At 45.2% G+C, this 63,924-nt stretch overlaps 3 protein-coding genes and 1 long non-coding RNA gene across 6 annotated transcripts; 3 read left to right on the forward strand and 1 right to left on the reverse strand.

Annotated features, from left to right (window-relative positions):
* Positions 1-22,870: 22,870 nt before the first annotated feature.
* Positions 22,871-24,481, reverse strand: LOC139833121 (uncharacterized). The gene is made up of 2 exons (XR_011748248.1): positions 24,373-24,481; positions 22,871-23,106 (listed from the first exon to the last, which is right to left on the reverse strand). It is a non-coding gene; the product is annotated as an uncharacterized lncRNA (long non-coding RNA).
* Positions 24,482-43,983: 19,502 nt separating this feature from the next.
* On the forward strand, positions 43,984-50,555 carry LOC127314357 (F-box/FBD/LRR-repeat protein At1g13570). Of its 2 annotated transcripts, XM_051344817.2 has the most exons (6): positions 43,984-44,323; positions 44,572-44,678; positions 44,804-45,060; positions 45,142-45,655; positions 45,726-45,875; positions 50,098-50,555. In XM_051344817.2, the coding sequence occupies exons 2-6, from the start codon at positions 44,589-44,591 to the stop codon at positions 50,413-50,415; spliced, it is 1,329 nt and encodes a 442-aa protein (XP_051200777.1). In that variant the 5' UTR covers positions 43,984-44,323; positions 44,572-44,588; the 3' UTR covers positions 50,416-50,555. The 2 variants fall into 2 exon arrangements, with proteins under 2 accessions (XP_051200777.1, XP_051200776.1); XM_051344816.2 differs by having other exon boundaries at positions 44,804-45,655; positions 50,098-50,554.
* A 1,723-nt stretch (positions 50,556-52,278) lies between these two features.
* LOC127314355 (succinate dehydrogenase [ubiquinone] iron-sulfur subunit 1, mitochondrial) lies at positions 52,279-55,650 on the forward strand. Of its 2 annotated transcripts, none has more exons than XM_051344813.2 (2): positions 52,279-53,022; positions 55,184-55,650. In XM_051344813.2, exons 1-2 carry the CDS (start codon positions 52,352-52,354, stop codon positions 55,353-55,355), a joined length of 843 nt encoding a protein of 280 aa, XP_051200773.1. In that variant the 5' UTR covers positions 52,279-52,351; the 3' UTR covers positions 55,356-55,650. The 2 variants fall into 2 exon arrangements, with proteins under 2 accessions (XP_051200773.1, XP_051200772.1); XM_051344812.2 differs by lacking the exon at positions 55,184-55,650 and adding an exon at positions 53,974-54,635.
* A 451-nt stretch (positions 55,651-56,101) lies between these two features.
* Positions 56,102-56,932, forward strand: LOC127314354 (photosystem II reaction center proteins PsbY, chloroplastic). The gene has a single exon (XM_051344811.2). It carries the CDS (start codon positions 56,205-56,207, stop codon positions 56,787-56,789), a length of 585 nt encoding a protein of 194 aa, XP_051200771.1. The 5' UTR covers positions 56,102-56,204; the 3' UTR covers positions 56,790-56,932.
* Positions 56,933-63,924: the final 6,992 nt, after the last annotated feature.

The following is a 63,924-nucleotide window of genomic DNA, read 5'->3' on the forward strand; positions in this document are numbered from 1 at the left end:
ACGGCTTTAAGGCTGACATCGAAGAAATGACTAAGGAGCTGCCGAGAGAAAAAGATGGGTGATTTGTTGACTTAAGCACCTTTACAGTGTCTGCCCGTACTTGTGCTCGCCAGCTCCTTGAACTAGTTTCGTCAGGAAAGACATCGGCTGGCCCCAGCCTGTCGACTCAGACTCAGGCTCCTTGATTGTTGTAACAATTTTATCCTTGGGCTAGTATGAAACATTATTCTGTTGCGAGAACTTAAGTTTGTAATGAACACTGTGCTGGCAATGTTGCGAGCACACTTTTGTCATAATATCTTCACTTGTACTTCTCCTGATAGAAATTACTTGTACTTCTCCCGATGGGAGTTACGTTGGATGCTTAATTTGACCATATCCATCATCCTTTTAACGCTGTTTCCTGCAGGTTTTCCCGGTGCCCTCGTTTGTTGATGACTCTTTGGGCGTTCTTCCCGAAGGTGATCGGATCCAGCGGATGAAGGATCGGATCACCCAGATGGAAAAGGATCTGCGCAACACTTATGCCCTAGCTGCTATTGTCAATAAGAAGAGTGAAATTGCAGCCGACGTGGAGCGGTACGCTCTTACTGAGCTGCATAAAGCTACCGAGAGTTTGAACTGTAAGTTCCTTGATCCCTGCGCCCTTTTGTCGACAACGCCTTAACTGATCCTTTACTTATTGTTTCGCCAGTCATAGCTCTGAACCGTGCAGAAGAGAACAAACGGATCCACGAGCGTGTGAATGCATTGACCCAGCTATCCTCAGCCGAAGAGATTTTCTGGCGGGAGCACTCGAAAGCTTCGGCTGTCGCGCAATTTCAGGATTGGGTTCAGCAGGTCCACCACTTTTTTGACAAGTGCTACAAGGCTATGAGGGTGGTTTGGAAGACAATGTTCCCTTTGAACGCAGTTCCCCCGACACTCCTTGCTTTGATGTCTGAATTTGGTAATGCCAAGAAGATCCGAGACTTGGTACGTGCGCAAGTTTTTGCAGGGGCCAGGTTTACACTTGCCCTTGTACTTGCCCGTTATCCTTCGGCAGGTTTGCTGTCGATTGCCAACGCGACTGGAGACTTGGAGGCACTGTATCCGAAGGTATTGTTGCCTGCCAACATAATTGTCGACAAACTCGAGGAGGACTCAAAGGTGCCTGAAGAAAGAGGAACTCCGCAAGGGTGATTTCAGGGATTTAATGTCTGTTTTGTAAATAGGTAGTTTGGCTACTTTATCCAAATGTTTGGATTATGTAATGATGCCTTCTCATTCGGTAGATACATGCATATGTACTTTTACCATGTTATTGCCGTTGGCAAATTTTGATTTGAGCGAATCTGAGTTGCTCGTTTAAATGTATGTATATTGGTTGGTTAGCAAATCATTTGAGTGATCAGCTCGTGTTGCAGGTTTTGCTAAACCTGTTGTATGCACAACTTTGCTTTCAACCGTTTTAAATTTCGACAGGCACTCCCGAATATTTCGGGTGTAGTGGTTCTGCCGATGAGCCCGTTGTTCATTGATATTTCCATAAGTAAAATATCGAACGTGGGTTGTTGTTTATATGTATTTCCGAACTCTTGCTATTTACGGCACTCGTAGAGGCATCTATAGCGGAGGGAAAGGTGGACGTCTTTTAGCACTCGTAGAGGCTTTTTGAAGCGCGATCTTCTGCCTCGTACTATGTTTGCATAGTGATGGGGCTTAGAAGTTTGTAGTTACTGCAATGCTTAACAAAGAATCGAAGCTTAAGTTCTTATTAATAAGGTAAGCACGAGGCTAGAGGGCGAAAAAAGGAAGGCCCTGTTAAAAATAAAGGAAAAAAGGAAAAGGCTGATAAATTGCTTAAGCAAGGAAGGGGTTCTTCTCTTCTTCTGGCTTCTTCACCGCGTTAGTGGTTGCTGCAGCGTTGCTGGTTTCATCAGGGGTTTGGGCGGTGGTTGCCAGCATCTTGCTGTCTCTTAAGCCTTCTGTACCATCAACTGCCGAACCTTTTGCTGCCGAGGCTTCTGCTGCCGAAGCTTCTGCTGCCGAAGCTTTAAGGGCGATAGCGGCTGGCTTCTTCTTGGTTTCCCTGCCATCTTTTTCTTCCTTGATTTCTCGTAATGACAGCTTGGGCGGAGGGTCGACGATTTCTTGCTGTGACCCGAACTTTGCAGCAATCCTCTGAAAGTCGCGATCACAATTGTCCGAGCGTGAAAAACTTCCATAGACTATGATGTTTGTCCCGTTGTTCCCAGGCATTTTCAGCTTGAGGTATGCATAATGCGGCACAACCATGAACTTGGCATACGCTGGTCTCCCGAGTATAGCGTGATACTGTGACTCCCAGTTCACCACTTCAAACTCGATCTTTTCTTTCCTGAAATTGTCGGCTCTGCCGAAGATAACATTCAGGTAGACTTTGCCAAGAGAGTAGCCCGGTGCGGTTGGAAGGATCCCATGGAAGCAGGTGTCTGTTTCTTCCAGCATCCTCATGGTGATCCCCATTACTTCTGATTGTGTCGACGAATATCAGGTTTAGCCCGCTTCCACCATCCATGAAGACTTTGCTCATCTTGAACCCCCCCAATTTGTGCTTCGACTACCAAGGCAGCGTGTCCTGGTTTTGGTATGGTCATCGGGTGATCTGCTCGACTGAACGTAATGTTCTGAGAAGACCACTCGACGTACTCGGGGATGTTTGCCATGATGCTTTCTGCCAAGTTGATCTCTCGGGTGAGCTTCTTCATCTCCCTTTTCGAAACACCTGTCCTATGGATCATGCTCATCTGCCCACGTGGTGGTGGGAACGCCTCGTTGGGTTGATGGGGTTGAGCCTGCTGGACTTGATGCTGCGGTGGAGGTGGGGGTGGTGGTGGTAGCTGTTGTTGGCCTGACTGCTGGATGAGTTTGTGCATGTCAAGGAACTGCCGACAGTCCCTGAGCAGGTGACTTGACTTCGTTTTGCCGTCCTTGGAATCGACATACGAATGCAGGTAACAGGGGGCGTTGATCTGCTCAGCGTAGGGTAATTCGGGAGTCCTCTGCTGTCGTGGTTTATAGTTGCCACGGTTCCCAGAATTGTTTCGATTACTGTCGTGCCGATCGTCTCGATCGTCCTGTCGATCGGAATACCCTGCGGCTACCAGATTGTTATCATCATAGTTGCGGTTCTTCCTTCTTTTGTGACGATCCCTTCGGCCGCCCGAGTCGTGCTTCGGCTGGTCGTCGTCTTCGTCATCGCTGCGCTGCTGTGGCCTTCGTACGTTGTCCTCACCATCAGCCCAACTGTTGGCGATTTCCATTAACTTGGTTATGGTTTTTGGCTTTTTGCGCCCGAGTTCTTCTATGTAGCTTTCCCGCTGAACACCGTCACTGAAAGCGTCAATTGCTCTGTCGACAGATACGTCTTCGGCGGCGTTCAGGATTTTGGTGAATCTCCCGATGTATGAACGCATCGACTCCTTCTGCTTCTGCCGGCAATTCCGCAGCTCTTCGATCCCAACGGGCCTCTTGTATGTTGCTTGGAAGTTGGCAACGAAGGCATCTACTAGGTCGTCCCATGATTTAACGGAACCTTTCGGCAGCCCCCTTAGCCAGGCTCGCGCTGAATCCTTCAAGTAGAGCTGTAAGCATTGCATTGCTGCTATCTGGTTTCCTTTGTGCAGGATCACAGTCTGCAGGTAGTCATCTATCCAGGATCTTGGTTCTTGCTGCCCATCGTACTTGGCAGCGTCGGTAGGGGTAGGTTTGAACTTTTTGGGTGGCATCGTCTCACGAATTTTGTAACTTAGACAGTCGGCTCCCCTGAGCTCGTCGTCGTACTCCTGATCTTCATCCGAAGAATCGCTATCGTTGTCCTTTCTAGCCGCGCGTCATCGCCTTGTGATGTCTACGGGTGCTTCTATTCTTGTAGACAGTGTTGGGCCTCCAAGAGCAGAGGTTTGTAGAACAGCAGCAAGTTTCCCTTAAGTGGATCACCCAAGGTTTATCGAACTCAGGGAGGAAGAGGTCAAAGATATCCCTCTCATGCAACCCTGCAACCACAAAGCAAGAAGTCTCTTGTGTCCCCAACACACCTAATAGGTGCACTAGTTCGGCGAAGAGATAGTGAAATACAAGTGGTATGAATGAATATGAGCAGTAGTAACGGCGCCAGAAAAGTGCTTGCTGGCGTGCAGTTGATGGTAGTAATATTGCAGGAAGTAAAGATGCAGTAAAACAGTAAACAAGCAGCGACAGCAGTATTTAGGAACAAGGCCTAGGGATCATACTTTCACTAGTGGACACTCTCAACATTGATCACATAACAGAATAAATAGATAGATGCTAGACTCTACACCCTCTTATTGGATGATGAACACCAATAACTGTGTAGGATTACAAGAACCCTCAATGCCGGAGTTAACAAGCTCCACAATATTCAATGTTCATATTTAAATAACCTTAGAGTGCATAACAGATCAATATAACCAAACCAAGTACTAACATAGCATGCACACTGTCACCTTCACACTACGAAAGGAGGAATAGATCACATCAATACTATCATAGCAATAGTTAACTTCATAATCTACAAGAGATCACAATCATAGCCTACGCCAAGTACTACACGATGCACACACTGTCACCATTACACCGTGCAGGAGGAATAAACTACTTTAATAACATCACTAGAGTAGCACACAGATATATTGTGATACAAAACACATTGCAATCATAAAGAGATATAAATAAGCACTTCACTATGCCATTCATAACAGTGAATAAGTATTCTGTGAAATATAGCCTAAGAGACCCACACGGTGCACACACTGCCACCTTTACACACGTGGGACAAGGAGTCTCCGGAGATCACATAAGTAAAACCCACTTGACTAGCATAATGACATCTAGATTACAAGCATCATCATATGAATCTCAATCATGTAAGGCAACTCATGAGATTATTGTATTGAAGTACATAGGAGAGAGATTAACCACATAGCTACCGGTACAGCCCTTAGCCTCGATGGAGAACTACTCCCTCCTCATGGGAGACAGCAGCGTTGATGAAGATGGCGGTGGTGTCGATGGAGAAGCCTTCCGGGGGCACTTCCCCGTCCCGGTGGCGTGCCGGAACAGAGACTCCTGTCCCCCCAGATCTTGGCTTCGCGATGGCGGCGGCTCTGGAAGGTTTTCTCTGGTTTCGTCGAACGTCATAGGGTTTTCGCGACGGAGACCTTAAGTAGGCGGAAGGGCGGCGTCAGAAGGGGTCTGGGGCCACCAGACACTAGGGCGGCGCGCCCCCCTCCTGGGCCGCGCCGCCACCATGTGTGGGCCCCCTGTGGCCCCTCTCTGGCGGCTCTCGGGTGTTCTGGAAGCTCCCGGGGATTCTAAGATGCTGGGCGTTGATTTCGTCCAATTCCGAGAATATTTCCTTACTAGGATTTCTGAAACCAAAAACAGCAGAAAACAGCAACTGGCCCTTCGGCATCTCGTCAATAGGTTAGTTCCGGAAAACGCATAATAATGACATAAAGTATGCATAAAACATGTAGATATCATCAATAATGTGGCATGGAACATAAGAAATTATCGATACGTCGGAGACGTATCAGCATCCCCAAGCTTAGTTCCTGCTCGTCCCGAGCAGGTAAACGATAACAAAGATAATTTCTGGAGTGACATGCCATCATAACCTTGATCATACTATTGTAAGCATATGTAATGAATGCAGCGATCAAAACAATGGTAATGACATGAGTAAACAAATGAATCATAAAGCAAAGACTTTTCATGAATAGTACTTCAAGACAAGCATCAATAAGTCTTGCATAAGAGTTAACTCATAAAGCAATAAATCAAAGTAAAGGTATTGAAGCAACACAAAGGAAGATTAAGTTTCAGCGGTTGCTTTCAACTTATAACATGTATATCTCATGGATAATTGTCAACATAGAGTAATATAACAAATGCAATATGCAAGTATGTAGGAATCAATGCACAGTTCACACAAGTGTTTGCTTCTTGAGGTGGAAAGAGATAGGTGAACTGACTCAACATAAAAGTAAAAGAAAGGCCCTTCGCAGAGGGAAGCAGGGATTAAATCATGTGCTAGAGCTTTTTAAGTTTTGAAATCATATAGAGAGCATAAAAGAAATTTTGAGAGGTGTTTGTTGTTGTCAACGAATAGTAATGGGTACTCTAACTACCTTATCAACCAGACTTTCAAGAGCGGCTCCCATGAAGGACGTTATCTCTACCAGCAAGGTAGATCATCCCTCTTCTCTTTTGTTTACACATGTACTTTAGTTTAGTTTTTATTTTATTTATGGATGACACTCCTCCCAACCTTTGCTTTCTCAAGCCATGGCTAACCGAATCCTCGGGTGCCTTCCAACAATCACATACCATGAAGGAGTGTCTATTTGCAAAATTAAGTTGCTTACTGATGAATCAGAGCAAAACATGTGAAGAGAATTATTAATGCAAATTAATTAATTGGGGCTGGGAACCCCATTGCCAGCTCTTTTTGCAAAATTATTGGATAAGCGGATGAAGCCACTAGTCCATTGTGAAAGTCTGTCAAAAGTAAATGACAAGATCGAAAGATAAAACACCACATACTTCCTCATGAGCTATAAAACATTAACACAAATAAGAGATAATAGCTTTTGAATTGTTTAAAGGTAGCACATGAAGTATTTGCTTGGAATGGCAGAGAAATACCATGTAGTAGGTAGGTATGGTGGACACAAATGGCATAGTGGTTGGCTCAAGGATTTTGGATGCATGAGAAGTATTCCCTCTCGATACAAGGTTTAGGCTAGCAAGGTTATTTGAAACAAACACAAGGATGAACCGGTGCAGCAAAACTCACATATAAGACATATTGTAAACATTATAAGACTCTACACCGTCTTCCTTGTTGTTCAAACTCTTTACTAGAAAATTATCTAGACTCTAGAGAACAATCATGCAAACCAAATTTTAGCAAGCTCTATGTATTTCTTCATTAATGGGTGCAAAGTATATGATGCAAGAGCTTAAACATGAGCACAACAATTGCCAAGTATCAAATTATCCAAGACATTTTATCAATTACTACATGTAGCATTTCCCGTTTCCAACCATATAACAATTAACAAAGCAGTTTCAACCTTCGCCATGAACATTAAAAGCTAAGAACACATGTGTTCATACGAAACAGCGGAGCGTGTCTCTCTCCCACACAAGCATTTATTCAGAGAATGAAAATAACAAAACGAAAATAAAAGCACACAGACGCTCCAAGTAAAGTACATAAGATGTGACCGAATAAAAATATAGTTTCAAGAGAAGAAACCTGATAAGTTGTCGATGAAGAAGGGGATGCCTTGGGCATCCCCAAGCTTAGATGCTTGAGTCTTCTTGAAATATACAGGGATGAACCACGGGGGCATCCCCAAGCTTAGACTCTTCACTCTTCTTGATCATAGTATATCATCCTCCTCTCTTGACCCTTGAAAACTTCCTCCACACCAAATTTTAAGCAAACTCATTAGAGGGTTAGTGCTCAATCAAAAATTCACATGTTCAGAGGTAACACAATCATTCTTAACACTTCTAGACATTGCACAAAACTTCTGAAAGTTAATGGAACAAAGAAACTCATTCAACTTAACAAAAGCGGCAATACGAAATAAAAGGCAGAATCTGTCAAAAACAGAACAGTCCGTAAAGACGAACCTGGAAGGGGCACTTAACTTGCTCAAACGGAAAAACTCAAAACTAATAAAAGTTGCGTACATATCTGAGGATCACACACGTAAATTTGCAGATTTTTCTGATTTTTTTACAGAGACTTCTGCGCGAATTCGTGACAGACAGCAATGTTGTTTCTGCGTAGCAATCCAAATCTAGCATCAACTTTACCATAGAGACTTTACTTGGCACAAAAACATGATAAGGAGAGGTTGCTACAGTAGTAAACAACTTCCAAGACTCAACAAAACAAAAATTGCTGTAGCAAAATAAACACATGGGTTATCTCCCAAGAAGTTCTTTCTTTATAGCCATTAAGATGGGCTCAGCAGTTTTAATGATGTACTCGCAAGAAATAAGAGTTGAAGCAAAAGAGAGCATCAAAAAGCAAATTCAAAACACATTTAAGTCTAACATGCTTCCTATGCATAGGAATCTTGTAAATAAACAAATTCATGAAGCATGATGCAACAAGCATAGAAAGATAAAACAAGTGCAGCTTTAAGATTTTCAGCAAAAAGAGAGGTGTTTTAGTAACATGAAAATTTCTACAACCATATTTTCCTCTCTCATAATAATTTTCAGAGGCATCATGAACGAACTCAACAATATAAGTATCACATAAAGCATTCTTATCATGAGCTATATGCATAAAATTATTACTCTCCACATAAGCATAATCAATTTTATTAGTAGTAGTGGGAGCAAATTCAACAAAGTAGCTATCATCAAATATAGGAGGCATATTGTAATCATAATTAAACTTATTCTCCATAGTAGGCGGCACCAAAAGACTACTATCATTATAATCATCATAAATAGGAGGCAAAGTATCATCAAAGTAAATTTTCTCCTCAATGCTTGGGGGACTAAAATATCATGCTCATCAAAGCCAGCTTCCCCAAGCTTAGAATTTTCCATATCATTAGCAACAATGGTGTTCAAAGTGTTCATACTAATATGTTCCATAGGTTTTTTAATTTTCGCATCAAACCATCCATGTCTTAAATCAGGAAATAGAATAAGAAGCTCATTGTTGTCCATTATGCCTAACTAGTGTAAACAAGAAACAAAAAGATGCAATTGCAGGATCTAAAGGAAATAGCTTCGAGCACACACACAACGGCACCAGAAAAGTACTTTACCTGGGACCGGAGTATGAGAGCCTTTTACCTTTCCTCCCCGGCAACGGCGCCAGAAAAGTGCTTGATGTCTACGGGTGCTTCTATTCTTGTAGACAGTGTTGGGCCTCTAAGAGCAGAGGTTTGTAGAACAGCAGCAAGTTTCCCTTAAGTGGATCACCCAAGGTTTATCGAACTCAGGGAGGAAGAGGTCAAAGATATCCCTCTCATGCAACCCTGCAACCACAAAGCAAGAAGTCTCTTGTGTCCCCAACACACCTAATAGGTGCACTAGTTCGGCGAAGAGATAGTGAAATACAAGTGGTATGAATGAATATGAGCAGTAGTAACGGCGCCAGAAAAAGTGCTTGTCGGGCGTGCGATTGATGGTAGTAATATTGCAGGAAGTAAAGATGCAAGAAACAAGAAACAAGCAGCGATAGCAGTATTTAGGAACAAGGCCTAGGGATCATACTTTCACTAGTGGACACTCTCAACATTGATCACATAACAGAATAAATAGATAGATGCTAGACTCTACACCCTCTTGTTGGATGATGAACACCACTAACTGTGTAGGATTACACGAACCCTCAATGCCGGAGTTAACAAGCTCCACAATATTCAATGTTCATATTTAAATAACCTTAGAGTGCATAACAGATCAATATAACCAAACCAAGTACTAACATAGCATGCACACTGTCACCTTCACACTATGAAAGGAGGAATAGATCACATCAATACTATCATAGCAATAGTTAACTTCATAATCTACAAGAGATCACAATCATAGCCTACGCCAAGTACTACACGATGCACACACTGTCACCATTACACCGTGCAGGAGGAATAAACTACTTTAATAACATCACTAGAGTAGCACACAGATATATTGTGATACAAAACACATTGCAATCATAAAGAGATATAAATAAGCACTTCACTATGCCATTCATAACAGTGAATAAGTATTCTGTGAAATATAGCCTAAGAGACCCACACGGTGCACACACTGCCACCTTTACACACGTGGGACAAGGAGTCTCCGGAGATCACATAAGTAAAACCCACTTGACTAGCATAATGACATCTAGATTACAAGCATCATCATATGAATCTCAATCATGTAAGGCAGCTCATGAGATTATTGTATTGAAGTACATAGGAGAGAGATTAACCACATAGCTACCGGTACAGCCCTTAGCCTCGATGGAGAACTACTCCCTCCTCATGGGAGACAGCAGCGTTGATGAAGATGGCGGTGGTGTCGATGGAGAAGCCTTCCGGGGGCACTTCCCCGTCCCGGCGGCTTGCCGGAACAGAGACTCCTGTCCCCCAGATCTTGGCTTCGCGATGGCGGCGGCTCTGGAAGGTTTTCTCTGGTTTCGTCGAATGTCATAGGGTTTTCGCGACGGAGACCTTAAGTAGGCGGAAGGGCGGCGTCAGAAGGGGTCTGGGGCCACCAGACACTAGGGCGGCGCGCCCCCCTCCTGGGCCGCGCCGCCACCATGTGTGGCCCCCCTGTGGCCCCTCTCTGGCGGCTCTCGGGTGTTCTGGAAGCTCCCGGGGATTCTAAGATGCTGGGCGTTGATTTCGTCCAATTCCGAGAATATTTCCTTACTAGGATTTCTGAAACCAAAAACAGCAGAAAACAGCAACTGGCCCTTCGGCATCTCGTCAATAGGTTAGTTCCGGAAAACGCATAATAATGACATAAAGTATGCCTAAAACATGTAGATATCATCAATAATGTGGCATGGAACATAAGAAATTATCGATACGTCGGAGACGTATCACCTTGCTTTGTCGATCTTGCTCTGGGTGATTTCGTCCCGAGCATCTCTCGCATGATGTTTTGAACCACTTCCTTGCACCGTGGTCTTTTCCTTTTGCGGGACTAGGTTGTTCCCCAATATCACGAGACTCTCCAGGGCACCTCGATGAGCTTGAGCCATGGATCCTTCGGGGCGCTGGTTGATGAGGTATGCGGCGAGGTTGGCCGTTGCTCCTGCCACGGTTTTCGGCCGTGGCATGCCCGCGGTATCCGTAGTCATAAAGGATTTAGTCAGATTCGACGTTATCTCTCTGGCGTCATCTTCCGAAAGCCTGGATAGTCTTGACCGGTGCTTGCCTGTTCCCTGAGTGTTTCGGGAGGCACTCCCTTGTGAACCCCTTCGCCTTTCACTGGATTGATCTGCCGCAGATAGGCGTCTCTCGAGGGTGGCTTGCTCTTTCGACAGGTGCTCCCGGTTTTTCTCTAGTATAGAGCGATAGGCATTGAGGGTTCCAACCGAAGTTCCTGTGGGGAGCGGTGTGTTGTTGAGTACTGCTGCCCTAGCTGCTGCCCACTCCTCATCAGCGATGGTGTAGTCGCTATCGCGGTTGCTGGCACTGTTTTCAAAACTTGCCCTTCTACTGGAGCGGGGAGTATGGTCCTCGTCTCCTCTGCGCCTTGTGTTTCCCGCGTTATTGGCGACATAAACCTGATGGTGTGCCGTTCTTCGCGTGGTTCCCTGGACGATGTTGTCGATACTGTCCTCTCCCGATGAATACTGGGCATTGCAGATGAACGGCGTGTCTCTCGATCCCAGCCCGTGCCTGGTGTCGCAGTTCAGGCAGTAGTACGAAGTTAATTCCGAAGATGTGGGATCGTCAGACCCTACCGACATGGAGGACACCAAGCGGGGAGTCGAGGGTACGGGTGAGCACGTCGATCTCGTCAGACCAGCCGATAGGTCGAGTGACGATGACGTGCTTGAACTCGTCGATCCGGAAGTGGGGGATTCCAGCAATCGAAGGATTCCTTCTGCGTTGACGTTGTAGTGGACGCTGCCGAAGGTCATCTCCATGTTTCCTTGTAGATCTGAAAAGTTCGAGCGGGAGGAATCGCTGTGTGGAGTAAACTCGTAGGAGCCGAATCGAATCGGGCTTCCCAGGATTGGTGATGATGGTGTCGACGATGTTGCTGATGAAGTTGCCGGCGAAGCCGCCGGTGTCAAGATTGGATCTGTCGATGCCCTGCCTTGTGCCGATAGGGTTCCCACAGACGGCGCCAATTGTCGAGGGTGCTCCTCGGCAATGGCCTCCGATAGGGGCTTAGGGTTGATGGAATCCTGCAAGTTGACACGAGACATCAGTACACAGACAAGCGGGGAGAGTGATTTACCCAGGTTCGGGGCCCTCGATGAGGTAAAACCCTTACGTCCTGCCTGTCTGTTCTTTGATTATGATGAAAACAGGTTACAATGGGGTGCCGAATAGTTCGGCTGTGATCTCGTCGAGATGCTAGTTGCTAGGGTAACCTAGTTCTAAGCTTCTGCTGGCTAATATTGCTAAAATTGATTATGTCCCCCGATAGCCCCTCTCCTGGCCTTTATATAGGTGGCCAGGTCTCGAGAGGTCTAATCGAGTACAAGTAGGTTTACAGTAGATCTATCTCTAATCTTTCCTTGTTCGGCTTCTTCGGTGTCTTGTACTTCAAGTAATCTTCCGCCGCACCGTCCTAGTGGCCCATCTTGCCATCGGGTACCTTCATGGGCCTCCAGCTGGACCGTATAGGGTAGAGCAACATTGGTTACCCGAAGGGTAATGCCCACATCACCCGTCCTTGCCATCGTCGTTTAAAGTGAGAAAATGGCAGAACCAGCTCCATGCCGTGCCCATGCACACACACACGCACCAATCCTCTCTGGCCCTCCCCTCTCGTGCTGATCATGTCCTGGAGATGCCCATGCGCGTGATGATCACAACCATGCATGGCTGGAGCACGAGCATGCACGGCATTGGCCAGGCGAGGCACGCCCAGCACGATGCCAGTGCACGCCAGGCACGCGGTGAGCGTGCACTGGGCGCGCCAGAGCTCCACGCGACCCGTCACCCTCGTCCCCCCTGCATCCCTACGACTGCGTCGAGCACCACCACCCTCGCCTCTACCGCGTAGACACGCTCGATAGCCTGCGGCCGCCTTGTCGCCGTCGTCCTCCTCGGAGAAACGCCGCGGGTACCGTGGCATGATGAGCATGCGCACAAGTGATCCCATCGTCCTCTCGCTGCGCCAGCTACTCCTAGAGCATCGCCATGCCGTCGCCACTCGATTGTTGTACGCTCCTTGCCCCTTCGAGCACCGGAGACGCCACGCCGTCGACGACCTCTCACAGCAACCACGGCATCACCATGGCTCTATAAATAGAGCACCTCCCGCACCCAACCATTCACACCACCTCACTCCACTCCCTTCACTGCTCCTCCTCGCACCAGTAGCTCGTCCGATCATCGCCGGAGTCGCCGCAATTGCAAGATCATCTCCGCCAGTACCCGGAGCTTGCCGCCGTCGATTCACGCCTCCCCAAGCCTCGCCACTGCTACCAGGAGCTTCAGCACCCTCGCCAACGTCGCCGCGCACCTCGCATTGACCCGCGGGAACGCCGGTAAGCCCTCCGACCCCCTAGGCTCGCCGCCAGAACCTCGCCTTCTCGCCGGAGAAGACGACAGCTGTGAGCCGTCGATCTCCCATCTGATCTGACGCCCCACGTTAGTCATACCGATTCGGCGTTTAAACGCCACTGACGGGTGGAGCCCACCCTGTCAGGCGGCCCGCGTGTGCGAGTCACACTGCTGGGCCGGCCCATCTCGTTTTCGTCTGTGTAGCCCACTTATCCTTCCCGCCAAGCCCATTGATTTGAAATTCCATTTTTCTGTTTAATTCAAATTCACTTGCTGATGCTTTTTCAAATATAAATAAAACAAAATCCACTGAACCAAATTTGATAAATTTTATATATTTGGAAAGCCCATGAAATTATCTGAACAATGCCACTGGTCTCATTTCCAAATTCGTAAATAAATTCAAATGATAAAAATGACAAGGCAGGGCCTTTCCTAACTTCAAATAAATATTAAAAATTATCTACAAATGATTTTGAGTTGATTCCAACTCTCATAAATCACATTTGGTATACTCTAATTGTTTATGCAAAAATATAACATAGTTGTTTTGTATGATCATGGACTAGAGAAATATAATGGCTATGTGGCCATTTCTAGTGCATTTAAATCACCCCAAATTAATTAGTTAAATAGTATGAGAGCTACTCTCTCATTTAAATTGTGATCCTAAGTAAACTCAAAGAGAGGTAATGACCTTGGTCTAATAAGCCTCATGCTTTCTTACTTAGAGATATTAAATCATTATCATGCTAGTATTAAAATGCATGAGGTGTAGCACCTCATTTAAATTCTACTCTCAAATAATAGATATGAAGTGTTGACCTTGGTCAACCAATATTCATATCTTATTATTATTTGAAGAGATTAAATCTTAATAAGATTCAATGAGAGGAAATTATTTCCTCCGAAGCATTAAAGAGCTATACTAATAAATAATTATAATGAGAGGAAATTATTTTTCTTTACAATAAAACAAAGTAAATCATCATGCTAATAAGATGTGATGCTAGCATAGGCTTGTGTGAATCTTTGGTGTGTTTAGCTTAGCACTTAAGTTTGTGTGGTGATCGTATACCTCGTATTCGTGTATAGACGCTAGTAATGAGGAATATCAAGAGGAGGAGGGCTACTCACAGGAGGAAGAGGAAAACTTTGACAACTACCCTGCTCAAGGCAAGCTAACACTCTTGCAAGCCACCCTAATGCAAAGCTCCACAAGAGCAAGGCACCACTACATATTACTTATGTTTCATGAACCTATCCTATGCTTTTATCTTGCTATTTATTTTGGCATTATATTTCAAAGCTTAATTTTTGATTCATGATTCACTTGGGCTAGAATAGAACAAGAGCATCAAATTTAGCCTAGAGCAAACAAAGCTAGATAGCACCCCTCATGATTAGTTGCTATTGCTAAATGAATAAAATTGACTACTCTAGATGGGAACATATGAAATGAAATGATATTGAAAGATTTTGAAGGTGAATATGACATGAATTGACTTGGTGAATTTTGATGAAAACTGATGATTGGGTTCGGATGCGATACCCTTCCAATTATACAAGTACCCCCATAATACCTGATTATGGGTAGGGCTTAACTAGAAACTTGTGTAGTTTAGTATGGGTTCCCTCTAACAAGCATCATAGGGGTTATGCCGAGGCTGACTCCGTAAAGGTGAAATGATGTGAATATGAGGTGAATGTACGACCCAAGCCCTGTGCAGTTCCCGGGTTGACAGTTGGTTTTCACCGGGAGGCCAATCTCATGGGGAGAGGTGCCTATACTAGGTTATATAAGTGAAAGGTTATGGTTGATGGTCCGCGTACTGAGTTACGATGATTCGGGGTTATCCCCAACGGATGTAATCAAAAGTTGTGGCACAAGAGTACAACCTCTGCAGAGTGTTAAACCTATTCGAATAGCCGTGTCCACGGTTACGGACGATTGGAAAGGCCATACTGTTCCGTTGTCAGAACTTGTCTTAAAAAGGAATGGTGAATTGAATGGTGACTTGAATTTTGAAAACACAACTGATGTTGTGGGAATGACACTAATGCTCCCACTTGAGTTAGTCTAGCAATTCAAGCATCTTTACTAAATGTTTATGAACTAAATTTGGCTTTATGCAAATAAACCTAGAGCTTAGCAACCCTTAAAATTGATAAGTACTTACATTAGTATTAGTTTGCGAGTACTTAAGTACTCATGGCTGTGTCCCTGGCTATTCCAATGCCAGACTATGAAGAGGAGCAACACTATGAGGATGACGGTTAGCAGGACGTCTACCAGAACTAGGATGCTTCTAACGTCAAGCGTTGGCCTGAGGAATAGATAGTTCCGCCTACTACTTCACTTCCGCTTTATGTTCGTTGATCATTAGATCAACTATTTGTGTAATATTGGATCATGTGATCTATGGATTAAGACATTTATGTGTTGTAATAAATGATAACTCTATGGTATTCAACTGTTATGTCTCGCAACAACAATCTTCCTGGGATTGCGATGTACGGCATAATAGGCATCTGGACTTAAAAATCCGGGTGTGGACAGGCTTGGTTGCAGGGCGACACGGAGGTTACACAGGAAATAAACCGAAAATATGCAGGCTAACCTTGCTCCTGCAGACTGTCCCAGGGAAGCTCGAGCAAACTCGGCGAGTGGGGCAGCGGACGCATCCAGACCAACGCCTCCGCGCGAAGAGGGGGCTGAACGTGGTTTGGTGGGGAGCGCGGTGGGCCGGTGAGGAGCTCTGTCAGCCGACCTGCCGGCGAGGCGTGGGGGTTGGCGAGGAAGATGCGCCGAGGAGCATGGCTGGGCGGTGGTGATTGGGTAGGTTGTACCTCCGGCGGCAGCAACCAGCGAGGAGGAGGAGATCTCGGGAGGAGCGGAAGATGTTGGAGCCATCGGCACCGGTGTTTCTGGGATTGATCGAAGCGATGGCAAGTGCGTGCGATACGGGCGGGATGGAAGGATGTGTGATCAGGGTGGGGAGAACAGACAAGTCTAGACCGTGTGATCTATACAGATGAACGGGTTAGATTCAATTTTCCTACGGCACTTCGTGCCTTTATAAGTAGTAGAGATACTTGTAGATGAAAAAAAAATGGCAATTGAACGTAAGCTATAGGAATGCACAGGTAATTATCTACTCGTAATAGTTACACCATTCTGCAAAATAAAACTAGGGGTTCATGGACCCAATTACGACGAACTAAAATAGTTCCTAGCTATTACATGTGTTGGGACGTTTATCTCTCTCAGGCAATGTCAATCAGACTTGGCCGAGAATACCATCGGCATAAATTGCAGTGGCATCATTTCAAATTTGAACTTCGCCCGAACAGTACCTTATAACATCTTTACAGTCCAATTCACCTTCTAGTGAAATGCACCCAATAAAAACTTGCGAGTTCATGACCTTTCTTTGTTTTTAGTTTTCTACTATTCTAGCTGATGCCTTTTTCTACTAGTCGATTGCACGCATGGAATGAATATCATAAAAATTTCGTATGAATTTCGTGAAATTTACGAATCTCGGCGAGGGGGTGAGAAAACATAGTTTCATCCAAAAATTGTGATCAAATTTGAACAAAAGCATGTGGCATCGTGAGTTCGATTCCACATTTTCCATGTTAATTTCCAGAGATTTAATTCTGGCAGAAATTATACTAATTTCATGAAATTTGTGAATCTCTGCTAGAGGTGAAAAATAATGCCAAATTTAAATGTAAAACACTGATTATACGTGTGTTGCTATGGAATTATTGCCTTGTCGCACGTGGCGAGAAAATGCATGTGAATATTGCTGGTGATGTGGAGCTGCGAACAAAAAAAAATTAATCAACACTTTTCGATGTCACCTACGCTCTTCGGCATTCCATAATGACAATTATATTTCACCCCCAGCCCCCTCTCTCAAAACCGCAAATGCATGGCAAGGACGCATCACTCGCCCCTTCTCTTTCTCCACCAGTCCCCGACTTACCCTCTTTTGTCATTGTGCCACCATTGTGCTCAGTAGTTAACCCACTACAACATCATTGTCACTCATTGTGTGTCGATGTTTTCTCCAACTCTGGCAAATTGCTATAGTCGTTCTCATAACCCATGACTTCAACAAGACTGCGGCAATTACCATCAAACTTGTAACGATCCGGAAAAATCCTATATTACATTTTTTACCGCTGCTTGTTTCCCCGTGTCGTTCCTAAGTCATATGCATCATATCATCCACAAGATTTTATCAAATAAAATTATTTTAAATAAAAACTATTTGTGTTTTTCCCTCTCATATGGTTTTATAATAACCCCCCCCCCCCTTTGTCTTTTCTTTTAAAACAAACCCTAAAAGCAAAAGTACCAAAACAAATAAAATATTTTCAAATGTTTTCATTTCAAAATCAAGTTTGAATTGTGGTTTGGATTCAAATTCTTTCAAAACAGCTTTCAAATTCAAAGGAGAAAAGATTTTTAAACAAAGAGGAACAAACCCCAACCCTCTAACCTGACCTAGTTTTCCTTCCCAGCAGCCCATCCCCCTCTGGCCCTTCTCTAGCCTTTTTCTTTTCTTCCCCGAAGCAAGCCCAGCCCAACCCAGGTGGCCCTATTCCTTCCTCAGCCAGGACACCTTGGGTTTTTATTTTCCTTGCGGCCCAGCCCACCTCACCTGGCTCGTACCCCTTCGATGAAAAATATCTCATCCGCTCGTTGTCGTCTTTCCTCCTCTCACACGAGGAGCGTGAGGGTCCCGTGGTCGACGTCACGTCCCCAACCACTTCGCCAACACTACGCCCACCACCTCCACCTGCTCTGTGTGGTCCTCCTCCCTCCTTCCTCGATTTAATGCCTGGACCGCGCCCCCCTTTCCCCCTCGCCCACGCCTCTCTCTTCCCCTCCTCTGCTTCCTCACCACACCAACGAAAAACCCCAAGCACCACGCCTCCTCCTCGCCGTCAATCCGTTGTCTCCGGCCACCCTGAGCTGCACCGCCACCGCCAATCGACGCGCCTCGTCCTCCTCTACCACATGGTTGGAGGAATCGGCCCGTGAAGCTCCCATTCCTCTCCAGCGACCTCGCTCCTCCTCTCCGTTTGCCATCGTGCATCGAAGATGGCGACGTCGTCCGTCCTCCTCCGGCCACCCCGCTAATGATGTTGGGACTCCAAGTGCAGAGTGTTGTGTCAGCAGAGTATTTTCCCCACAAGGGTGACTCGAGGGTTTATATCGAACTCTCGGGGAACTGGACAAAGAGTATTCTCTTCTCCATTCTTCTAGCAATCCTGCACGTAAAATAAAAGCCTTGTGTCCCCAACTCCACCAGGTGTTTGTCAAGCACAAGGTTTCTTGTAAGTAAATAAAACACAAGTAAAAATAAAACGAGTAAAACTAGACTAAATAAAATAACTAAGTAAAAATTTGCAAAGGGGTTGATTGTTTTTGGTGTTTTGAATGCAAATAAGAAAAGTAAATATTTTATATTTTCAGATTAAAATAATGCAGCAAATAAAAAACAACATAAAAGCAATGTAAAGGTGTTTCTTATGATAAAAAGTGGACCGGGGTTCATGGGTTCACTTAACTATTCTCTCTTTTAAGTTGTAGTGGACGAATAGTAATTCATCAATGAGATATGAGAATGCAAAATACTAATATGAGTGAGATAAGCATTCATATGGGCATCACATCCTAACATAGAGATGATGCAACACATCTCTCTTATACTCCACAAGAAAGGGAAAACTCCATGCAATCTTATATTAAGAATTCACAGAGCATAGCAATAAGTACTTTGACATGATGTTTGAATAGCAAATATGCTAGCTTGAACAAACAAGATCATCACTATTGTCACATGACGAACATAGCACACGCATTCACTTTATCCCTAGTGAGGTAGCAAAAGAAAAGGCCAAGCCATAATAGATCATGAATTTATTGGCACTATCCAATCACTAAAACCATGCTACTCCATCTAATACACACATCACCCCACACACGCTCTTGCATAGATGTTGGATCAGAACAAATACTTAAGAACGGGGTACATAATATGCATATATCAATACATGTTACACGTAGTACAATCAGATCTCATAGCACAATATCATAGAATAAGGATCCACCACATAGGTATTACATATATGGCCATAATCATGTGAGGCAGCTCATATGGCACTAAGAACTATGAAGAACATGAGAGAAATAGATCAAGATACTGCCACAAACATGTAGTCTAGAGGTGGACTACTCTCCCTTGATCATGGTGATGATGATGAAGACGTAGGAGAAAGTGGAGATCCCTCCTGCCGTGATGCCGGTGGAGTTTCCCCCTCGAATCTTCTCTCTCGCAGGCTCTGTTTTCGTGTTTCTGTGTTTGTGCGGAGCTCTCTTCCCGAGAACTCTTTGGGGGCATATATATAGTGATTTTTAGGTCAAAATATGTCGGTGGGCGAAAAGATCATGCGGTTTCGACGATCGATGGCAGAAAGAGGCTGGGTGGCGTGCCCTACATGTTTTGGTGCGCCACCTATGCTCTTTAGGGCCTCGGGCCTCTCCAGGTGTGGTTCCAGGTCCCATGGTGCTACTCCCTATGAAAAAAGTGATGCTCCAAAAATCACAGGTCAATTTGACTCCGTATAGGTCTCTGAAAGTAAAAAATATACAAAAATAGGGTTTTCCTGTTCGGTAGAGTTATAAACCAAATAAAGGGGATCATTGGTAAATCCCCATAAATCAATGTAAAATATGGTATTATCATCATATATGTTGCAAATATGTGGGAATTCAATATAATAAAGGACAAAGTTCATGTATGCATTTTACATGCATCAACATTCCCAAGCTTAATCATGCAAAGTATCACAAGGTTCAATCAATAAAGAATGACAATACGTAATATAAACTCATCAAGTGATAACACTTACATTCTACAAAGCATGCACAATAGTAAATAGCATTGTAAGAAACATGAATGATAAGTAGTATGAATCATAAAGCATGCTTAGGAGAATCCTATAGAATTGTTGGAATACTCTTTGTCCTCTCTTTTCAGGAATACTTCTTTTGACTCTTAAACACAAGAAAGTAAGCAGGGAATGTATGTGCTAAACCTCCAACAAAATAAAAAGTATAGAGCATAAAACATGGTTTTGAGCTATGCAATTCATGTCAACAATAATAATAAGGATGGGGTACCAAGTATCTCATGTATGAAGATATCTATGTGTCATGAGTTTAACCTCTTATGAGTAAGTGTTGCCTCATTTTATTGAATGCTAAGGACTACACCTCTCGTTTCACAACTTCGAGTTACTAAGACCTTTCAATATAAATGTTTCAACCAAGTATCGCAATGGGGTACATTCATGCCGTATGTACAAAGGACCAAAAGATATGTGTATCTCAACTATAGGCCATCTATATCGGGACAACATAAACAACAGACGTTGAGCATCCGCTCTAACTCTCTCTCACTTTTTTCTCATACTTTTTTCTTTTCCTTTTTCACTCTCTTTTTCACAACTCTTTTTTGTTGGAGATATGCCCTAGATGCAATAATAAATTGGTTATTATATATCTTTGTGTTTATGATAAATGTTTATATACCATGCTATAATTGTATTAACCGAAACATTGATACATGTGTGTTATGTAAACAACATGGAGTCCCTAGTAAGCCTCTTGTATAACTAGCTTGTTGATTAATAGATGATCATAGTTTCGTGATCATGAACATTGGATGTTATTAATAACAAGGTTATGTCATTATGTGAATGATGTAATGGACACACCCAATTAAGCGTAGCATAAGATCACGTCATTAAGTTCATTTGCTATAAGCTTTCGATACATAGTTACCTAGTCCTTTCGACCATGAGATCATGTAAATCACTTATGTCGGAAGGGTACTTTGATTACATCAAACGCCACTGCGTAAATGGGTGGTTATAAAGGTGGGATTAGGTATCCGGAAAGTATGAGTTGAGGCATATGGATCAACAGTGGGATTTGTCCATCCCGATGACGGATAGATATACTCTGGGCCCTCTCGGTGGAATGTCGTCTAATTAGTTTGCAGACATATGAATGGTTCATAAGAGACTACATACCACGGTACGAGTAAAGAGTACTTGTCAGGAGACGAGGTTGAACGAGGTATAGAGATACCGATGATCAAACCTCGGACAAGTAAAATATCGTGTGACAAAGGGAATCGGTATCGTATGTAAATGGTTCATTCGATCACTAAGTCATCATTGAATATGTGGGAGTCATTATGGATCTCCAGATCCCGCTATTGGTTATTGGTCGGAGAGAAGTCTCAACCATGTCTGCATAGTTCGCGAACCGTAGGGTGACACACTTAAGGTTTGATGTCATTTAAGTAGATATGGAATATGGAATGGAGTTCGAAGTTTTGTTCGGAGTCTCTGATGGGATCCAGAACATCACGAGGTGTTCCGGAATGGTCCGGAGAATAAGATTCATATATAGGAAGTCATTTTATAAGTCTGAAATGATCCGGTGCATTTATGGAAGGTTCTAGAAGGTTCTAGAAAAGTCCGGAAGAAATCACTATGGAAGGCGGAGTCCCGGAGGGACTCCACTAGCATGGCCGGCCAGCCCTAAGGGGAGGAGTCCCAGGTGGGCTCCACCTAAGGTGGCCGGCCACCCCCCCTCAAGGAAAGGTGGGAGTCCCACCTTGAGTAGGACTCCCATCTTGAGTAGGTTTCCCACCAAAGGCAAGTTTTGGTGTTGGGGTCTTATTCGAAGACTTGGACTACAACTCTTGGGGCTTCCACCTATATAATGAGGGGCAAGGGGGAGGGGCCGGACACACCAAAGCCTCCTAGGCTGCAGCCCCCAAGTGGCCGGCGCCCTAGACCCCCCTCTCCCCAAACCCTAGCGCCCCTCCTCCACATATCTCTCCCGCAGCGCATAGGCGAAGCCCTGCCGGAGATCTCCACCACCACCACCACGCCGTCGTGCTACCGGGATTTCGAGGAGGATCTACTACTTCCGCTGCCCGCTGGAACGGGGAGGAGGACGTCGTCTTCATCAACACCGTACGTGTGACCGAGTACGGAGGTGCTGCCCGATTGTGGCACCATCAAGATCTTCTACGCGCTTTTGCAAGCGGCAAGTGATCGACTACATCCACCCCGAGATCTAATCTCGTTAAGCTTTGCGATCTTCGAGGGTTAGTCTCTTCATCTCCTCGTTGCTACCGTCTACTAGATTAGATCTTGGCTTGTGTTTTCGTTCTTGCGGTAGGAAATTTTTTGTTTTCTATGCTACGAATCCCATCAGTGGTATCAGAGCCGTGTCTATGCATAGATTGGTTGCACGAGTAGAACACAATTGTTTTGTGGGCGTTGATGCTTTGTTGTCTTTAGTTCGAGTACTTTGCATCTTTGTGGCATAGTGGGATGAAGCGGCTCGGGCTAACTTTATGTGACGCCCCGGAACCGGTACCATGAGGATTCCAGCGATCCCGCCGAGATCCGCATGATATCGATCCAGAGACGCCCTCCGACACGACGTGCGCGACAAATCACACACGTGATGCCAGAGGAATTAACACGAGCGGTAACATTACAACAGGATTACAATAGAGCCCACAAGAAACATATATTACAACAAAGACTCCAATGAGTCAAGATACAAATATACAATACAAAGATCCAAATCATACAGAAGATCGAATACGTCCGAGTACGGACAAGATACAAATTGGACTAAGAGTCCTGAAGATAACCAGTGGCGTCCATAACCCTGCCCAGGCCAAGCCGGAAGGGTAACCTTGCTAACGTCGTCATCTCGTACCTGTCAAAGTCGGGCCATCGGTTGCCGACAAAAGGGGGAGGAGACAAAAAGAAAGGAAGGCGAGGGTAAGTACCATTGGCACGTACTTGCGAGACAAGACCAGCTATGCTCGCTGGTGGGCGGTATAAACTTCACCCGGCTATATGTGGAGTTTAGCGGCAGCAAAGCTACTATCCACTAGAGACACGCTACAACATCCGTCTACTCAGAGAAGATAAGAGAGCGCACAAGATAACAGATAAATACTACACAAACATAACCCAGCCAAATACGCATATCCCCTCCAACAAAGCGAAGAGGCAATGTAAAAGGCACTCCACTGTTGACAATTTTATTATATGTTGGTTGTAGTAATGCAATATTGCTACGCAAGTTATTATCAAATTATTAGCAACAAGATAATGGTGTAAGTTGTTCTATGATCAAGCTATACAATTCCAAGTCGTCCATAACCGCGGACACGGCTTATCGATAAGATGTACACCCTGCAGGGGTTGCCCAAATGTAACCATACGCATGCTCGAACCCACTTACTACAGGTGGAGTCTCACAACAAGACCGTTCCCAATGCAAGAGAAAGTTTAATGGGAGCCACCCAACTAAGCTACCCGTAACGAAGTTCGGCCGTACTCCGATACAGACCCAGAGGTTTGCGACATAGTCCAGGCGGGCACTTACGACCGAGCACAAGATAAGTCTATCCGCGTTATGAGTACAGTACAGAAATAAACACCCGAAGGCAACAGGAAGTAAATCGTGCATCGTGCATATGGGCAAATAAAACCAAGGTTGTGGCTCCCAATTAAACAGACTCGAGGAAAGGTAGTGGGTGATGGGGGTCCCATTCCCCCACGTACGGGTAGAGCGCTCAATCTCGGAACAGATAACAAGAACTCGGGTCCTAGGGGACATTAGCAAGTCAAAGTTCCGATGCTTTCGCAAAGGGGCTCACGGATGCCTCTGCTTACAATTTTAGTTGTTAACAATAAAGTAAAGCATGTGTATCTCCAACAACTGATATAGCATGTGATAACCTCCCAACAACCCAACATATCATGATAACAGATCGAGATAAACAACAGAACCTAAACACGCCTACGACTCGCAAAGCTGGCAAACAACAAACAATAGGTAGGGCGAGGAGGTGTATCTCGGACATATAGGTAACAGGTGGATAGGACACGTGACACAACAGAATCGCAACATAAGGATAGCAATAGATCAAAAGAGCGTGTAAAAGTAAAATAGGTGAAGGGGTGGGCTCGCCTGTGAAAAGCTGAAGAAGAACTTGTCGAAGAACTCGTCGTATCTCACATCACCACTTCGTGATCCTATCCGGGAAGAAGCAAATGCTGGAACACACAACGTATGCAAGTCTTACTACCACAAATAAAGAACCGGCATGATCAAGATGATATGCATGACATGGCAAACATGATGCGGCGGTGCAACTTATCCATATTAATCGGAGCCTGAACCCCGAACAAACAAATTAGATTGGACTTGCATTTTTTACCGACAAATTTAAGGGTGGATTAGCATGGCAAACATGGCAGGGGTGAGCTACAACAAAGTTAAATGGAACCGGGACAACATTTATATAATATCCCACATATTCCATATGTTACATATTATGTGATAATGCAAACTATCACGAATTTATATGATGCATGAGGCAACAGCAAGCATGGATGGCATATTCATGTTCTTCACATTTTTCTGATCAATTTTCATATAGAACACTTTTTATTTCGAGTTACGGTTTAAAAGATATTAATTTTGCAAGTTTGTACATTTTCTGCAAAAACAAAATGGGAAGGGACGAGCCGGGCTGGACCTGCAATGTCCTGGGCCTGATCTGGCCTGCTGCGGGCGACAGATAGCTTCTGGTCGCGCGGCGGGCAACGGACTGAGCCGGCGGATCTCAGGCCAGGCCCATTGGCAGATCTGGATCTGATTCAAGGAACAGAAAAACAAAAATAAGGCTTGAATGGCCGGAGTGGGGATTTGAACCCTGGATCTGATGGGTAAGCAAGCACAGTGGTTACCACTGGACTGTTGGTCTGATCGTGTCAAGGAAAGGGCACGTCTCGACTTGAACCATGGGAGGCGGAGCTCAGAACTGGAAGCCATGGCGGAACTCACAGAACAAACACCGATCTGCTGATTCCGGGTGAACCAAGAAGGGCGAGATGGCGTCGGGGGTGCGGCTCGACGCGGGGAAGGTGATGGAGGCGGTGCGGAGTCCAGGGGACCACCGGAGAGTCGCCGGCATCGAGCTCCTGCGTCGGTATGGTGATGGTCAACGACGACAGAGTAAAATAGAGCAAGAACGGGACGGTTAAGAGGCTCATGAGACGCAGAACTTTACCAGGAGGATGGTGGTGTGGTCAAGGTCACCGGAGGATGGCCGGAGTGGCCGGAATTGACGATTTTTCTCGCCGGAGTTGGAGAAGAATCGGCGAAATAGCGCTCGATTGGAAGCTTCCCAGAGCGATTCCTCGGACCTTGATGTAGAGGACGACGAGGCGCATCCGTCGGTGCCCTCGGAACGACGGGGGACGCAGTGGAGCGGCGGCGCCATGGCGAGGAAGCGGATGTACTGTGGGACTTTTCCCCTTCGTTTTGTTCACAGAGATAGGATTAGATGGGAAGAAGAGGAGGAAGATGGCGGCGCAGGGAAGGAGGAAGAGGAGAGTCTAGGGTTTCTGGTGGCGTGAGAGGGATTAAAAAGGCGAGGGGAAATGCGTGGGTGCGGTGGTGGTTGAGAGGGGGAGGACCATGGGAGGAGGTGGGGTGGAGCTTGCTCTCTCACGTTCTCTGCCTGAGAAGAGAGGAAGACGACAAGGTGCGAAGGGGTACGGGCCAGGAGGGGGAAAAGAAAAGACTTGGGCCAAAGGAAGAGAGAGGGGTTGGGCCACCGGATTGGAATCACAAATGGGCCAGAGAGAGAGGCTGGGCTGGATAGAAAGAAAAGGAGAGAGCCCAGGTTGGGGTTTTGTTAAGAGAAAAGGAAAGAGGTTTTATTAAACCATATGAGATGAAAAAGAAAATAGTTTAGGGTTTATAAAATAATTTTTATTTGTTAAAAAAAAACATGGATGTGATGATGCATGATGCATGATGATGCACAAAAGAAAAAGAACAAACAAATCTAATAGGGGGTTCTATCCGGGGCCGTTACACTTTACATGACCGCGTTCATGAGATTTGCTCCACGCTCGACATGCAACTTGTATTGCATAAGTGGCTTTGCGGGTGTCTGTCTCTCCTACTATAGTGAAGATCCAATTTACTCTTTCTATTGACAACACTAGTATCACCGTTGTGGTTCATGTTCGTAGGTAGATTGGATCTTACTCGAAAACCCTAAACCACGTAAAATATGCAAACCAAATTAGAGACGTCTAACTTGTTTTTGCAGGGTTTGGTGATGTGATATGGCCATAATGTGATGATGAATATGTATGAGATGATCATTATTGTATTGTGGTAACCGGAAGGAGCCTTATGGTTGTCTTTAAATTTCATATTGAGTAGTATTTCAAAGAAGTTGTAATAGTTGCTACATGGGAGAACAATCATGAAGACGGCGCCATGGACCTTGACGCTACGCCGACGATGATGGAGATCATGCCCGTTGATGATGGAGATCATGTCCGTGCTTTGGAGATGAAGATCAAAGGCGCAAAGACAAAGGGGCCATATCATATCACATATGAATTGCATGTGATGTTAATCCTTTTATGCATCTTATTTTGCTTAGCTCGCGACGGTAGCATTATAAGATGATCCCTCTCACTAAATATCAAGATAATAAAGTGTTCATCCTTAGTAGCACCGTTGCTAAGACTTGTCATTTCGAAGCATCACGTGATGATCGGGTGTGATAGATTCTACATGTGCATACAACGGGTGCAAGCCAGATTTGCACACGCGGATACTAAGGTTGCCTTGATGAGCCTAGCATGTACAGACATGGTCTCGGAACACGGGATACCGAAAGGTAGAGCATGAGTCATATGATTGATATGATGAACACTTTGAGTGTTCGCCATTGAAGTTACATCTTGTCTCGTGATGATCGGACTTGGTGTGGTGGATTTGGTTCGTGTGATCACTAAGACAATACGAGGGATATTGTTTTGAGTGGGAGTTCATCTAGTTTTTAATTTTGTTGAATTAAAATTTGAACTCAATTTGTCATAAACTTAGTCTAAACTATTGCAAATATATGTTGTAGATCATGGCGTCCCCGTCTATCAATTTTAACCAGTTCCTAGAGAAAGAAAAGCTTAAAAGCAATGGTAGCAACTTCTCCGACTGGTTCCGTCATGTGAGGATCTTCCTCAATGGCGGAAATCTACAATATGTGCTTGATGCACCACTAGGTTCCCCACCACCCCCTGCAGTATCTGAGGATGAGAAAAATGTTTACGAGACTCGGGTGACTCGTTACTCTCAAGTTGCCTAGAGGCAGAGCTCCAAAAGCGTTTTGAGCACCATGACCCTTGTGATATGATCAATGAGCTCAAAGTTATCTTTGAAACTCATGCAGCTGTGGAGAGCTATGAGGCCTCGAAACAGTTCTTTGGCTGTATGATGGAAGAGGGCAGCTCCGTTAGTGAGCACGTGTTCGCTATGTCCGGACACGCGAAGAAGCTCAGTGACTTGTGGATAATCATCCCTAACCAGCTAGGTATTCATCGTGTTCTCCAATCACTGCCACCAAGTTACAAGAACTTCGTGATGAACTACAACATGCAGAACATGAACAAGGAGTTACCTAAACTCTTCTCCATGCTAAAATCTGCTGAGATTGAGATACAGAAAGAGCACCAAGTGTTGATGGTCAACAAGAGCACCAGTTTCAAGAAACAAGGCAAACCTAAGAAGGGCAACGTCAAGAAGGGCGGCAAGAAAGCTGCCGCTCCTCCTGAGAAGCGTAAGGGTGGCCCTAAACCTGATACTGAGTGCTATTACTGCAATGGGAAGGGGCACTGGAAGCGTAATTGCCCCAATTACTTGGCTGATCTGAAGAGCGGCCTTGTCAAGAAGAACAAAGGTATATCTAATATACATGTTATAGATGTTTATCTTACTGGTTCTAGTACTAGTGCCTGGGTATTTGATAATGGTTTGGTTGCTCACATTTGTAACTCGAAACAGGAACTACGGAATAAACGAAGCCTATCGAGGGACGAAGTGACGATGCACGTTGGAAATGAATCCAAGGTCGATGTGATCGCTGTCGGCACGCTCCCTCTACATCTACCTTCGGGATTAGTTTTAAACCTCAATAATTGTTATTTAGTGCCTGCGTTGAGCATGAACATTATATCTGGATCTTGTTTAATGCAAGACGGTTATTCATTCAAGTCTGAGAATAATGGTTGTTCTATTTTTATGAATAATATCTTTTATGGTCATGCGCCTGAGAAGAATGGTTTATTTCTATTAAGTCTCGATAGTAGTGATACACATGTTCATAACATTGATGCTAAGCGAATTAAATTGAATGATAATTCTACTTATATGTGGCACTGTCGTCTTGGTCATATTGGAGTGAGACTCATGAAGAAACTTCATTCCGATGGACTACTTGAGTCACTTGACTTTGAGTCACTTGATAGATGCGAAGCATGTCTAATGGGAAAAATGATTAAGACTCCATTCTCTGGTATTATGGAGCGAGCTACAGACTTATTGAAAATCATACATACCGATGTGTGCGGACCAATGAGTGTAGCCTCGCGCGGTGGTTATCGTTATGTTCTAACCTTCACATATGATCTGAGTAGATATGGGTATATCTATTTCATGAAACATAAATCCGAAACTTTCCAGAAGTTTAAGGAATTTCAAAGTGAAGTAGAAAATCAACGTAACAAGAAGATTAAGTTTCCGCGTTCTGATCGCGGAGGCGAATATCTGAGTTATGAGTTTGGCATGCATTTAAAGAAATACGGAATACTTTCACAGTTGACACCGCCGGGAACACCACAGCGCAATGGTGTGTCCGAACGTCGTAATCGAACTCTCTTGGATATGGTTCGTTCTATGATGTCTCTTACTGATTTGCCGTTATCGTTTCGGGGTTATGCATTAGAGACAGCTGCATTCACTTTAAATAGGGCACCATCTAAATCCGTTGCAATGACATCGTATGAACTATGGTTTAATAAGAAACTTAAGCTATCGTTTCTTAAAGTTTGGGGTTGCGAAGCCTATGTAAAAAGGTTACAGCCGGACAAGCTAGAACCCAAAGCGGAGAAATACGTCTTCATAGGATACCCTAAGGAAAATATTGGGTATACTTTCTATCACAGATCCGAAGGCAAAATCTTTGTTGCTAAGAATGGGACCTTTCTTGAGAAAGAGTTTCTCACTAAAGAAGTGACTGGAAGAAAAGTAGAACTCGACGAGGTTACTGAACCTTCTCTCATTGATCAGAGTAGCGCAGTACCGGAAGATGTTCTTGTGCCGCCCGCACCGATAACAGAGGAAGCTAATGATAATGATCATGAAACTTCGAGCGAAGTAGCTAGTGAACCTCGCAGATCGACAAGGGAACGTACCACTCCAGACTGGTATGATCCTTGTCTAAATGTCATGATTGTGGACAAGAATGATGAGGACCCTGCGACGTATGAAGAAGCGATGATGAGCCCAGATTCCAACAAATGGCAAGAAGCCATGAAATCCGAAATGGGATCCATGTATGATAACAAAGTGTGGACTTTGGTAGACTTACCTGATAGCCGAAAGGCTGTCGAGAATAAATGGATCTTCAAGAGAAAAACAGATGCTGATGGTAATGTTACTGTCTATAAAGATCGACTTGTCGCAAAGGGTTTCCGAAAAATTCAAGGTGTTGACTACGATGAGACTTTCTCACCTGTAGCGAAGCTAAAGTCTGTGAGGATTTTGTTAGCAATAGCTGCATTTTTCGATTATGAGATTTGGCAGATGGATGTCAAAACGGCGTTCCTTAATGGTGACATTGAGGAAGAGTTGTATATGGTACAACCCAAAGGTTTTGTCGATCCTAAAAATGCTGACAAGGTATGCAAACTTCAGCGTTCCATTTATGGACTAAAGCAAGCATCCAGGAGTTGGAACCGACGCTTTGATAAGGTGATCAAAGACTTCGGGTTTATACAGTGCCATGGAGAGGCATGTATTTACAAGAAAGTGAGTGGGAGCTCTGTAGCATTCCTGATATTATATGTAGATGACATATTATTGATTGGGAACTAGCACAGTGGCCCGCGCTCATGCGCGGGCAACACCTTAATGGTTTATTAAAATTTCGTATGTGATACATAATAGGGAAGCAATTCCGGAAAGCCTAATAAAAATAACATTTAACTAAATCTAAGATTGGCATGTTGAAATTATTAATACCTTTTTAAATTTTATTTTAAAATAATTTTGTGTGAAAATAAGTATTAAACTTATAATATTTTTATAAGTTTAATAGTTAAAATTATTTGAATTATATAATGCAATATATACGCGTAAAATTGCTATTTAATTGATCATGTACTATTGATATCTATATTTGTTTAAATGTGATTTATTTATGTATATTCATGGATAATGAATATTTTTATTTATGCTTTATATTTTTTTGAATTAGTCGCTTGCACTTTTTCCCGGAGTTTATGCATTTGCGGGTATCGTGTAGATGTGTATTCTGCATTATTTACTTTGAGATTAACTGACATTTTATATTTATAAACAATACTTCATATGTTCCATATTAACTGTCGATGTATCTATCATTTTTTAGATTCATAATAAATAATCTAATGGTTCAATTTGTATGTTACTATTATATATTATTAAATAGCATACGCCTACGAAATGTTTGCATGTGCCCTGCTATGATGTGGACCTTGTATGGATGCGGATACGGTAAAAGTGTAGGTAACACATTCATTATAATATATTGTTAGATAATTATTACCTCAAACATGTGCTCGTATAAGCATTAAGCATAGAGGTATTCCCTTATATAGTAGTATTTGCCATGGTGATCAACGTGTGTATTGTATAAATGCTCGATTTTCTATCACTTTTCGTTGTATGAATTAATCGTCTTGAGTACCTATATGTGTTTCAAAATTATGCATGTGAGCATCCTCCAACATGTGCAAGGTTTGGTTTTCGAATTGTAAAAATGTATTATGCATGTGTTAGAATTGATTAAATATATTTCCAGTAAATGAAATTATCCATACTCATATGGCTTGAATTGTTAGTTATGTGTTTTATCTCTAACTTTGCATACACGTAATCTATCACGTTAGTGCAAAATGTATTTTTTACATATTATATTGAAGAACATGGCCATAGTTATATTGGACGAAAATCATATCATAATAACAACCTAATGACTTAGTGAAAAGACCCATTGGTTGGTACATGATCGGAGCTCATGCATATAGATGAATGATTACCACATAACAAATTATTCGCCGCTTTGGAGACCCGAGCTCATATTGATAAATATACCACATACATCCTCTCATACCAACTTAACTGGACTGATGTGTAATATCATGTATTCCCTCCTATCCGTTGTAAGTTTATTATTATTATGGATCGGAGAGAGTACATGTTTTTGTGGTATGAGTATACGACCAACTTACCGGCTCATGATCTCAAAGAAAAAAATTAGCCCGCTCGCAATGCTACTTTTTTCTGGGTAGGGCTAGAATTTGATCTAGTGATATATATAATGACTAATATCAGGTAATTACTCCGAGGATAAAGAAGCTTCAAGATGGGGTCAGACTGGACTCGGTGGAGAGGGCTTCTCTCAGGAAGGCCAATGTCGCCGGAGACTCTGACTCTTCTGTTGGCTCCGCGTCCTCTCGCCGACGCAAGACAAGGAGGATCCCAGACATCAACGACATTGCCCCACTGCCCATCTCCTCGAGCCCTCCAGAGATGAGCCGCCAGACCCTCAAAGATCTGGCTGGCTGCTGTGGCATTACCATGGAAATGGTTGATGTGGCGCTGAAGGATCACGAAGCCGAACTGAGCTCGGGGGAGGCTGTCTCTCATGGCTGAGCATGCGCTCTTAGTCGCTGTTAGGTGTTTACTAGATAGGGTGCTTTGTTTTACCCGCCTGCATTTTACTTTTCCTCCAAAGTTGGGTATGCGCACAATAGGTGACGCCTCGGACCAACAATGCATTTTACTTCCTTCCATCGCCTGTAATGCACCCTGTAACACCAACAGTTTCTTCTTTATAATTTGCTTGTCTCCCTACGTTGTCTTTATGCACACCACTGCATCTCATCTTGCATTGCATAGCTTGTTCTGCTTCGGGGGACTACTCGTTATCAAATGAAGATTCTGATTTGGAACACTCGAGGGCTTGGGGACGAAGAAAAAAACAGTGTCATATTTAAGCACATTGCTGATACAGATGCCAGTTTGATCTGTATCCAGGAAACCAAGCTGCATGAGATCAACATTTTCAAAGTCAGACAATTTCTTCCGCAAAAATATACAGGTTATGTCTATCAGCCAGCTGAAGGGACTGCTGGTGGGACTCTGATTGCTTGGTCTGAAAAGGAATTTGATGTCACTGAAGTCCAAAAGAACAAACACTCTCTCACTGTGCATGTCAGCTCAACTGCCGATGCAACTTCATTTACAGTCACAAATGTTTACGCACCCTGTGATGCCTCCGACAGACTAATTTTCTTTAATGACATGAGAACACTGCAGCACAATGTCTCTGGACCTTGGGTCTTGGCAGGCGACTTTAACATTTACAGATATGCGCACGAGAAGAGCAATGACAATATTGCATGGGCGGACATAGAGACTTTCAACGACTGGATCAACGAAATGGAGCTAATGGAGATTGAAATTTGCAACTCCAGGTACACTTGGAGCAATATGAGACGGGATCCAACCTTGGTTAAATTGGATAGAGTACTTGTGAATTTGCAGTGGGGGCAGAAATTCTTACACTCTGAATGCAAGACTTTGGCAAGGCCAACCTCTGATCATAAACCTTTGCTCCTGGACATGGCTGTTCCACAAATTAAATCTGACATCTTCCGATATGATGATCACTGGTTTATTTGTAGCGACCTTGTGCAGAAGACAAAACATATTCTCACTAAAGAGACTAGGCAGATGACTCCTGTAACAAGGCTAAATTACAGACTTCGTTCTGTCCGAGCAGCGACCAGGGAATGGCAAAGGGAGAAGAAATCACTTAGGAGCATACACCATAATATTGATCATGCAATAAAATTTCTTGATGCTACTGAGGAATGGAGAAAGCTGTCCAACTTGGAGTTTGTTTTCAGAAATATTTGTCAGAACAAGAGTAAACAATTCTGCTCTTCTGAAGCACAACACTGGAAGAGAAGGGCCAAAGTTAAGTGGTGTAAACTTGGGGATGAGAACTCAAAGTTCTTTCACACAATGGCCACCTACAGATTCAGAAAGAACAAGATTAGGTTCCTCTCACACAACGGAAATGAGTTCTTCGGAGACCATGACAAACTAAAAATAGCTACTGACTATTTTGCAGAGATATTCTCCGAAAGAAGATCTTGGTCACCTAATATTGCATTGACCACTCTGTATGACAGTCAATCAGTGCAGCTACAGTCACTCGCTTCACAATTCACCTGGGAAGAAATACAGACTGCCATACAGAAGTTGCCATCGAACAAAAGCCCAGGGCCAGATGGATTCTCGAATGAATTCTATAAATTCTATCTACAAGAGTTGAAGCCGGAACTACTCGCTTTATTCAAGGCTTGGCATGATCAAACGGTGAATCTTTCTGGAGTGAATCTTGCTTACATAGCTCTACTTCCAAAGCGTGATGACCCTCAGGAAATGAAGGACTACCGACCAATCTCACTTCAACACTCTATACCAAAATTAATTGCAAAGGTTATGGCCAATAGACTGCAGCCAAAAATCAGTACTCTGGTGGACTCCATGCAGTCTGGGTTCATCAAGGATCGTTCAATTGTGGAGAACTTCGCTGCTGCCATTGAGATGATTCAATCTGCTAACAAGATGAGGAAGCCTCTTATTGTCCTAAAACTAGATTTCCAGAAGGCTTTCGACTCAATGCATTGGGAGGCTATTCTCCACACTATGACAGCCAGAGGTTTCCCTGACAAATGGATTGGTTGGATCAGAGAATTGTTGAAAACTTCACAAGCACAAATGATAATTAATGGGCAAAGCGGCAAGAAATTCAACATTCAGAGGGGCGTCAGGCAGGGTGATCCATTATCTCCATACATTTTTATCCTTGTAGCGGATATTCTGCAGCAAATGTTCAGGAAGGCATATGAATCTGGTTTTTTGGGACATCCAATTCAACAGGGATCACCTTACCCTGCTTTGCAATATGCTGACGACACACTTCTTATTATACAAGGTTCTGTTCACCAGGCCTTCCTAGCAAAGCAAATCCTACATGCTTTCTCAGATTTAACTGGTCTGCAAATAAACTTTCAGAAGAGCACATTCGTGCCTATGCACATGTCTGAGCTAGACGCAAACAATGCTGCATCACTGCTGGGTTGTCCCACTGCGGCTCTGCCCTGCACATATCTGGGTCTACCGCTATCAGCTAATAAGATATCAAAACAACTGCTACAGCCAGTGATCAATAAAATTCAACGACGTCTACCAGGTTGGATGCCAAGGCTGATGTCTTCGGGGGGCAGAGTACAAATGATTAACTCTGTCTTGTCTGCAATTCCAAACTTCTTCATGGCTTGCATTGAGTGGGATCAAGGGAGCATAGAAGCTGTGGACAAATTGAGACGTGCTTTTCTCTGGAAAAACAAGGAAAAAATTCTGGGCGGGCAATGTCTGGTGGCTTGGAGTATAGTCACTCTGCCGAAAACTCAGGGAGGTTTAGGGATCAGGGACCTGCGGATTCACAACAAGGCTGTCATGGCAAACTTCACTTCAAAGTTGCTATCCACTGGTACTGGCCCTTGTTTCTCTTGGATGACCAATTGGCATCTACAGGACACAATACCGATCTCTCCTTCCCGACATGAATCTACCCTATGGAAATCTATTAGGAAGCTAATTCCAATAGTACAAGCGGCAACCTTCTGTAACCATAATGGGGCAGCTCGAACATCTTTTTGGAAAGATAATTGGACGTCCCTGGGTAGGCTATGTACAAGCATGCCTGTTATATACTCCTTTGCTGTCGACAAGGATTGCACAGTGGCCTCCCAATTCTCCAATGGCCAGTGGAACCTTGCCTTACTTAGACCATTGTCAGTCACTGCTGAGGCACAGCTGCAATCAATTTTACAGGAGTTAAGCTCTGTTCAACCAATCAGTAGCACTCACGGAGATACAAGGCTAATGGTTATCACTGGCAAAACATCCACCACGAAGGACTTCTATCACCTGTTCAGTAACAGGGGACTAATCTGGGACAAATTTCATTGGGTCTGGCAAGCTGTAATTCCACCGCGACACAAGTTCTTTCTCTGGCTGGCGTTCAGGGGCAGGCTCAACACCAAGGATAACATGGCCAACAAATGCTGGTGTGATGATGCCGGCTGTGACCAATGCCCTGCTCTTGAATCAGTACATCATATTGCCCTGCATTGCAAGCAGGCTACCTGGGTCTGGGACAGATTTCACCTTGCAAGCACTGCTGCACGAACAAGCTCGCTTAGCCAATTTGTCTCTATAACTGAAGAAAGTAAGTCTTCAAAAACATGGACAGTGTGCGTTGCTGCATGCCTGCTCGGACTATGGAAGGCAAGAAATGATAGGGTCTTTAACTATAGAGATATTGGAAGACAGGCTCTACTCAAGCAGATCGCTAACGAGCTCAGATTATGGAGTAACCGATCACAAAAAGTGCAACCGCAGTTGATCTCATGGGCAAACAAACTGGATATGGAGTAGTTTTTTTTTATTTATTTTCCTTTCTTCCTAAACCCCCCAGGATCTGACCTGGTTTGTAAATTCACCCTTCACCCCCCTGTATTTCCTCTGGCTGTAAAAAGGTAGAGGCTCCTCTACCTTATATATAGAAATATATATTCCTCAAAAAAAAAAAATATCAGGTAATTACCAGTCCGCTAGACATATATCCATCCTTTGAGGTGCAGTGAACCTTATTAGTTTCACATCCTCATATAACATTAAATGACCGATGGCTAGCTCACGATTCGAACATTGATTCCTTGTATAGATCCTATATAATCCAAAATCAATATATTAGATTTCTGTGTTGTTGCAAGTAACATAATTTTGGATGTACAAAGATGATTAATGACATTTTCTGCAGTTGCACCAGACAGTAAAAGCAAGTACATAATTAATCACTTAGTAAAAAGAGCATACGTCAAGTTTATGACCTGATATTTTACAGTTTATCATTTTCTGGGTAGACTAACATCGTAATAAATTGTGTGCTAAGAAAAATACTTATCTAACGATGATATCACAGTTGTGTAGATGGCTTAACAGCAAAAGTTGAATTACAGGCTCATGCATAGTATACGGGCAGCTTACAGCACGTGTTCCATTAGAAGTCTTCGTCTTCAGTATCTAGCACCTCCACCATCTAGAGCTCAACATAGTATATGTAAATTTGCTAGAAATAGTTTGACAGATAAAATAGGATAGAAAAAGACATACACAGTTCAGAAAAAAGTAAATCTTCTCTATCTTGTACATGTGCAAAACAACTGGTTAGTAGCTGTCCATAGGAACTTAGAAAATGAAATTGTAATCAGGCTTGCCAATCTCATCTAGTACTACTACTACCAGCGGGCGTTGCATGCCTTTTAGTCACCAGAGAGTTTTCATGCATGGTTGTTTCTCTACTTTCCAATTAGTTTGACAAAAGGACTGTATTACAATTACCTCCTCCCTCTCTCACCTAATCCTCCAGTTCCCAATCGGCAAGGAGCATTCTGGTCTGCCTGCACCACCGCGAGCGGCCAGCCTGCCCAATTAGCTCCATTGAGGGCGAGCTCGATCTTCCGATTTGTCCCTGTGATAAGAGGACGGTGTAGAGGGCCACGTTATCTTCGTAGCAGAAACGCACGTAAGAATCAAGAACATGTCACCAAGATGGATTAATACGGGGACAATGAAACGAATTTAACTCAGAAGTGGTAAGCACATTGCATCAGGCTGCATCAATTAGGGAAAAACTGGAGATGAGTCGCTCAAGCGCTAGCCCCGTCTGGTTAATCTATATATACCTCAAGGTTTTACCCAGGAGAAGAATTCTTGGGCATGGAGGTACCTGACCTGTTTGTGGAACACGATGCCCAACTCACGGAAGGTGAGGTTTTAGACGAAGGAGGCCATGGCCTCGCGCATGCTTCCGATCGGGCTCTAGACTTTCCGCAGGGCGGCGACAATGTTGCGGACATGGCCGGCGCAGCCGTCCTCGATGCACCAGGCCATCTTCCCTTCAGTGAAGCGCATACATCCGGGCGCCGGGCTGCTTGATGTCTCGCGCATGCATGATTCTGGTCGGGCTCCAGACTTTCCGCGGACGGCGGTGAACAATGTTGATTATCCCTTAATTAGAAGCTTACGCGGAAACCTAAAAGATGAATCGTACCAATCATGCATAGCTGCATGTGCAGGGTATGGTGCATGCATCGCCGATCGAGATTGCAAATTTAGCCAGCGCATGCACCTTAAGGTCGGCCGGCCGTAGGCACACGAAGGCAAACGCGGCGGCGCGCTTGAGGATCCTCTAGGAGAGCCTTAGCGTTGTTGATGGAGGAGTCATCCTGGGCGCACCCGGCCATCTTCCCATCGGTGAAGCGCATATATCCGGGCGCCAGTCTGCCGCTGCTCGACCTAGCGCGACACTCGTGCAGCTCGATCAGACCAATACAGAGCCCCACACTAACGGCAAGAGCTTTTTGGATCAGCGACCTAGTATTTCCATGCATGGTGTGTTTGTGTTCTTTGCAATGATCATGGACAAATTCTCCGGCGGCGCTGCATGAGGAAGCCCTAGAGAGAGGTATAGATTAGTTTTTGCATGAGGAGTCATATCATTGTTAGGTAGAGTTACGTGACAAATTATGTAGGGCATTGGTGGGTAATTTCTGTGTAATTTTAATGTGAATAGATTATTTGTAGGATCCATCGGTTATAATTGCCCTTTTAGTAAAATGGATGGACAGATGTTTCTGATTATTGTGGGATTTTTAAGCTAATTTTCTTAATTCTGGTTAGCCCTTAATGTACTTTTAATATATAATAGATAGATGATATAGAACTATTAAGCAGTGTAAAAGGTTATTTGAATAAGTGTTTTTCAATGAAGGACCTTGGTGAAGCAGCGTACATTTTAGGCATCAAGATTTATAGAGATAGATCAAGACGCCTAATAGGGCTTTCACAGAGTACATACCTGGACAAGATTCTAAAGAAGTTTAGAATGGATGAAAGTAAGAAAGGGTTCTTACCGATGTTGCCAGGTAAGGTCTTGAGTAAGACTCAAGGTCCGGCTACGGCAGAAGAAAGAGAGAGGATGAATCAGATCCCCTATGCCTCGGCAGTAGGCTCTATCATGTATGCCATGCTGTGTACTAGACCGGATATAGCACATGCTGTTAGTTTGACTAGCAGATATCAAAGTGATCCAGGGATGGAACACTGGACAGCGGTCAAGAATATTCTGAAGTACTTGAAAAGAACTAATGATATGTTTCTTTGTTATGAAGGTGACCAAGAGCTCGTTGTAACCAGTTACACCGATGCAAGTTGGAACACTGATCCTGATGACTCTAAGTCTCAGTCTGGGTACGTGTTTATATTGAATGGTGCTGCAGTAAGCTGGTGCAGCTCCAAGCAATGCACGGTGGTGAAATCTTCAACAGAATCAGAATACATAGCGGCTTCGGAGGCTTCATCGGAAGCGGTATGAATGAAGATGTTCATTGTTGAGCTTGGTGTGGTTCCTAGTGCATTGGACCCACTAGTTATTTATTGTGACAACATGGGTTCCATCGCCAATGCACAAGAACCAAGGTCACACAAGAAGCTGAAGCATATCAAGCTGCGTTTTCATTCGATTCGTGAGTACATCGAAGATGGAGAAGTAAAGATTTGCAAAGTACACTCTGATCTGAATGTAGCAGATCCGTTGACTAAAGCTCTCCCTAGGGCAAAGCATGACCAACACCAGAATGCCATGGGTGTTAGATACCTTACAATGTAATCTAGATTATTGACTCTAGTGCAAGTGGGAGACTGTTGGAGATATGCCCAAGAGGCAATAATAAATTGGTTATTATATATCTTTGTGTTTATGATAAATGTTTATATACCATGCTATAATTGTATTAACCGAAACATTGATACATGTGTGTTATGTAAACAACAAGGAGTCCCTAGTAAGCCTCTTGTATAACTAGCTTGTTGATTAATAGATGATCATAGTTTCGTGATCATGAAGATTGGATGTTATTAATAACAAGGTTATGTCATTATGTGAATGATGTAATGGACACACCCAATTAAGTGTAGCATAAGATCACGTCATTAAGTTTATTTGCTATAAGCTTTCGATACATAGTTACCTAGTCCTTTCGACCATGAGATCATGTAGATCACTTATGCCGGAAGGGTACTTTGATTACATCAAACGCCACTACGTAAATGGGTGGTTATAAAGGTGGGATTAGGTATCCGGAAAGTATGAGTTGAGGCATATGGATCAACAGTGGGATTTGTCCATCCCGATGACGGATAGATATACTCTGGGCCCTCTCGATGGAATGTCATCTAATTAGTTTGCAAACATATGAATGGTTCATAAGAGACTACATACCACGGTACGAGTAAAGAGTACTTGTCAGGAGACGAGGTTGAACGAGGTATAGAGATACCGATGATCAAACCTCGGACAAGTAAAATATCGTGTGACAAAGGGAATCGGTATCGTATGTAAATGGTTCATTCGATCACTAAGTCATCGTTGAATATGTGGGAGTCATTATGGATCTCCAGATCCCGCTATTGGTTATTGGTCAGAGAGAAGTCTCAACCATGTCTGCATAGTTCGTGAACCGTAGGGTGAGACACTTAAGGTTTGATGTCGTTTAAGTAGATATGGAATGTGGAATGGAGTTCGAAGTTTTTTCGGAGTCTCGGATGGGATCCAGGACATCACGAGGAGTTCCGAAATGGTCCGGAGAATAAGATTCATATATAGGAAGTCATTTTATAAGTTTGAAAATGATCCGATGCATTTATGGAAGGTTCTAGAAGGTTCTAGAAAAGTCCGGAAGAAATCACTATGGAAGGCGGAGTCCCGGAGGGACTCCACTAGCATGGCCGGCCAGCCCTGAGGGGAGGAGTCCCAGGTGGGCTCCACCTAAGGTGGCCGGCCACCCCCCTCAAGGAAAGGTGGGAGTCCCACCTTGAGTAGGACTCCCATCTTGAGTAGGTTTCCCACCAAAGGCAAGTTTTGGTGTTGGGGTCTTATTCGAAGACTTGGACTACAACTCTTGGGGCTTCCACCTATATAATGAGGGGCAAGGGGGAGGGGCCGGACACACCAAAGCCTCCTAGGCCGCAGCCCCCAAGTGGTCGGCGCCCTAGACCCCCCTCTCCCCAAACCCTAGCGCCCCTCCTCCACATATCTCTCCCGCAGCGCATAGGCGAAGCCCTGCCGGAGATCTCCACCACCACCGTCACCACGTCGTCGTGCTGCCGGGATTCCGAGGAGGATCTACTACTTCCGCTGCCCGCTGGAACGGGGAGGAGGACGTCGTCTTCATCAACACCGTACGTGTGACCGAGTACGGAGGTGCTGCCCGATTGTGGCACCGTCAAGATCTTCTACGCGCTTTTGCAAGCGGCAAGTGATCGACTACATCCACCCCGAGATCTAATCTCGTTAAGCTTTGCGATCTTCGAGGGTTAGTCTCTTCATCTCCTCGTTGCTACCGTCTACTAGATTAGATCTTGGCTTGTGTTTTCGTTCTTGCGGTAGGAAAATTTTTGTTTTCTATGCTACGAATCCCATCATTTTTCTCTTACTTTTTTCACTCTTCCTATTGAGGATGCTCGTTGCTGAAACTTTCACCATGATTAAGCATGGCTTCGGTTAGCGGCTCATTGCTCTTCTCTAACAATGCATACCTACTTGCTTAAAATAACCTCCATTCATTTCACAAGAGATAGCCATCAGCAAAACAAAATAAATGATGATCAACGAAGGGTGCAATACCCCAAAAGTGCAATGTTGAAAGACTTCCTCAGAAAACATGGTTACGGTCTAGCCTATTACTCATAATCAGTCAAACCAACAACATGCATAGTGGTATTTTCCTACCAAAACTTTCTTTCTTATGAGCTTAAAATTACACAAAAAGAAATTTTTGAAAAGGTTGGAGGCAAAACACACACATTATACTTGGAATAGCAAGTGCTATATAGGTATATATGATAGACATTAGATTTGAGTTTGCAAGCCTGTGCTTGTGTAAGAATTCAATTCTTTTGGCTCGCAAGATGTCTAAAAGTATGCAATAGTATCCATAGACTATTCATTCATCATCAATCAATGATACTTAAAATTAAACATCAAGAAGGAGCAATGAATAAGGCAGATAATAAATCATCACTCAATAGAGCATGTGAAACTAGAAATACCATACACAAAATAAATTTCAGCTTTTAGGCATTCCTCCTATTCTTTTATAATAAGCATGCAACTTATTTTACTTTGAACATTCAGAGATAAAGAGTTTGGTCCAGTAGCTCATGCGTATGCATTATAAACAATCAATATGACGGTCCTATCATTTTAAAAACTAAACTAAACATAAATAAAACAAGGACGTTTCAAGTTTTTGCGAAAATTCTATGTTACTCAAAAAACAGAGTTTAGAGGTGCTCAAACCAGGAGTTTTTGAATGAGTCCAGTGAGGTGTCATGGGAATCACCAAGCATATGATATTCATCATACTTGAATCATCATAGTGTGATATTCCTCCATTCCCAGTGAAAAAACTTCAACACAAACTCGTGCGCGTGGTCGCACGTTCCCGCCGGTGAAGCTCCCGCGCCTCGCGCCGCCGCCGCCTGGCCCCGGCGGGACTCCAGGTGGAGCTCACATCCTCGCGCCGGCAGGCGGCCTCCCGCCCTTCGCGCTGGCGACCTCTCGCGCCTCGTGACGCAGGGCCAGCCGCCTCCCGCGCTCCGCCGCTGCTGGAGAAGCCTCCCGCCGCCGTGCTGGAACCCGCTGTCCGCCACTGCTGGAGCTCCCCTCTCGCCGCCACTGGAGCTCGAGGAGGACGATCTTGTTCAAGATGGCGATCTTGTTGTCGTGGCCGTTGAAGATCAGGTTCAACCGCACCTTCTTGTGCAGGTACCTATTCTCGCACATGTCATCCAAGGAGAGCCACCTGCATATTATGAATGTACTATACTGTTTTTTTAGTTCCATTGGGGGAGTGATGTTTTGGCACATGGGAGCGTATGCTCCCTTTATCTTGAAATACATGTTAGACACATTTTAAAATGTCAAAAAATTTGGAACAAAAATTTCGCACGTACATCTTCATGTGCTACGCGCTCACAAAGTCGTTTCATGAAAAATCGACATGTCATGTGGCGTGTGTAAAAAAGAAAAAATTCGGTGCTGAAACAAAGACTTGTCACAAGATAAATTTTCTCTTTTTCGCTTAGACTACAAAAAATATCATTTTTTCGTGAAACTTGACGAATACACATATGTTATGGAGATGTACATGTAAATTTTTTTGTCAAATTTTTTTAACACTTGGAAATATGTTTTTATGGTAGAGGGATCATACGCACCCGGGAGCCGAATTGAGTTTCTGCATTGGAAGTTAATAACCTGCAGATGAATGTACAAGAATATTGTTTTATTTGAATGTACAACAATATTGTTGAATACCCCTTCTGTTCCATTTGAATGTACATGCATATTGTTGAATACTCTCTTTGTTCCATTCGAATGTACAGGAATGTTATTTGTGTGTTTTAATTGAATCTACAGGAATATAGTGTTTGCAGCGATGGCTAGCTCTTGTGTCTGTGTGTGTGCATGTATCAGACCACATCTCCTTTCACATATTCATGGACCAGAAAGCTAGAGCTACCAGCTACCAAAAAGCATGGAGTAGTCCAGTCAGAAATTACCTTAATCAGAGACCCCATTAATTGAATGTTTGGGTTTTTCCTTAGTGTTGTGAGAGATTTGCCCAATTGTTAACATCAGTATGTCAGTTGAACAGAAAACTGTAGAACACCAGTATTTCACTTCAATTCTTGTCATCTTCACCTATTAGATTGAGATGGTTTAATTTTCTGTATTCACCAGATGTGGTAGCTTTCAGGTTATGTCCAGCCGACATTGGTACTCGTGTTTGGAATAGAAAAGCAAATGCAAACATTGGTGTACTCATATTTCAGAACAAATTAGCAAATGCAAACATCAGACTACTACAGATTTATAATGCCTTTTCTTGATCCTAGGATAGCAAATTCAGAAATTCAGAAATTTATATACTACTTATAGCCTTCTAAAAAGATTTTTATTGAGAACCAACCTGTGGTTGGATGGTTAGGAGGGCAGTGGCACCCCCAGCCCACCAGAGTTCAAACCCAGATTTGACACTTTGGTGTCTCATAAAGGCGGAATATTCTTCAGTGGGAGGCGACGTTCCCGTCGACAGCGAGGTGCTCATAGGGGTAGGGTGTGCGTGTGTGCGTTCATAGGGGTGAGTGTGTGGGGCGTATGTATGAGCGTCTTTGATTGTACTGTGTTTCGCAAAAAAAAAAAGATTTTTATTTTTTAAGAGAGGTTTGTAAGTTTTTTTTTATTATTCTATACTTTACGGCCACCCTCGCCTAGGTCACGAACGGCCGGCGGCGACACAGCTCTCAACGGCGCAGCAGAGACGTCCAGGAGGCAAGGACGGAACACCGAAGGAGGTTAGGGTCATCAGCCGGGCATCGATCGAGTTCGAGGGCGCACACAGAATCCGTCTCCGCCCCGGCGACCTTCTTTTTTAACCCGGATCCTCGCACTTGTGTTCCGATCTTCCGGAACGGCCGGCAGCCACGCCACTGTTCTCCTCGCGTTTACTGGCGTGGAGCTGCCCTTTTTCTACCATCACTCCACCGCCTGGAAATCGACTGGGGAAGAATTAATCTCTTGGTAAGTCTCAAAAAATTCCCTGTCTTTATCAGCCCCGTGTTTGGAGATCTTGCGCAGCTTTTCCTCGATAAGTCGATGCTTCTACTCCATGAATTTCGTCAGCTTTGCCTGTTCCGGGATTACACGAGTGCACAACTCCCATCTTTTTTTTCTCGACAACATAAGCAACCCCAATTCTGTTCCAACCCCCATCTTCGCCCAAAGATTGACACCCTTTCATGATTGTACTAACTCGTGGTAAACTGCAGATCAATTGTTCGGTCTAATGGCTAAGCGAATGAAGTCATGTCACAGAGCAGCAAAGCTGGCCCCAAAACGAAAACCAGTCATGTGTCAATTTGACAGTATTCCGGAGGTAGTAAACACTATTTTTTTTGCGTGTATCCGTCTTTATCATAGCAAACAGCTAGACATTAGCTAGTCACAATACTTTTTTCCAATCAAAGAGAGTACTTATACTATTTGCTTCTTGATGTACAGGATGTTCTGTTCATGATACTTCAGTTGTTACCGCTGAGAGATGCTATGCGTACCGGTGTTTTGGCTCAAAACTTGCTCCGAGCTTGGAGATTCTACCCTAATTTAGAGTTCACTACAAGGGCTCTGGGTCTGAACAGACGGGTGCACAAAGGAAGGAGGAGGGCAAAGTTTGTCAGGTGCGTTAACGGCATCGTACGACATCACGCTGGAACTGGGGTGAAGTCATTCGTCATCAAGCACAACCTCCACAATCACAAGTATGCCAATTATCTTGATCGTTGGATATACTTTGCAGTTAGTTCAGGCGCCAGAGAACTTACACTTGATCTGCGTCCAAGGCGGGTAATTCACCGTATCCAGTACACTTTCCCGTCCTCAAATTTTGCAGCTCCACAACCTACCTGTGTAGAGCATCTCAAGCTTTGCTATTGCTATTTGAGGCAGCCAACATCATTCAGTGGCTTAAGAAACCTGAGGACACTTGATTTGAGCGTTGTATATATAACTCAAGAAGATCTAGAGAGCTTGTTGAGTTGTACCCTTTCTCTCGAACAGCTGAAGTTAAATCGGTGCCCACAAATAGAGCATCTCAAGATCTCTGAGATGCTCTGTAAGCTAAACCACCTTGATATTCGGTCATGTCCGTTAAATACATTGGAAATCCGTGCTCGAAATCTGGCCACCTTTAACTACGATGGATGGACAAATTTCAAAACTGTAATATGTGAGGCATCTCTGTTGAAGGAGGCACGCTTTGAGTTGATTGCAGGGGATGCTGCAGATTATGCTCTTTCTGAACTTGCGCCTCTTATGCCTAATCTCGAGACATTGTATCTAGTTGGATATACCCAGGTTTGTAGGCTGAAACTTCTTCTTTTTATTAACTCTTGAATACTCTATCTTGACTATATTTCTTATGCAGATGATTATTCCAGCGAGGGATCCAACCAATAAATTTTCTTCCCTCAAGCACTTGGAGATGAAAATGGACATGTCATCGAGGAAACATGGTCTTCTCTGCCTTGTTTCGTTTCTTGATGCTGCCCCTTTTTTGGAAAAATTTATTGTGCACGTAAGTTCCTTATTTCACCGGTTTAATATTTTGAACAGTGAATGTTGGAAGGAAGAAAACTGTTGAAAACAATAGATGTTCAGTCATTGTATAAACTACTTCCTCCGTCCCAAAATACATGGCGTATAATTTCTTTCAAAGTCAAAGCTTACTAAGTTTGGCCAAATATACAAAGGGAATATCAACATCTGCAATATTGAATAAATAAATTATGAAAATTATACCTTATGGTGGGCTACTGTTATTGATTTGGTATTGAAGATCTTCATCTTTTTGTATGTATACTTGCTGAAACATAGAAATCATTGACTTCCACTAAATTTATATGCAGAAGAGTACATACATAAAGAGTGTGCTAATGACTTCTAGGACCTAAACCATGTTTATTCCCGTCCCTTTGGCTTTTTGCAAGAACTATCTGATTTCTATGCTGTTGCTGGTTGGGTTACAGCAGTTAATTCCAAATTGATCTATGTCTATCAAGGTAACTTGGTTCAGTTACAGGATTATTTTGCGCATATGCTAGGCTCAGCTAGTGTTTTAACCCTGAGTGTTGGCAATCTGACCAGAAACTTTTTTTCAAGAGCACACAAAACGCGTGCCATATTTTTATAGAAGGTAGAGTTATTATTTACAAGATGGTGGGGCCTCTATCACCAATGATACAGGGCAGAGAAACACCAGACTCCTAAAAGATCTAAGCACGACTCTCTCACAAGTAAACCAAAAACACCAGTGACTCCTGCCCTAGCCATAGATCATTGCCTAAACTCATCAATGATCTTCGATGACAGGTTAATTTAGAGTATTGCTTGTCCCTGTTGTTGAAAACCATGTGTTCCGGTTTTTCCATAGTGACCAGCACACTAGTGTGACCAGGGCAGCAAAGTTATTCGTTCCCTTCTTGCTGAATCTCATTATTTCTTGTTTCCACCAACTCTCCATCTTATCTTCCTCACCAGGGGGTTCTGCTGTCGTATTCAGCCTCTGCGGACAGGTGTACCAAACTTGTCTACCATACACACATTGGGTGAAGATATGGTCGTTTGCATCTTCCTCTTGGAGGCACACGAAGCATGCTGTTTACTGATCTTGCAGGCCATGTATAAATCTGCGCTCTGACATCCATATGATGTATTGCAGCATGAGCCACATGAAGATTTGGCATTTGAAGGGAGCTCTGTTTTTTCCATATAGTCTGCTGCTTTGAACCGAATTAATCCATGACGAAGCAACCTGTAGGTAGACTTGGTTGAGTACTGAAGTGAGGGTGACCATGGCCATACAAACTTGTCAGCCATGTTGGTGAGGCGAACTCCTGAAACCGTTGCTCACAGGTGCACACGATGAAGCTTGCATCGTCACATAGCTTTGAAGTCATGTCCGTGATCCATTGAATGTTCAGAAAAGCAGCTGCAACCAGTCTCATCTGACTCGCAAAGCATGACCCTGAAGCTTGAGGTTTTAACTGCTAATCCACTAAAACACACTTGATTCCACGCCACAAGGCGCTGGCCACTATTGACTTTCTCCTTGCCTGCCCAGAGGAACGATCTGTTAAAATATATAGCCTAGCCCTTTCAACAGTTCGGACTTTTAGAAACTTGGCTAGTGCATCAGTGTATTATGGTATCAGAGCCACAAGGTCTCAGGATCAAATCCTACCCAATGTACTATTTAATTTACTCCAAATAGTTGCGGCCGGCGGCTCCCGATTACCCACGTCTAGTGTCTTTCTGTTTGTCCAACCTAAACATGAGGGGGAGTGTTAAAATATATAGCCTAGCCCTTTCAACAGTTTGGACTTTTTTTTTTCGAGAGCACGCGCAACGCGTGCCTTATCTTTATAGAAGGTGAAAGCATAACAATTTACAAGAACAGCACCTAGGTGCTGAGAACACACACACACGCCGCCCTCCCTCCGCCTAGGCCTACTCTCTCGCTATATCTAGCCTCACTCCTCTCATAGCTCTCTCCCACAGGTGGAAATCGTCCCTAATCTGGGTGACCATTTGGTCCACCGTCTTCTGCTCCCTGTCGTTACTGAAAGCCCTCGCATTCCGCTGCTTCCAGATCGTCCATGCCGTGTAGATAACCATGGAGTCGAACCGCTTCCTGTCAAACCTCCTCACTCGCTTGCGGGCCTCCGTCCACCATCTCTGCAGGTTCCCCGTGAACCCTGGGTCTGCCATCCTTAGACCTGCACTGCGCAGCACCCTGCACCACACCTGTCTCGCATAGGGGCATAGGGTTAGAATGTGGTCCACATTATCCTCCTCCTGCAGGCATATATAACATGCGTTCGGGTGCTCTTGCAACCCATGTCTCGCCCTCCTATCCGATGTCCACAGGCGGTATCTCAGAGCCAACCATGCGAATATCTTGCATTTCATGGGTGAGAAGGAGCCCCAAACCGGCCTACTCATACTCCATCTCACACTTCCTTGGCATAGCATCTCATACGTGCACTTTGCCGAGTATGTTCCAGCCTCCGCACCTTTCCAAAGTATGCGGTCTGGTGTGGAGACGTCTCTCTCGACATCCTCCACCGCCTCCCACAGGGCTAGGCATTGCCTCCAGAGCTCCTCCGTCATCTCCCCTGGTATGTCATCTATCCACGCATCCCCCTGCATAGCCTCCGCCACCAGACGGGTGTTCTTCCGCCTAGTGGTTACAATGGCGAATACCTCTGGTGCCAGCTCTTCTGCAGTGTAACCACCAATCCATCTATCTCTCCAGAAGTAGGTCAGCTGTCCATCCCCTACCGTAAATCGCGCTAGACTCTGGAATACTCCCTCCACAAGAGGATCATTCAACCCGGGTAGGCCTTGCCAAGGCCTCGCCGGGTCCGTGCGTTTGAGCCACATCCATCTCAATCTCAAGGCGAGGCCTTGCAAACTCAGGTCTTTCACCCCCAAGCCGCCGAACTTCTTTGGTTTGCATATGCTCCTCCATGCCACTAGGCACCGTCCCCCATGCACCTCATCCTTACCGGCCCAAAAGAACTCTCTCATCCATCTGTTTATCTCCTCCAAAAGCCAAACTGGCGCCTCAGCGACCACCATTTGATGCACCGCTCTTGCAGCAACAACTGAATTAATCAGGACTAGTCTCCCCTCTCTCTTGATGAGCCCTTTTTGCCACGCAGGTACGCACTTGATAACCTGATCCAAAAGCGGCTGCCATTCCGCCTTAGTTAGAGGCCTGAGCGCCAACTGGAGCCCAAGGTACCTGATTGGGAACCACGCGAGCTCACATCCCAGCATCCGTGTAGCCCTTTTTTTTTTAAAAAAAAAAAAAAGAGACCCATGGGCACTAGCACCCAGAGCATATTCTTATAGAAGAAGCTAAATGAGCGGTTAATTCCGTTAACAGTTTGGACTTTTAGAAAACTTAGCTAGTGCATCAATCTAATATGACCGTTGCCACTTCTCAATTTCCTCCAGGACTATTGACTTCCTCCTTGCCTGTGATCAAGAGATGGGCCTCGCTGAGATAACAGCTTTTATCAGGATCTATCGTCCCTCTCTGCCTATCAGACCCCTTTCCCAAGCCAGTATGAAAGCCATGACTGAATCCAGTAATGGTTGCCACTATTTTTATCAGGGCCGTAAGGCCAACTGAAGCCCTAAATATTTGATGGGAAAATCCTTCAGTGGAAAGTTCAGAATCTCGGTGACCAATGTCCCCTCCTGCTCCTTCTCCCCTAACCAGGGTTGCTGTTGATTTGTTGTAGTTGAACCGCACTCCTGATGCTTCTCCAAAGGCTGACAGAATTCCTCGAACCGACTCCAATTCAATTGCCAGCGGCTTCACAAAGTGTACCATGGCATCTGCAAAAATAGAAATTCGTTGAATTGCGGTGCAGATTACCAGCCTAGCGAAAAGGCCTTTGGCTGTCGCTTTCTTGATCGCAGCCGTGAGTACCTCCATGCCTAGCACAAACAGGATTGGCGATATGGGTGGGTCTCCTTGGTGTATAGTTACCCCAAATCTATGTTTTAAAGTGGCAAAAAAATATGGGATAGCATGAAAATATATCTGATCTAGCCTTTGGCTCGCACTTAATGGTGCAGCAACAATTTCTCTGGCGTTATTTTGATGGTTCTACAGTTTTATATGTTGATTATAGATCTGCTCCAGTTGTCACTACGCTTGTCTTGAGTCCAAACACAACTTTTTGTCTGGAATTATGTCAGTCTTACTTGTGAAATTGATGCAGCTCTATGAAAATTTGGTGTATTATGGGGAGGAAGCAGCGCTGAGAAGGCTTGAGAAACGTGAACCACATAGAAAGCTCAAGGTTGCCAAGATGAGTGGGTACGCTGGAACCAAATCTAGCATTGAGCTCGCACTGCATATCTTGGAGAACTCAACTGCCCTTGAGTGCCTGATTCTGGATCCCAGGCTCGACAAATTTGCGTACAAATACATTTACTCTGATGACGTAAGTGAAGTTACCTGGAGACTATATCACCTTTTCATTTCCAAATACCTTAGAAAGTCGGTCCCCTCGTATGTTAGATTATCATCTTCATAATCCTGGGATGTGAACGCACATCTTACGTGTATTAGGCTATGCATTTGTTTTCTTCTGCAACGCAGTGAAAGAATGTTTCATGTGGATTATTTTGTTGCCAAGTGTGTAACACATTGATGGATACTTCGTTATTAATTTCGCAAAAAAAAGATACTTCATTATTAAAAAATGATGCCCGACAGCGTCACACATGGATGCAACGAATTACATGTCTTTTGGACCTTCTTGTGAGTTTCAGTATCCTGGTAAATTCTGTGCTGAATCTCGAGCATTATTAAGAATCTGAATAATCTCGAGCTGGATAAGTGAAGGAATTCCAATAGGAATTTTAAATAGTATTTATGGTATCTGTTAGAAATTGGATGAAAACTTTGTATACATCCAGATATGCTATGTTCACATACAGTATTTTGTGAGAAAGTGATAATTTTTATGGGCTTTGTAAAAAAGGCAAAAAAATATGTATCGTGATAATTTTTTGACATTTTAAAATATAATATTTAAGCATTGGGTGCATCTACATCTGTGAGCTAAAATGGATTTCCGGTTAATCGTGCATTTTCTCTGTGGAAATCCTCACTTTGAAGGCATGGAGCATATGGATTGCTAGGAACAATTTTTTCGAGGAGGCGATCCAACTTTCCATAAGTGGAAAAGCAACATATATGCACGAGCTAGCCATGGTTGGTCATAGAGCTAGACGAAAGTATGCAAGTAATGGTAGAGATTGCTTAAGTAGCCAACAATAGTTCATTTTTTTAATCCCTTTGTAGTACTTATACACAATTTTACATCGATAGAAATTGCACTCCGTGAAATTGCATGCTCTTTGACCTAAAAATCTTTGGGAAAGATGCTGAGAAACCTAAAGTAATTTTTGATTGGATGGAGCTCCGTAGTTTGTTGCCGGTGGTTTTAACCGACCACATTGCCTAGGTTTTGCTTTAGCTAAACTAGCAACACTAGCCGATAGTGCTCCCTGCTACAACAAGGACGTCAAAGATTTGTCTAAACATAAATGTATATATACACCCATTTTAGAAACTGGAGGGAGTATCATAATCATCATGGCCTATTTTTTTAATGGAGAGTATATATATTAAGATACGGATTACACACAGCCTTTGCAACAACACGCATTGCTCTAATGTCAATACGGATGTCAAGAAAAAAAAAGAATTACATTAAAAAAAATCTCGTTATAGTGATATATTCTTCCTAACAGCGAACCAAAACAGTAGCAAAAGCAACACCAGAAATCTATCCTCTCTAAAAGCGACGCCTTCTTGAACATAGCCTATTTTCTAGCGGTCTGTGGTTTCCTTCCATGACCCACACTAAGTACAACTAGGAGTTCAACTATGTTCGTCTGCACCAAGATCAGTATATATCGCTGAGCAAGAGTTCCAGGGCTGCTTGACACGCTGTGTCCAAACCGCACAATCAAGTGCTTCCGGACGTGTTTAATTAAGTAGATCTATCTGATATATATTAATTGACGTTAATATATATGTATCTAGATTTTAAACACATTTTAGTTGTAGATATATTTATTTTAGCATTAATAATATGGATCGGAGGAGTATTTCAATTTCCGTTATCTAACCATTCTCAGCTGAGTAACAAGACCAGCATGACATCATTTTCTTATCGCTACGATGAAGTCATTTTCTTATCAAATTTCCCTTTGTCATCTTCCAAACGGCCCAGAGCTAGTCCACATCTCCACCCTCCCATCCACAAAAAGGCCCAAACCCAAACACGCTCTGTCCCCACCTGTCAGCAACCCTAGCACCGGCATTCCGATCTGGCCCCACACGTCAGCCTCCCGAGGTATAAATACCCAGCTGGGCCGAAGCCCACCACGCGCCCCTCTCCAACCTCCCAAAACAAAAGGAGGAAAAAAAAAAGCAACGCGAGCGAACCCCCAAATCCGATGGCCGCCGCCGCCCTCCTCCGCCGCTCGCCGGCGGCGCGGGTCCTCCTCTCCCCCGCCCTCTCCTCCCGCCTCGTCGCCTCCAAGCCCCACTCCTCCTCCCCCGCCCCGCCTCCGCCCCCCTCCTCCACCACCACCACCAAGACCTTCTCGATCTACCGCTGGGACCCGGACTCCCCGTCCACCAAGCCGCACCTCAAGGACTACAAGATCGACGTCGCCGACTGCGGGCCCATGGTCCTCGACGCGCTCATCAAGATCAAGAACGAGCAGGACCCCTCGCTCACCTTCCGCCGCAGCTGCCGCGAGGGCATCTGCGGCAGCTGCGCCATGAACATCGACGGCGACAACGGCCTCGCCTGCCTCACCAAGATCAACGCCGACGACAAGGCCTCCACGATCTCGCCGCTCCCGCACATGTTCGTCGTCAAGGACCTCGTCGTCGACATGACCAACTTCTACAACCAGTACAAGAGCGTCGAGCCATGGCTCAAGCGCAAGGACCCGCAGTCGCCCGACAAGAAGGAGATCCTGCAGTCCAAGGCCGAACGCGCAAAGCTAGACGGCATGTACGAGTGCATCCTATGCGCATGCTGCTCCACGTCCTGCCCGTCATACTGGTGGAACCCCGAGGAGTATCTCGGACCCGCCGCGCTGCTCCATGCCAACAGGTATACCTTCTCCTCCCTCCCTTGTAGCCTCTTCTTGCTACTGTGAATTGTGATAATATGTGTTGATTGCGTTTGTTTGCTGGATCTGTTTGATCATTGAATGCTTGTTTCTGATTGGTTGGTTAATACTTGTTGCGAAATGCTTGTGTGGTGATACACTGATGATACATAGGTTGGTTTTGTTGCGCCTAGGTAGATAGGTGTGCAACAGTGTCAGCTGTTAAATTTTGTGTGCCAGGAGAATTGTTCGCTGGTCTCATGTGGTAATGAATCATTTGGTCCTGTTACACATGATGTAGGTAAAGAAACTTTGTTATTTGGTAGCTCGCCTACAAAGATGTTTAGATGATGATCATTGAGTGGATGCTACGAAATGGTCGCTTGGTTTTAGAATGCGTGATGATCCTCTGTTCCTTATTTGGTAGCTCACCTGCAAAGTGATTTAGATGATCTTGATACTGGGAAATGTTCGTTCGGTTGCAGAATGCCTTGAAATTTCTAGGCCATCGGTGACTTTCTACTTCATTACGTGTTTGGCTGATTTATTTGGAAGTTGATGACAATGTTGGAAATAATCTGGAGTTATACTTGTTTCGTAGTCTGCTTCTTGATGGCACCACCTGTCTTAATTTGGTTAGTTTGGTCCTTGGTCTGATTCTTGGTGACATTACAGGCCTTAGTTTTGGCGCTATTTTCCTGTAGTAGTCTGATTTTTGACAAGGCCTTTATTTGGAATTAGTATATACTAGTGACGGCCACTCTTTGAGTATAGAGCATGCTAGTTTCTCCCTTCACCACCAAATTATGGTTGATGATCTACCAACTTAAGATGCTAAAGTTTATAGTGCCTTTCCCTCAAATGATAGTTGTCTAATATCTTTATTGCTTTTTTGCTGTAAGCTTTAGGATATTGCTAAGTCCATGACACGTTCACCCGTTCACCCTTTTTAGGCTTCCGCTGTGGGGGACGCTAATCAAACCAAAACCCAACATGTTCATGCACATGCAAGCTCGAGGATATCATGGGACGCTAACCAAACCAAAACCCAACATGTCCATGCACGTCCAAGCTCGAGGATATCACGGGACGATATCAGAGAAGAGAAACTTGAGGGATCACAAACGTAGATTGCTTGCAGCAAAATATGAGCTGAGAGGAAAGCTATATAAGTCAGTCTGTAGGGACCCTGATCTGCCATCAGATATGCGTGAAAAGTTTCGCGATAAGCTGTCCAAGCTGCCAAGAAATAGTAACATGACACGCCTTAGGAACCGCTGTATTTTCACAGGCCGCTCTCGTGGTGTCTACAAGAAATTCCGCATGTCTCGTATCGTGTTCCGCACCTTGGCAAATAAGGGTGAAATTAATGGTGTTAAGAAGGCGTCTTGGTAGATGTAACAGGACGGTAGAACAAAGAACTAGCTCTGCTGTAGTCCAGTGAAATAAAGGTTGCCTCTGTGCAATCTTTCAGTGTTTGATCCCTGAAACTACCTGCCAAGTTTTATTTTGCCAGCAACGGATGTGTTCTTTTTTTCTTTATCTAGTTGAACCATGTAATGTACTGTTTTCCATGCTATTCAGCATTTATGAAGCTAAAGATTTAATTGTCCAATTATTCTGTGATCTGGTTGTTTAATTCAATCTTGTTTGATATGGCTTTATTTGTGTGTGTACTGAGATTTTTACATGATTCTCTGTTTAAATACTCCCTCCATCAATAAAAGATGTCGAAGATTTTTCTAGATTCAGATGTATTTGTACGCTAAAAAAGTGTCCAGATACATCAAAATTTAGACAAACTTGCGACACCCTTTTATGGACAGAGGTAGTATATGGCAATTAAACTTGTTTGTGACTAGGATAACCAGTATAAGCTCTGGTTGATGCTATACTGCCATAATGATATTAGTTGGACAATTAGGAATGAGTTAGCCTACCTTAACTTTGAGATCTAAACATGATCTGATATAACTGGTCAAACAGTTTGCACATTTACATGGTTTTTTGATAAAGCAATTTAGCCACATGAAAGTGTAAACAAAAAAATTAGTATTAGATGTATTAGGGTTGTAGCTTGTACATGCATCTCATTTCTCATGTCTGCAATGGAGTTGTTCAAGTGCCGTCAGTCCTTTGCCATAAACACATTTGTCCTTCCAGGTGGATCCAGGACAGCCGTGACCAGTACACGAAGGAGCGCCTTGACTCCATCAACGACGAGTTCAAGCTGTACCGCTGCCACACCATCAAGAACTGCACACATGCCTGCCCCAAGGGGCTGAACCCGGCAAAGCAGATTGACACGATAAAGAAGCTGCAGCTTGGGGCCTGAGTAAATGAGAGCAGATCTCCGGTGGAGATGACGAAAGTTGTGATCAGGCTGCCATTCGTTTTGTTTTACCTCCATGGTGTCTACCCCTGACGAATAATGGCTGGAAACGCAGGATAATTCCCTGCCTGACATTTCTGTGTAGGGAGTGAATAATTGCTACCGAATTTTATTTTCCTTTTGTGCTGTATCTAGTTTGGTTTGTCGTTGGTCGCATTGTGATGTTCATGCATGGAGTAATTCATGAACCTCAGAATTGTTTATCATTGTTTGGATGTTACATGTATCGCATTTAAAATGTTACCGAGTTTGCCTTTGTGTTCGTGGTCGGGTTTTGTAACAGTAGATCGTCACTTCGTCGTGCACCCCCTCTGATCACTCGCCATCGCACAGCTCTTTGCAGCTTACCTGAAGATGAACTTCGTAATAACTAAAAAAATGTGCAAAGCCTTTTGGACCGATGCAAAATGGCCGTCAATATCTACCGATGTTTCCATCGAAATGATACCATGGGACATTCTAGAGCACCCTTAGTTTCGTGCGAGATATCAATTTCGCAGCAGCAACAAAGTTTCCATGTAAATCGTGTGGTGCCCACCTTTCTGCTCCCAGCCAATGGCATTGCAAGTTGCAAGCCGCGAGATAAGCTTTCAAATCTCGATCGCACACTCGCCGCTCAAGATAAGCTAGCCACATCGTTCGTTCTAGAAACGCGGTGGTGGGCAGTGTGCATTACACGCTCGCGTACCTCACAGCACTCACTCCATCTTCTACTCCAGCCCGTCGCATTTGCCAGTGTCCTGTGAGGAGGAAGGAAGGGTAGCTAGCAACCAGGGAGCTAGGCCTACGTCAATGGCGACCATAGCCACCATGGCCATGCTCAAGCCCGCCGCCAAGATGCAGGCGCCGTCGTCCAGCGCCGCCCGGGCGTCGCCGACCGGCATCTCGCTGCGCACCCTGCACAAGAAGGGAGCCCTGGCCGTGTCCCCCGCGGCCGCGGCCATGGCGGGCGCCTTCTTCTCCTCGCTGGCGACGTCGGAACCGGCGATGGCGGCGCAGAGGATCGCCGACGTGGCGGCGGCCTCGCCGACCGATGACAACCGGGGCCTGCTGCTGCTCTTCGTGGTGTCGCCGGCGCTCGGGTGGGTGCTCTTCAACATCCTCCAGCCGGCGCTCAACCAGCTCAACAAGATGCGGTCCGAGAAGGCGCTCGTCGCCGGGCTCGGCATCGGCGCCGCCGCGGCCGCCGGCCTGGCCGCCGCGCCGGAGCCGGCCTCCGCCGCCGTGCAGGAGCTCGCCGCGCTGGCGGCCGCGACGCCAACAGACGACAACCGGGGCCTGCTGCTGCTCTTCGTCGTCGCGCCCGCCATCGGCTGGGTGCTCTTCAACATCCTGCAGCCGGCGCTCAACCAGCTCAACAAGATGCGGTCCAACTGATCGATGAGCACGTATGCACGTACGTACGTCGTCGTCCTCCTTGTTGTAGTGTGCGTTCGAGTATTAAGAGTGGTGATAGTAGCCCTGGAACCTCAACGTGGTGTAATTACCCGTTTGCAAATTCTATAATCGTGTTCCTTCCATTGGTCAAAAACTCACAATGCAGAGTACGTACAGCTCTTGTTTTCCTCGACCGATCGATTCAGTTCAATTCTTCTAGGTTTCGTACCAAAGCAGTAACTGGGATGATATATTAGGTCGTAATTACAATTACAAAGGTGTTAGTAACAAGGATTTGCTCATTAACACCACACTTGGATTTCAATACCTTTTTTTTTTTTTTTTTTTTTGAAACCGTACGCCCGAAGGCATACGAACTTGTATTCATACCGTAGTAAGGAAGAGTACAAACAGTATTGGGTACAAAAACAAGGACAAGACTAGAAGGATACAGAAGGACAGCTGTCCAGCAACATTTGCACAAAAGCCCAAAGGAGAAAAGGAGAAAGGCAATCCAGTCCTCCTGGAGCTTCCAGCAACACCAAGCTGAACATCGTCTCCAGAAACCGCCGCCGTTTCCGTCGTCGGAGACGAAGAAGACCTGCAGCAATCTTCCAAAGTCCCAAAGGGGCACCTCGCGTAAAAGCTTTTTGAGCCGCCGCTATAGTAGCTCGCCGCGGGAGGCGAGATCTTAATAACAATCAACACACATCGACAGCCGGGGAAACTCCCCGTGCCCCACGAGAACCACACCAGAGCTCCTCGCCGAAGAAGGTCGAGGAAGATGCTCCAGCGAGACCACCAACCAGCCACCACCCGAGCCGTCCAGAGCATCCTAGGCCGTACTCCTGTACAAGGACGACGAGGGCCTGGAGAACCAGGGCCGCCATCCCCCTCCTCCACAAGGTTGTCGTCGCCACAGGAGCCATTGACGACCACACGAGGGAAAACCCGGGAGGACAAAAGCTCGCCCCACGGTGAAGTCCCCCTCGCCAGGACCACACCGGCGAGAAAAGAACCGGGAGCTCGCCGACGGCGCCCCAAAGAGCGCCGCCGAGGTAGGGAGCGAGCCCCAGCACCTTTATTCCATGGCGTCGCCGCAGCCACCTCCCCTCCAGCGCCGCCCCGAAAACCTACCCTACTATCTACACGCCTAAGGCACGGATCCGGGGTCCCCCCACTCTCCCACCACCGCAACGGCGGCCGGAGAGGGAGGGGACCGACGAATCGGCCGTCGGCGGAGCGAGGGTGGAGGAAGACGAACTCCCTTTTCGCCTCTCCTAACTGTAGCACGGGGGAGAGAAAGAGAGCTTGTGCGTTGTTCAATACCTTATTTGATTGACCGAGTATGATCGATTAGGCTTTGATCATCTCCTACTCTAACCGGTGGCACCCCTTGAGCATGGGGTGGTCAATGGGTGGGTACGTAGTGAGTAGGACGAGAGAGCAGAAATGGAGCTGCGCTGGCACACCGAGAGCGAGAGGAAGCAGTGATGGGAGACATTGAAGCGACGCCGACGGAGGAAGATGGAGTGGGAGTATGATGCACGAGTACGTTGAGGAAATGGTACTATGATAATGGTTGACGAAGATTCTATAGCATAGAAATCATCAGTAATGTTTGGTTCAGTCTTAAATGATTGAATTTGCATCCAAGTCAACTCATATACTATAATTTGTTTTCCAAGATTCTAATTCACCAATTGACTACGGGCAAGGGGCCTTCGATCGAGTTTGTTATTTAGAAACAGTTCCTAGGGAGTACTCCCTAGTCCCTACTTTAGGGATTATAGGATCGGCGTGTATCCCTAGACATCAATTTGACCAACATAACATAGATTGCACAGCACAAGAATTATATCATTAGAAAGCAGAACATCTTAACTTTCTAATGATATATATTTGTAATATATAGATTAGATTACGTTGGTCAAATTTACGACCTAGTAATTTGCGTCGGCCTTATAATCCGTAATGGAGGGAGTATGATCTATGTGCACATGCAATGAAGACAATAAATATTTTCTTTGTGCTAGATCTTGGTCAACCAAGAATTAATTTAGAATTCGATCGAGCCGTTGGATTTTCATCGTGATTCGTGCATCCTTTTTTTTGAAAGGAATACAGTGATTTTGTTTTTAAATAATAAGAACCCAAATTCGCACCATTGGAGACTTGAACCTAGATCGTTGGGTTGTACATCAACTTGGACGCGAATTTTTGGCACATAGGTTCTATGCACTCCATAAACTCCAAAATTCATGGTAATTTCAAATATTGAGAAAAATTCTGAATCCTCCTGAAAACAAAAGATGATCAAGTATTATATTTGTATAAAAATGTTTGGGCTCGAAATGATTCTCATGGTATTGTTCGATTTTGTCTTTTTAGCTATGATGCTATTAAAATAATTTCAAGTCAAAACATATTTATACAAGTACAATACTTGAAAACCTTTGGTTCTCAAAAGAATTCTGATTTTTTTGCCCTTCTTTTAAATTCCTATATATTTTTAGAATGTCATGGGTGCTTGGCACCCATGAGCATGGATGCATTTTCCATGGATACATCTCCTACTTCTACTACTTAGAGCATCCCACCCGTTGGAGTCCCCCGGGGCACAATCCGGATGGAAATTGATCCGGATTGGACGTATTTTTGGCATGGAGAGCAAGATTTTCCAACCGTTTCCCCCCACACGGCCGCCCAGTTTTTGGCTAATCTCACCGACACACGGGCTAGAGCATGGAGTTTGCTCCATCCGGAGTCCCCGGCAGCACCCCGGGAAACCGAGGATGGCCTGAGGAGTCCTGGCGGATTTAGGCCTAAGAGCATCTCCAGCAGCGTCCCCCAAAGCGTCCCCCAAACCAATTTGGGGCGCACCGGACCAAAAAACCGTTCCAGCTGCGTCCCCCAAAGCCCATTTTTGTCCGGCGCGCCCCGATACGGTGTCCGGCACCCTGAGCCCGTCCCCGTCCCACAGGGGACGCTCCGGGCATGCCAGACACAACGAAAAGCGAGGCGAACCAACGCGGGTCCGACGCGTCAGCGGCTCGGAAGCCTAAAACCCCGTCGGCTACCTTTGGTCAAGCGACGTTAATGGCGTCCCTGTTTTCACAGGCAACACAGGGACGCGTCTCGTCGTGCATGGTCGCGTGGCCGTTCGCGCCGGCGTTATTGCGTGAAACCACCCCGCTGCCGCCGCTGTACATTAAGACACCCTGCAGTTCGTCCCAATTTCTCACCGCTCCCAAACCTTCTCGTCACCGCCTTCCCCTCGTAGATCTTCTCCTCGCCGCTCCAAAAATGTCGAGCTCGTCCTCCCGCAAGATCGCCGCGGCGAACGGCTTCGGCCGCGGCAGCCTAACCGTGCCGGAGGCGTGGGCGCTGTACCACGCCCAATATCCAGTCCCGCCGGACATGCGGCTGCCAAGCAGCGGCGGCTGGAAGATGGCCGTGAACGGCATTGGCGTCCCGCCGCCGCCGAAGCCGGGCACGGAGCAATGGAGGGACGGCATCAGGGGCCGGCGGGCTCAACTCACCGCCGCCAAGTGGCAGGATCCGACGTGGGCGGCCAACAACAACGACGACTGGTGGAAGACGTACTTCAAGGCAAAGTACGATGTCGAGATGCACAGCACCCAGGGGCTCGTCGACGGGCCCAACAGCTGGAACAAGGACGGCCGCGCCCTGTTCTGGGGTGTTCCGGGGCGCACCCTCGAGAACGTCATCCGCAGCATCCGCAACGGCGCTCCAAGGTTGGAGACGCCGTCGTCACCGCCACCGTCTCCTCGAGAAGGACCACCGCAATGGCAGCCGAGGAGGACGACGTACTCGTCCTCCTCGCACTCTTCTTTCTCAGGACCGGCGCGATCGATGCCGTCCTCGTCGTACCGCTCGGCGCCCTACACCGTCCCCAAACGGGAGGTGAAGGAGGAGCCGGCGACGCCCGTGAACACGATGCGTGGCGGCAGCAAGGGAGGCGCGGCGGTGCCCTCCTCATCCCGAAGCCGGAGGTGAAGGAGGAGCCGGAGGAAGCGTCCCAGGCGGCGCTGCTGGCGGAGTACGAGCGCCAGCAGCGGCTCATCGGCAGCAGCGACGACCCCGAGGACTACCCAGGGCTGCGGGCGGCGTTCTTGGCGTCGCTCAACGACAAGGACGCCTGGAGGGGCGACGTCGAGACGGCGATCGCCATGTCCATCCGCGACTCCGGCAAGCCGCTCGTGGACCTCACCGACGACGGCGAGGCAGGACCAAGCGGCTTGGTGAAGGACGAGCGCGTCAAGCAGGAGGTCGTCACCGACGAGATGTACAGTTTCCAGCAGTACTACGACGCCTCCGGCCACCGCAAGTACTTCTAGATTAGGTTTAGTTTAAATTTAGTCAAATTTCGTTCGAATCTATGTAAGTTTGGAAGAATCTAATCGAATTTCGTTAAGTTTAAAATTTCCGAAATTTTGTTTGGGGGACGCGACTGGGGAGCGACATCCCCCAAACGCGGCACGAACGATACACGTCCCCCAAACGCTCAATCCGACACTCTTTGGGGGACGGTTTGGGGGACGCGGCTGGAGATGCTCTAAATCCGGACGAAAACGAGAAGCTGGGGCATGACTGGACCGTTTTCGTCCATCCGAATAAAGAAAATAGGATCCTGGGGCATTCCTGGGGAGATGGTTGGAGATGCTCTTAGTGGCAGCATGATCCTTTCCCTGGATACATCGTCTGCTCCTACTACTTAGTGGCAGCATGGGAAATCTATTTCAGCTACTACTTAGTGGCAGCATGATCGGATACCAGGGGAAATCTATGTTAGCTCAAGTTTCAAAAAAAAAAAATCTATTTTAGCTCATAGATGTAGATGCAACCAAAAGAAATTCAAAACAAAAAAGACAAATTTGGGTGCTTCAAAATAGCTCACATGAGGTAAAGAAAAACTTGTTACATAGGCCTCAAAAAATGTTTTTCCGGCAGAAATTTTGTGAGCTAATATGATGTACTCTCAGGATTTTATTTTGAATTTTTTGAACATTTTGAAATGGATTTAAAATGTATTTTCCATAATAGGTGCATCTACCGTGTTCCTATACTAGTAGTTCTGTTTTCAATTTCCTCGAGAAACAACCGTGTCAAGATTAATAGGAAAAAATTGAAACCATTTCATTATTTTTCAAACAAAAATAATGTGCATCAGATAAGGAAGAAAAGACAGTATCTCGTGACCAAATACTCAAACAGAAGGTTGTCAGCACAAACGAGCACACACACGGCAAGGTTGGAAGTTGTAAGTTGAAGGTCAGGGGGGCAATCAGTTGATAGAGAAAACATAAAGAAGCTACATCAGATACAGAAGCAAAGTCAACAGCTCGTGACCAAATACTTAACAAAACGTTGTGAGCGGAAAGAAACAGCATGTCAAGTTGGTTCTCTCGTTTCTGGCAGGTAGGCTAAGAGCATCCCCACTCGTCTCCCCGACGAGGCCCCCGAGCGAAGTTTTTTCCATCCGGACGGCGTAATTTGGTCCAGTCGTGCCCCCAGTTCCTTGATTTCGTCCGGATTTGGCCCTTCATCCATCCGGCGAGCCCACGTCATCCCCGGTCCCCCGGGAAGCTATCGGGGAGTCCGGATGAGTGAAAAGCGGGGAAGGGCCCGATCTGTCGGCGACTCGACACACGAACCCCACCGCCACCTCGCTCAAAATCCCCCCACCCCTCGTATCTCTCTCGCCGCTGGCACCACCCCGCCGGCTTGTTGCCCAGATTCCGCCGTCCCTCCTTCCCCACCTGCCTATATTCCGCCGTCTTTCGATGACGGCCTATCTGGCTGCTCCTCCGCCTGCTTGTTTTCCGACGACGGCCTACTCCTCGTCGTTCGCGGCTCGGCTTGCCTCGACCACGCCCGTCAGGTGTTCGTCTATTTGCCTAGCCGGTCATGGACTCGGACGAAGAGGGGGAGCAGATGTTCGTCGAGCTTATGCGAGAAGAGATGGCAGCCGCCGCCCAAGACGAGGAGCACATGATGATCCTCGGTTGCTTATCAAGCATGTACGCCGGGGTGGCAACTGGTCGACGTGCTGGGTCGGCACCAGGTCGCCGGAAGTGCAAGCCGAGACAACGAATGGAGGGCTACTGCATGTTGTACGCCGACTACTTCGCCGACAATCCATTGCACGGTGAGACTGTTTTCAGGCGTCGTTTCAGGATGAGCAGAAAGCTATTTCTGCAAATTGTGTATGCCATCCGAGACTTTGACCCCTACTGCAGATGCAAGGCGGATTGCACTGGCTTGGTTGGATTTTCGTCACTGCAGAAGTGCACAGTGGCTATGAGGATGCTGGCGTATGGAGCTCCCGGTGATGGTGCAGATGACTATCTTCGGATGGCGGAGTCCACCGCCCTTGATTGTTTCTACCGGTTCTGCAGGGCCATCATAGCAGTGTTCGGGGACTTTTACTTGAGATCACCCACTGTCGAAGACACTCAGAGGATCCTTGCAAAAAATGAAGCTAGGGGTTTTTCAGGGATGCTTGGAAGCATTGACTGCATGCATTGGAAATGGAAGAACTGTCCGTTTGCGTGGCAGGAAATGTACAAGGGTAACAAAAAAGGCTGCATTGTGATACTTGAAGCAGTGGCTACCCATGATCTCTGGATTTGGCACTCTTTCTTTGGTATGCCTGGATCCAACAATGACATCAACGTCCTAAACTGCTCCCCGATCTTTTCCAAGCTTGTTGAGGGTCATGCTCCCCCGGTGAACTATGTGATCAATGGTCGGCACTACAACAAAGGATACTACCTTGCAGACGTTATCTATCCAAAGTGGGCAACATTTGTGAAGACTATCTCGAAACCTAGCACCCCAAACTTTCCGAGTTTGTCAAGAAACAAGAAGCTTGCCGAAAAGACGTCGAGCGTGCATTTGGTGTCCTCCAGTAGAGATTTGCTGTCATCCGGTTCCCCGCTATGACTTGGTCCAAAGATCAGATGTGGGAGGTGATGAACTGTTGTGTGTGCTTACACAATATGATTATTGAAAATGAGCGAAAACATCCGGTGGGTGAGCAAGAAGCACCATATGAGAGAGAGGATCCTCTTGCACAACCTAATCACCAGGTGCCGACATCATGAGCCAC

The sequence above is a fragment of the Lolium perenne genome, chromosome 7, assembly GCF_019359855.2.
Source record: "Lolium perenne isolate Kyuss_39 chromosome 7, Kyuss_2.0, whole genome shotgun sequence".
Lineage (NCBI taxonomy): Eukaryota > Viridiplantae > Streptophyta > Magnoliopsida > Poales > Poaceae > Lolium > Lolium perenne.

Excerpts from the sequence above, each read along its gene's own strand:
- LOC127314357 (XM_051344816.2), top strand. The coding sequence starts at position 44,589 with ATGGCTAAGCGAATGAAGTCATGTCACAGAGCAGCAAAGCTGGCCCCA. Across the intron at positions 44,679-44,803 it reads AATTTGACAGTATTCCGGAG|GATGTTCTGTTCATGATACT; the intron begins GTAGTAAACACT and ends CTTGATGTACAG. Across the intron at positions 45,876-50,097 it reads TGGAAAAATTTATTGTGCAC|CTCTATGAAAATTTGGTGTA; the intron begins GTAAGTTCCTTA and ends AAATTGATGCAG.
- LOC127314355 (XM_051344812.2), top strand. The coding sequence starts at position 52,352 with ATGGCCGCCGCCGCCCTCCTCCGCCGCTCGCCGGCGGCGCGGGTCCTC. Across the intron at positions 53,023-53,973 it reads GCGCTGCTCCATGCCAACAG|GCTTCCGCTGTGGGGGACGC; the intron begins GTATACCTTCTC and ends CACCCTTTTTAG.
- LOC127314354 (XM_051344811.2), top strand. The coding sequence starts at position 56,205 with ATGGCGACCATAGCCACCATGGCCATGCTCAAGCCCGCCGCCAAGATG.